At 37.9% G+C, this 72,089-nt stretch overlaps 2 protein-coding genes across 2 annotated transcripts; one reads left to right on the plus strand and one right to left on the minus strand.

The window, feature by feature from the left end:
- Positions 1-6,885: 6,885 nt before the first annotated feature.
- On the minus strand, positions 6,886-42,331 carry LOC149570774 (ATPase family AAA domain-containing protein At1g05910-like). Its single transcript, XM_089812338.1, has 11 exons — positions 41,796-42,331; positions 18,740-18,790; positions 18,541-18,645; positions 16,639-18,444; positions 16,318-16,506; positions 16,036-16,178; positions 8,409-8,654; positions 8,123-8,309; positions 7,950-8,015; positions 7,596-7,839; positions 6,886-7,500 (listed from the first exon to the last, which is right to left on the minus strand). The coding sequence occupies exons 1-11, from the start codon at positions 42,126-42,128 to the stop codon at positions 7,043-7,045; spliced, it is 3,828 nt and encodes a 1,275-aa protein (XP_089668464.1). The 5' UTR covers positions 42,129-42,331; the 3' UTR covers positions 6,886-7,042.
- On the plus strand, positions 36,086-38,646 carry LOC149570775 (uncharacterized). Its single transcript, XM_089808200.1, has 3 exons — positions 36,086-37,225; positions 37,366-38,060; positions 38,175-38,646. The coding sequence occupies exons 1-2, from the start codon at positions 36,086-36,088 to the stop codon at positions 38,038-38,040; spliced, it is 1,815 nt and encodes a 604-aa protein (XP_089664326.1). The 3' UTR covers positions 38,041-38,060; positions 38,175-38,646.
- Positions 42,332-72,089: the final 29,758 nt, after the last annotated feature.

Consider the following 72,089-nt stretch of genomic DNA (forward strand, 5'->3'; position numbering starts at 1 on the left):
CAATACCCTAGTCTAGTGGTCTACCTGGTGGAATGTCACTAAACACCTTAGAGTGTTTAACTCTAAGCTTCTAAATATCAAGAGGATATTCAGTCTTTTGTTGTTCCTCCTATGATGGCATTAACATGCACTCTATTGCCCACTCTATATGATCATGTCAAATCAATCTAGCCATCATCCGAAAAGAGACCATTATGAAATCATTGTCCCTGATTGCCTTAAGAATCTGTCTTCCCATTCACTTTAAACCTCATCCCCGTCTCCTTAAGATTAAGAGTGAATTTACCAATATCATGCAACCAACTCATTCCAATGACTATATCTCTGTCTCTCATAGGCACAACATAGAAATCTGCCTTAAAGGCATAATTATTAACTTCCAAAGAGAATCCAGTGATCTTACGATCACAATTGAGGACATAGCCATCAGTTACCCTCACTCTAATTCCCCCAAACTCCTATGTTTGTATGCCATGCTTCTCCACCAACCTAGCATCAATGAAATTATGAGTGGCACTGACATCAACCAAAGTTATAACTCATTGTCTAGCAAGTACTCCTCCATTTGAAATGATCCTTCCTACTTAATACTAGTGAGACAAGCTTCCCTAAGTTGCCCATCTCCTTCCCCATCCTTGGACTCCATTTTAGACAAGTTTTCAGCGTCGTCTTCATTTTTTTCATCATTTATTTCCTCTATATCAGACTGCTGGTCTGAATTATCTAATTCTGATTCCCCATAGTATGCCCACATAATTTTGTTAGCTTTTCCCTTTGGTCTAAGAGGATAGTCATGTTTTGCATCATAGGGTCCATTACAGTAACAACATAATTTTTTCTTCCTCAAATCAATTAATGTTTCCCTGTCAAAAGGTGTTGGAGTTTTATCTTTAGAATCATTTTTAAAATCAATCCTCTCTAGTTTTTTATAAAATGGTTTGTTATCCTTACTAGAAGATGCTCCTTTGAACTAAAATTTGTTTTTTGGGACTGCATGTTCCATACTTCTTGCCTTTTTCATAGCTTCCTATAAAGAAATGATATCAAATGCCTTTATCCAACCTCTCAGTGGTTTGGATAGGCCCTCAATGAAAAGAACTATCAATCTATGCTCTGAAATGTTTGGCACCATGATTGCCAACCACTAAAATTCACCAATGAAATACTCCAAGTTGCCTGTTTGTTTCAGCTGTGCTAATTCCTGGAAGTAAACCATTGGATCTATCTTTTCAAATCTTTCAACCAACCTATCCACTAAGTCTTGGTACTCTGTCACCTAATTATGTTGTAGTGTTGCCATACCATGGTACCACCAATCATGTGCTACTCCCTCCAAATGCAAAGTGGCGTATTTGATAGCTTCAAACTCTGTCATTGGCCTCAGTGCCAAGAATGTGTCAAGCTTATGAATCCAAGCTTGAGTTGTCATCTTACCACTCCCATCAAATGTAGGCACAGTAAGCTTGCCTGTAGCCCTCTTCAGCTCACTATTTTGACCCCTAGGCCTCTTATCCTGTCTGAGTGACCTATAATGTTTTCTCCTCTAATTTACAAAATGTTCAAAGGTCCTCCTCTCCTGAATCTGCGGTGCCAATAATTCTCATTCATCATTTGCAATCATAAGGATATTTGCAAATATCTCATCTCAACTTCCTCTGTTGGTTCATTACTGGTTCCTCTCTAACAAAAGTAGGACGTGTAGGCTTGTCTGCTATTCTGGAATGAGTTCTATGAGCTCTAGGTGATCCACTGCACTCCTGTTATCCCCTTGTTCCTGGTTCTATCTGTCTTGTGGGTTCATGCGCTCAATCATGGTCGTGAGTGTCTGCAAAGCCTAAGCCATCCGCTCTTGTCCTATAACCATTGCTCTGAAAAATTTTCTTGTTTCCTGATCCTCATTCATATTGTCTCTTGGTGGGTTACGCTCTAGCCTATCACCCATGGTGTCTGGCTGCCTATTAAAATCTTGTTCCCTGTCAAACAAAGCTTGCCTTCGAGTGGAAATTTTGTGAAAGCCAACCCCAGGTGGTTGCATGTGATTGCTAAACCCTCAGGATGGCACGATTTAGCTTTGATACCAATGTAATATCCCTTGCCCAAACTGATTGATTTTAGCTCAAGGAATATTGTCAAAAACTTGTATGTTGTCTTTCAATGCTAAGAAATTTAGAATGTTCTCAAATGATATTACAGTGCCTCTTACAATGAACTAATATGCAAGTGCAATTCTTTTGGTATTTTCAATGCATATAAATGGAAACTAGATATGGAATGCTACCTATAGCCAACTGTTATTTTGACAAACAATTGACATACAACTATTATGCTGATCATATATGCTATTAGATGGACATTTTGTCAAACAAATAGTATGCAACATGTACTCCTTTATTGAATTAATTTTCATGTACAATGTTTCTATGAGTTTGCCAAGACAAATGGCTTACAATAATGACTACAGTAATGCTAAAATCTAATTCTGAATTATCACAACAGAATCATATGCCTAAAAATTACAATGCTAACTACTAATAGCTACAAGAGGAACCTAATAATACTGATGCCCAAGAATGGAAATGAATCAAACATAAATACTATAGTGTGGTATCGTGCATGCGTACTGTAGCAGCCAAAATGTATTATCCAATTTAAGTACGAATAGAACTCTAGAATGAAGCTCTCCCAAATGCCAAATTCAGTGGATATTTCACCACCTTAAATGGTTGCAACACTGAAGAGTTGATGTTCTCCAATGGCTGACTGAAATCAAAAACCTTAGTTTCTTCTCCCAAGTTTATATCAAATGCAATTCACAATAATCGGATGATTAACAATGAAGCTCTCCCCTCTATTTATTATTTTCCTTCACCCTTCTAGAAGGAAATAAAATTATTTAATTGCATTCTCTAGAAGCTTCCCCCTTTCAAATACAATAATTAATTGTATTTCTTTAAAATGCTCTCTAGAAGCTTCTCCCTTGCAATACAATAATTAATTGTGTTTCTAGAAAATTAAATTAATTAAACATAGTCACCTTTTAATTTTAATTTTTTTAATGACTTTATAAGAAATTAATTTAATCAATTTATCCTTATTTCTTCACTTAGCCTTCGGAGAATGTAAAGGCTAGGAACTCCACTGAGTTGCTAAAAAGATGGGGACATTACATATTGTGTGCATACACTAGCATACCATTGGATCAATGAACAGTTGCAATAGCTTGTCTTCTAGGCGTCAGACTTAGACTCAGGATTCACATACACAACAAAGATATTGTAATTACATTGCTCGTTGTGAATTTTGAGCATTGTGCCCATGGTGGCATGTGTGGTGTCCTTATAATATTTAGCAAGAGGCCACAAATGATGATAGATATGTTTTGGAGCTTGTAGTTTCTACAAATGAGGAATTGGTGAAACTATAACGACAAGTCCAAAATAATACTTGGGTATCGTGGAATTGAGGATACAACATTTAAAATTTCTTATAGAAAAGAAGAGTGGACCTCTAAAGACTGATGAAATACAGAATGGGTACAATAGAAAATGCCTGAAAAGGATGTGATCTCATGTACTACTGTTATTGTGGCATACTTGAGAAGGTCCAAATTGGAACTTTGGAAGAAGATTAATATTCAAAAAGAAGAAATAAGAAGATTACATCAAGAGGAATGCCAATGAGCATTTGCTCTGGTAAAGTGAGTTAAGTATTCTTTCATGAGTACCATTTTTATTTTGTAGTTAGTTTATTAATTCTATCCTTGTATGGACTGTTAGAATCATTTGTGTTTTTATGCTCTTGTTCTTTCCTTGGTCTCGGGCATTAAGAATATTGTTGAGGCATTTGTGTGGGGAATAGTACCATCTAGAATTATGAACCACAATCAAGACAAGGGGGATCTTCTATTGAAAGGGGGGTGATTGTGAGGAGATTTGTTCAAACCTCAAGAGGGTCATGATAGTAGGTCCAAGGTGGTATTGAATCTAGCACTTCCAATTGTATGTAAGAATCTCTTGGAGCAAGATATCTTACATGATTAGGACTATGTGAGCAATGTATCCACTTGTGACATGAGGAGAACCTACAAGATTTACGTATGTTGATTGTCAAGGATCTTAATCATATTGATTTAGAGGGAGTAGACCATGTCATGTTGGTTTCTTGACTAATTGGGAAACTGTTGCAGTCAAAGACTACGATTCATCAGACAAAATTCCATGAATGTAGGTTGGAAGGCCTTAACATTATTAGATAAATGGATACTTGATGAACCAAAGAGCATGACACAACTTGCTACCAAAAGCTTGGAACATTGATATCAAATTTAGAGGAACTCTGACATTTCATCAAGGACAACCTTAGACAAGGAGGTCAACATATGGATATCTACTTAATGGGTTCTTCTCTATGAGGGAGAAGTTTGAGGTGAAATTCTTTGTAATGCATTCTTCTCTACGAGATATAAGCTTGAGGTGAAAGCCCCTGCTCCCCTCTCTGATATGGTTCATGGTGGATATCATGTGAGTTACTACATGATTTTGTAGAAACATCATGATAAGCGACAATCTTTCATTGATATTTGATTATGGTTATTATTATGAGGTGACAATATTAGCAATAGCTTAACTTGCTACCATGATGCACGTCATTTGTTTGATGTCCTAGAGATCACGATAGAGCATATCTCACATATAACTTTTAAGTTATTGTACTAAGATTATGGCATGGTGTGTATTATGAGACATAGTATTGGAAACAACATGTGCAAATATTTTCAATAAGATTGATTTGATCATGCGATACATTGTAATCATTCTTGTGTGTGTGTGTGTGTGTGCGTGTGTGTGTGTGTGCGTGTGTGTGTGTGTGTGTGTGTGTGTGTGTGTGTGTGTGTGGATAGATAGATAGAGGGGGGCATGTGCGCACACATATATGTAATGAACAATTGTCTAATAATTACTAATCATAAATAATGAAATGGTGTCATGAAATGATTGGTTAAGACATGTTAATGAATAGGCATGTTTTTATGTCTCTATCACATCCACAATATAAATACAAGAGAGATTGCTACCTTTGGGACACAAATTATAGGCACCGCTATTCATCTCCCAAAACAGATTCTTTTGTCATTTCTAGAAGGGGACATGACATTTTCTTGGAAATAAGTTTTTAGGATTCTCATGCTTGATTAATTAAAATCTTATCTGAGTCCTTCTACTAGAGTTTCATGCACTTTAGCATCGCATGCTTTACACCTCAAAAACTAAGCATTCAAAACATCTCACTTCAAACATAAAATTAAATCTCTTGGCAACCTCAATAACATGCACCACTTGAATCATTTGCAATGTGTCATTCATCTCATATATTTTCTTTTCTTGTTTTGCAAGATGTATCATTCACCTTATCAAGCATCATCCAAAAGAAATTAAAAATTAAAACTTTGGCAAGAAGTTAACTATTACATGTTAATTTACTTTGGTCTTATAATCTTTGTTTGTCATTTTGCCTTGCGTGAAGCCATCATATCTTTGTGTGCCTTAAATGGTGTAGATTATAGCATAGTTTTAATTTTTTTAATGTTATTGTTTATTTAGCCACCAAAATTGTGAAATGCCTTGTGGACAACTTTGGGTTTGTTGTGCTGGCTAATCAATCATTTAACGATTTGACACGTCACCTCCCCTCTCTTTATATCTTGGAACATACCTTCGAGTGCTACAAATTAAACATGAAGTTGCTCACTCAATTGAGTGTAAAAAAAATCAGTTGAAGTTAGGAAACATTCTAAAGAAATATACATCACTTAGAGATAAAATTGCAATTAATCAAACTATAATACTAAAAGTATGCATTGAATCAAACTCAAGCTAAAGTAGTACTGGGATGGGTGACCTCCCAAGAAGTCATGGTGCTTCAACTCTGTGAGCAGCACCTAGATCCAATGAGTGCTGAGTGTTCCATTTATTCTCATGAGAGATGGACTCATGTTGAATCACTACTCATGAAATATGGGTCAATGAGTTCGACTCAAAAACTACACAGTTAAATCCAGATAGCAATATCACAATATAATGCTAAAAGCCTTACAAAAAATATTAAAAGCATTTAGTTACGAATTCGAGCACGTAAGTCAGATCCATGGATTTGCAAAAAAAAATTCCCAATCAGAATTCATGAATATATATATATATATATATATATATATATATATATATATATATATATATATATATATATAAGAGAGAGAGAGAGAGAGAGTTTTTAAGAATTATGTATATTTCTCTCAGTTTTTAGTATATATAATGCATAAAAGGGTCATTCTGAAAAGCAAAACAAATTATTTTAAAGTCATATTAGATAGCTTAGACCCACTTAAAACCGTGGATCCTTGAGGAGGATTTGTAACTAGATTCGTGCAGATCCCAGTTTCACACAGTGGATCCGTTCGGATTCGTGGCCCGCGAATCCGGACGAATCCACTGTGTGAAATAAGGATCCTGCCCGGATCTGCACAAATCCTGATCCAGATCGGATCCGGCCTCTAGGGCACGAATCGGGTAACTAAGTGATGAAGTAACATCTGCTGAAACACAAATGACTGCATCGAGCCTAAAGATTATTTTTGTTTAAGACAAGAACATGAGACATTGAAACAAAGAGTAACTGCTTAGATCATGATAGTAATTGTGCTTAGGACGATAAATTTTTTCCAATTGGAATTGATAAGTAATTGTAGAATTAGAGGATACTATTCCAGATGGGAAATGTAATTAGTTGGATCACATGACAAGAAGCTAATAGAAAATGAATATAAACTTGACTAAGCCACCAAACCCCAGTAGAAACCAAAAAAAATTGTGGTGCAGGCTTGGGAGAATATTTTAAAACCACTTAAAACCTATACCTGTTTTTCTAATTTGATATATTCTGTGTATCAACCTGGCTGTGATTCAAAACTTGGGACAGTATCATATTTACATCCTGCTGCTCAAATTAGTTTCAAAAGTTGTGCGTCTTAAGTCCTTCAGATACAAACCTATCTTTGAAAATTGCTTTCATCAGATGAGAAGTCCTTCAAGAATTTAACAATCATAGGTTTATCAGCCTCTTTCAATGATATCACACCTCGACAAATTTGACCATAAAGTCTTTCAAGTTCAGAAATACCATAACCTTCAGTACGTTTCACAAATATTTGTTCTATTGAATCAATCTGTTCTGCCAAATGCTTGCTTATTGGCACTTTGGGTAAGGATTTGCTTCCACCATCCTCAACTGCAATGGTGCTTTCTGCAACATCTGTTGGGGCAAGCGGTTGATTCATTATTTCATCTTGATCATTTGCCTCACGTTGCTGCACACTTCTAAATGCCTCAGTTGTTTGGCTACCATGAGAGCATTTTGTTGGAAGAGTATTCTGCCCAGAAGTATCAATCTCCATTGGTTGTGAACTGTCCTCGGCAAATGGATCAGAGTTCCCAGCCACAACTTCACCTGTAGAACAAAAAATTCTGAAAATTTCAATACAATTGTGCTTCAAAATATCAAAAATAAATTAGGATTTGGCATAGTGCAAAGCATAATGCCACCTTGGTCAGGATCACTGTTTCGCTTTGAGCGTTTCAAGACCTCGTAGCTTTGAGATACATTCATTTCAGGCTGAACATTGCGTAGGCGTGCACTTGCTCTTGTAACATGAACTGGTTGAGCAACAGGATTTGGAAGGAAATTTGTGGCTGAATCCTCTGACAGACGAGTAGGCCCACCCTGAGCAGCAATTTTATCACAGAAGGCAACTAGTAAAGGATCCATTTGAGAAAGCATGCCAAGAACCTGAGTATGCATAAGACTGAGGATTAGCAAACTGAACAATAAATGCTTACTACATGACATGAAACATTTGAAACTTCAATTACTCTCTCTATTAGCACATTTAATCATACCGCATCCTTCAGTGCACATGCTCTACTGACAATTCGAGCTCCATTGTAGTCATCACCATTATATGCCTGTTATGCATGACTACTGACAGTCAGGACTGCCTCAAAATTTAAAAACAAATCTTTGTTTGACATAAGAAACTGCTAGGATCATAGGCATGTCAAGTCATGCTTACTTTTGCATTGGCTGGAATTAGTTCCACATCTTGCAGGAATGCTGAGCATGTTAAGTAACGCCCATTATCTACACGCTGCAGTAAAGTAGTGATATCCATTGGATTTTGAACTATTGAATAATAGTCAGGAGCGTCTTCATCCATTACAGGGTAATGAAAGACACTGAACCGTTTTTCATACAGAAGTCTGCACATTGAATGCCCATACATATAAGCACTACAATAATTCACTTGGTAAACATGTCCTCAACAGATGAATCAAATGATTGATGCATCACTACAAAACCTGGTGCAGACATCCCGAAGACACATTCGGAGCCGTCGAATAGCATGCTCCTCTGCTTCTGCCTTGGCACGTAGCTCAGTTTCACTTGGCCCTCTTGCTGCTTTTGGTACCTTTGGAAGTTCTGGAATCGAAACATTCTCTTTGGGAGTAATTACTACTTGTTCATCAGGGATACTAAGAACACCATCGACCAATTGCGAGAAGAATCTACACCTGTCATCAGAACTTGGTTTTTCTACTTGGTAACTGCATAAATTAAAAAGAACGTAAATGCATAAGAATCTACACCTGTCATCAGAACTTGGTTTTTCTACTTGGTATCTCCATGAAAAGCAAAAGAATGTAACTGCATAAGAATCTACACCTGCCATCAGAACATGGTTTTTCTTGGTAACTGCATAAAAAGCAGAAGACTGGTCCATTTAGTTATACATTGCTTATTAACTACATCAAATTACTGCCCAGAAAATCAACCTGTTCATTGTATACATTCTCCAAATGGAACAAATTTAAGCTGAAATTTTGGATCCTAAAACTCTTGGCCAACTTTAATCTCCCATTACAAAACTATTATAAAAAGACTAAGAACCCAAAGCTAGAACTACCCCAAAGAACCTACTCAATGTTTCTGCAGTCTCATTATTTCATCTTAATACAAAAGAGGCCAGAATTCATTGTGCCCAAAGTATTACAAAATAATTGGAGCCAGAGTTCTTGTCTATTCATCTGAAAACTGAGGATCCTAAAATCCCTCGCCAAATTCAGTCTCCCATTTAGGAAAACAATATGAAAAGATGAAAAGAAACCCAGCGCTACAACTCCATGTTTCTGTAATCCCAAAGAACCTGCTCATTATTTATGCAGTCACACTATCTCATCTTAATACCCAAGAGACCAGAGTTCATTTTCCCCAAAGTATTGCAAAACAATTAGAACTGAAATTCTTGTTTTTTTGGTTAATTAGAACTGAAAGTATTCCATAGCCTAACTTCCTATCATGCCATTGTCTTTCCCAGCCAAACATGTGATCACTTAATGGAAAAAGAATACAATGGCTTTTGATTTGACAAATCTATACATTTAGGATCTCAATTTCAAATATTACCATCCACCATCAAATGAAAGTTATTTCTGTTTTGTTTAATCGGAATGAGCATCAAATTGTGAACTTTACAACTAAAGCAGAAGCTCATTGTTTAAATTAGCTGTATAAGACAATGCATGCTGCACAATGATTCTAAAAATAACAGCAATGTTCCACCATGGAATGTAAAGATCACTCAGAACAGAACTTTCACATACTTTGAGGATAACATATTTTTTGATGAATAGTCCCTTCCTTATATTAAAATATATATAATAAAGTTAAATATTCACAAAAAAAGGGGCCCCGAGGGAAATAGGATCACCCCGCGAGTTCATATGGCCAAAGGTCGGACATCAACTATTCATCAAAAAAAAAAAAACTTCAGAAAACATAAAAATCCTCAAGCTGTCAAAGCGGCACCAGCCGAAGGAGGGGGATGATCCTTATCATCAGAGCCCCACCTGAGGGTGGGGTGAGAAGACGGCTCGAGGGGAGCCCATCTATCATCAACAGCAGCAGCATTAACTTCATCTTTCTCTCCCTCAGGCCTGATAGGAGAAATGGCTAAGTCCAGCCCGGAAAACACCCACTTGGGGTTTGAGTGCGCAAAGGGCCAACCGGTAGCAAGAGCAGCAGGAGGAGCCATTAGGGACCACCCCGAGCCAGGTCTCCGAGGAGGCGAGGCAGAGCGGTGCCGAGCACCAGATCCTCCAGAAGAATGGCGCCGACCAAAAGCACCACTGCTGGGAGAGCGGTGTGGCTGAGAGTGAAGTGTATGTGAGCGGTGAGCAGAACTACTACGTCCTCGACGGCGACGGCGACTGCGAAGAGTACAGTCGCCAGAGGCCAAATCCGACGGAACATGAGCTACCGTACAAGGGGCATTTCCCCAATGAGCCAAAAGCTCCTGTAAGTAAGCCACCTCCAAAGCCACTTTATCTGTTTGTACTTGAATCTACAACATGACAATGTTATAAATACATGCTTTAGCATACATAGCAACATTAATGTCAACTGTGTTGTTAGCATAAATAACTACATTGTGATCTTTCCATATGGTAAATAAGATCTCCAATCTAAAACCATGCCATATTTGGGAGTACTTGAAGGGCATCTAAGTGTTGTCACCCAGAACAACCATATGCCAAGAGAAAGGTTCTGGGCAGAAGGGGCGAAAGAGGTCATGGATACATCCCCAATAACACTAAGCCCGTCTACAGAACCAAAAAAGTGCAAAAAAGTCTTTGGTTGACCACAAAAAGGGCAACGGGGGTCAAGAACACCCAGGTGCCACAGCCAGGGGCACAAAGGCAAGCCCTAGAAAAGAACACACCAAGCGAAATGCGCAATTTTAGGTTCAGTAATGGCTTGCCACACAGCGGAGAACTTATGACTCCAAGTATCGTGAGAAGATTGCAAATGCCATCGTTGGTTGAGAACTTCAACCTTGGGCAAGTGAGGAACCAGCCATCAATAGCCCAGCCTAGGCTTATAGCTGGTTACCGGGGTCTCTGGATACCACTTCCAGTCTTTCCACCAAAGGCGAGAGGACTGAATGCCCACTTTATGTAACAAATGTGGAGGCGCCACAAAAACTAGAAGATCAAAAGTTTGTCGATCTGGACAAGTGAGCCGGAATTGTACTTTCATATCTTCCCATGACCGTAAGCTCATAGTTAACTCTGGAGAAAAGATCTTTAGGGTTCCTTATGCCACTTTTAAAAAAACGCAAAGCACTAGCCCCATGCACCTTAGCCAGGGGAACACCTTGGATAGCAAATAATGGTGACCACTAGAGATTGTGTTGGTTCATGGAGAGCCCATCTCTGAACCCATTGCCAACCCAACGAAACCAAGGCCTAACTGCTTCCCAGGCTTCCCAAATACTCTTGGTAAAAAAAGTACCCTGAATCTGGATAGGTTCAGTGGTAACAAGAAGGGTCTAAAATCCAATCCCCTTCCAGGCTGGCCAATGAACCGGAAAGCCTGAAGAAATGCAATGTCTTAACAAAATCTTCCAAGCTTCATTGCCGAAAAGAGCTCGAATCACACATTTGGCACATAAAGCAATACCTTGCTTCTGGGTGGACAACAAGCCTAGGCCACCAAATTCTTTGGGAAGACAGCAGAAATCCCAGGCGACTCTATGAAATCCCTAGTGAGAAGCATCTAACGCCCAGAGGAAATCACGTAATAGGTGCTCAAGTTTGAGATAAGAGACCTTTGAAGGAGCCCAACGGGAGGAATAGTACACATGGGTGGTGGCCAACACTTTGGAACAAATCTGGAATTTGCCCGCAAGGGAGAGAGGTTTGATAATCCAATACTCTAGCTTCTTCTCTATTCTGGCAAGAACTGCATTCCAGAGCTCGATGGATGAGGCTTGGAAGGCAAAAGGGATGCCAAGAAAACGGAAGACTTCCCCATGCTAAACCCATTTCCATTGATATTGCCCAAGCCAAGCAGGACAAGGAAGGGAAGACTGCCTATAGAAAAGGACTTTGTGTCATTGAATAGCAGACCCTGAAGCAAGACAAAATGTGTCAAGACATTGCAAAGCGGAGGAAACATTCTCTTCATCCTCAATGAGAGTGAGGAAGGAGTCGTCTACGAAATGGCCATTCACAAGCTGATCAGGGGAATCCAAGAGAGAAATACCACAGACCCTCCCTTGTGAGATGGTGTTTGTGAGCAAATACCCAAAACCTTCGGCTGCCAACACATATAAAGAGGGTGCCGATGGGCAGCCTTGTCGGATTGAACGATAAAGCCCAAAGGCTTGAGACTAGCGGCCATTAATGGAGATGCAAGCAAAGGCATCCCCAAAAAGCATCTGGACTGACTACAGGAAAGTAGGGCCAAACCCAAGTGCCTGAAGCATTGCAAGGATGAAAGGCCACTCAATCCGGTCATAAGCTTTGGCAAAATCAATCTTGAGAAAGATGGCTTGTTGCTTGGAATGTCGAGCCCATTCCATCCCTTCCCACACAATAATTATATTGTCCAGAATATAACGGGATTTGATAAAACCCATCTGTTCAGGGCGAATGGTTTGAAGAAGAAGATGATGGATTTTAAGAGAGAGAGTCTTGGCAATGATCTTGTAGGAAACATTCAACAAAGTGATGGGCCTCCAATTGCATATATCTTCATAGGTCACCCGCCTCAAGTATGAATTTGATATTCCCCTTGTTAATGATATTGCCTAGAGAGCGAGAATTGTAGGCTTCAATGTAAACCTTATGCAGGTCTGGTCCAATCTCATCCCAAAAGGTTTTGTAAAATTCATAAGGGAAACCATCACCTCCAAGGGCCTTATCGTCTGCCATAGAGAAGACAGCTTCCTTGAGGTCCACTAAAGTGAGCTTCTGCTCACAGAACGCATATTGTTCTAGAGCGAGTCTTTTACGAGTGACATCCAAACAAGCCTACAAGGCTTGATTTCGAACTTTCAAGGGACTCTGCACTGTGAAAACTTTTTCATAGTGGCGAACGAAAGCTTGGAGAATGTTAGGAAGCTCACAAAAGGAGTACTGACCCTCCTGAATGCGTTGATCCCTACCGTAGAATGGCAGGCCCTCAACGCATTGAAAAATTCCTTGGAAGCTTGATCGCCAACCTCTAGCCAATGAAGGCAGGCTTTGAATTGAGCTCCCCAGGCAATATAATTGTCTGCAACCTGCTTCTTGTGGCGAAGGTTGGCAAGCCGAACCTAGAGATCCATATCAAACAGATTCATGGCTAGAGCTTCAATGGTCGTACAAAGATCTTTCGTAGTGGCCTCATAGGATCTCTTGCAGTAAGTGGCCAGCTGCCTCCCATAAATGTGAAGATACCTCACAGTACAGGTGATGGCATCATTCCACCACTGAATCCACCCAGAGGAAGAGTGGGGCCTAGGTTCAAGGTTCCAAGTTTGTAAAATATGAGCGAAGGTGGGCAGATGTGACAGCGCTAAAGTATTAACGTAAAATTGAGTTTTACAATTACAAGGGGCAGAATGCCAGGTAATGGAGAAGTGGATGGGAAAATGGTCAGAAAGAGTCATGTCAGGGAGTGGAGTGACAGGTAGCAGACTCCTGTGAGAAAAAGAAAAAAAGGACTTTGCAGAAATCATAGCACGGTCCAACCTTTAAAGGACCCTGTCAACTCCCTCTCAAAAGTTGGACCATGTGTACCAGACGCCATCAGTCCGGTGGCGATGAACATTGGGATCAAAAAGACCTAGCTTGTTCTGCATGTAAAACCAAGCTTCTCACTCTCCAACTGACCATTGAAAAGGTAGAAGGCCCACTTTATCAATAGCCAGCTCAACCATATTGAAATCTCCGCAGAATATCTAGGTGGCAAGCGGCAAAGAATCAGCTAGCCACCTCCACAAGTGTAAGCGCTCAACCGCATCATTAGGGGCATATATATTTACAATGCCAAAAGAATGATTTTGAAAAGACAACAAAATCAAACAACTCTCTGCATGGGGTTAGAACCATGGGAAATAACAAAAGAAAAAAGCCAAGAGGAGAGGAGAGTGACTACACCACCTCAACCAGCTTCATGCTGAGAAGCAAAACTAACACCCTCCGGCCATATCACACGACAAGCTGAGTTGAGAAGAAACCCACAGACTTTGACTTCTTGCAGGCACAGAACATCAATATTGCCAAGCCTATGCTTGGTATCACGAACAGAATATTTTCTAGGGAGGTTTGTTAGCCCCCGCACATTCTAGGAGAGAAAGTTCATTATAAACCAGCTTGCATATTCTCCTCGTCCCCAAGCGAAGAAAAGTTGTTATGCAAGAAAACAGAGGATTCAAACAAGGAGTCACCCAAAGTGATGGCTCTTCGTTTATCCCTAGTGATAGAAACTACATTCCGGCCTCGGCCTTCAGGGCTGCAAGAGCGATGGAGAGACGAAGAGGAAATCATAAAACTGCTTGAGGCGCACGGACCCAAGCAGCTTGGACCTCCGACTATTATGTCCCCTATAATGTAAGGTTTGAGATAGGCGGCAGTACAACCATGGGAACCTCTGGTGCCGTGGGCACAAGAGGAGCCGCACTAGAGTTGGGACGACTTGGTTCTTGAGAAATGGCGCTTGGCTTAGCAACGCCCTTGCCTTTCTTTATGACCGTTGTCCACTCATCTTTTTTAATAGCCGAAGCTGGCTTGGGTTCCTACACCGAAGAGCAATTGCGCTCAAGAAGAGGACGATCCTTTATCTTATGGCTGGCAGATTGACAACGAAAGCAAGTATTCGGGAGATTCAGGTAAAGCATCTTTTGGGTAAAGGTGGTAGCACCAATCTAAATTTCCACGGATTCCTTAAGGTCCCTAGAGAGGTCGACCTCAATACAAACCCTCCGCTGAGGGCGGGCATTGAAAAATTTGTCCGGTTCCATAGAAATCACTTTGCCCACAATCTGGGCAATTTTTGGGAGGAAAGACCAGCAAGGGATTGGCAGCCCAGGGAACTCTACCCAAACTAGAACCCTAAGTTTGTAGTCATCCAAGACGCAAAAATCTCGAGACCATCTCTGAAAAACAAGCAGAGACGAGCGAAATATCCACAGCCCATGGCTGAAAATGCTCTCAACCTAGGAGGGGTTACCAAAATGAAACAAAAAGAAACCCTTAGTGAGGCTTTGAATCCCTTCAAGGCGAATCCCCTGGGGGGTCCAAGCCTTGGTTACCCATTCAGGCAACATGCTTTCAGATGGAGTGCGACCCACAAAATACCCAATAAGGGTTTGGGTTTCTAGCCATTGACAAGCAGATTCAAAAGCAGAAATATTCAAAACCAGGTCAAGCGAGGAATTACCTCGTGAAATACCTTGGGCACAAATTTGCGCAGGCATTTGCTCGACAGGGCCATTTTCGCATCCAGCAACTCCTCCAGCACCAGCAGCAACTGCTGGGCCGAAGAGGACCGAGGTCATTATATCCTAAAGTAAATTCCCGCAATAAATGCGGAATGACAGACAGTGAAGCAGAAAGGGCTTAGACACAAACCGTACAAACCCTAGCAGAGCACATTGAAAAAACCTCTCTATAGGTATAACATATATTTTGAATGATGGCAGTAATTAAAAAAGCATGTCAGAAAAGAGAAACATATTATTTTGAAAAGTTGGACATGATTTATAATTTTCATATTAAAAACCACTCACTATGAATTTCAAATTATTGAACAATCCTCAATATTGCAGTGTGAGAGGACCAAATGATGAAGACATACTTTGTAGAGGCGCACATAGAATCCTGAGGCAGGGAATCTACACCATATTGAATAATCAAAAGATGATTGGATGTTCTATTATACTCAGCCAAGATAAAAATTTGGAATACAATCAGGCTGTACCAGATTACCAGAGTTCATGCCCACTCAATTCAATGGCAAATTAAATTTATATTGAATTAGAAGTTAACGGGATACCTGGTATACCATACTACTCAAAATGGATCTGTGCCTAACCATAATATTGAACAAACCGAGCAGGCAAAATATAAGAACTAACACAATTATGTCATTGATACATACATATAGCGACGCCCAAACAAGGATGCAGCTTCCCCATCCAATTCGTCAGAGGGCACACAGGAGGTTGCAAGAAGTAATACAGGAAGGTCCGATGGCAGTTCGTCCAGTATAGTCAGTAGAACAGCTCTGAGCAATTCATGGGCCTAAGAAGCTCAGTGAACCAAACAAAATTAGAAATATATCATTTTAGGAAGCTCTAGCAATAAAGGGAAACTGGTTTCAAAACTGATAAACAGAAAATACCAAAGTCATTGAAGTACACTAATGTGATGATATACAAACCGTCTCCCACCAAAGCTGAAGTTGGGGCAGATACAAGATTGAAGGTGAAGTTCTCCTAGCCTCTCCGACAATATGCACAAGTGCTTCCTCAGGGGTCTTTGCACTTGGGTCAGACAAAAGTGATGGAAGTCCAAGAGAGTGCACAGGGAACCTCTCTAATTTATGTAAAACTGCAGGGCCAATATGGTCCTGGCAGGAAAAGTACAAATATAGCATATTTCAGAGATTTGCCTAGCTGACAAGCCAGACAATTCAAAAGTTTTGAACAACAGACTCATGTTATAAATGTGTAAACTTTAAAAAAGTAGTTTCTAACCATACCAAGCCAGCACCCTCCTTCCCACAAAGTAAAAGTCTTGGTCTGTAAACTAGAGGAATGGAAGAACCATAGGGAAATCCAAGTAACTTGGCAAGATTGCGAGAACTATCCAATGAATCTTTTCGATCACCCTTGTCCACTACATGGAAGATCTCAGAAATATAATTTCTGATTGTTTTTAGATGTCCTTGTAAGCATGGAGCTATTATTGGGGACAATGGCCTTGACTGTACTGTTACCCCTCTATGAGCAGCAGGAGTAATTGTACACATAGCTTCCAAGAAATCAAGCTTCCCTACTTTCACAGAATCCACGTCTATGACAAACTGATCATCACTAGTGTATACTTGAGGATATTTCTCACGGAAGGCCCTAATTGCAGCTTCTGTGCACAAAGCTTTTAAATCAGCACCACAATACCCCACACAAGCTGCTGCTAATTCCATTCTTAATTCCTCTGATAAAGGATTCTTCCACTTTCTAGTATGGATCTTTAATATCTCAGCTCGTGCTTTACAATCAGGTAAGGAAAATACAAATTCACGATCAAACCGACCAGGTCGGCGAAGAGCTCCATCAATAGCATCAATCCTGTTTGTAGCTCCGATAAGCACTACTTGACCTCTAGAGTCTAGACCATCCATTAAAGCAAGAAGTGTAGATACAATTGAATTGTGAATTTGTTCTTGTTTGCTAGACCTCACTGGAGCAAGACCATCTATTTCATCAAAAAATATTATGGACGGTTGGTTCCTTTGAGCTTCTTCAAAAAGCAATTTCAGTTGCCGCTCAGCTTCCCCAACCCACTTGCTAAGCACATCAGCTCCTTTTCGCATGTAAAAGTTTACTTTCTGTCCTGCCTTGGAAGCTGCACATGCTAAAGCCCTTGCAATCAACGTTTTTCCAGTTCCAGGAGGACCACACAATAAGACTCCCCTTGGAGGAGAGATGTGATAATTTGCAAAGAATTCAGGATAGAGAAGAGGGAAAAACACCATTTCTTTCAGTGCATCAATGTGGTCAGAAAGCCCTCCAATATCATCAAAACTCACATTTTCATCAACCTGCACAGGTTGTATGTCAGCTCCACCTTTTGAACTAGGCCCAGCAGTTTGTGCACCTACACCTCCATAACCATAAGTATCACCTTGATGTCCCCATCCAGATGCTGCAACATTCAAACCCCATGCAGTTGTGCTATGCATGTCAAGTCCGCCACAAACCCATTGCTGACCAAAGTTTCTGTTTCCCCCACGCATCCATGAACCAACAGGACCCTGATCCATCTCATCCACAAGAAGAGAGTCATCTGAATCATCAATTCTTGGTGCACGATGCCGTTTGTATGTCCTTGAGCCACCTCGTCTCGTATCACGTGCATTTTTGGTTCCCATTCCTTGCTGCAATACTTTACGTGGTGGAGATCTTGGTCTTTGCTTTTCTTCTTTTTCAGGAGAAAATCTCCTCACCTCAGTGCGATTTCGGAGAGCATACCGTCTCCTTCCTTCTTGTTCTTCACCCTCCTCACCCTCTTCCTCGACTTCATCTTCTTCATCTTCCTCTCCTTCATCCCCAGCGTCCCCCTCATCTCTATCATCTTCCTCCTCTGAGGATTCCTGGTCTTCAGAATCTTGAGAAGAATGATGGATGGTTGACCTTGTTGACCTTGTTGACCTTCGAGGCCGGAGTCCTTCTCGTCTTGGCAAAGATGCAGTATCTCTTGTTTTCTTCTCTCGCAGTGGACTCGACTGCTCATCCTGACTAGGGTTATTGTCGACTTTAGTAGTAGACGGCCGATATGTTCGTCTCTGTATATATTTATACACAAACTTACAATATACCTTCACAAATAAGCAGCATACAGAACAAATAACAGAAACAGTGGAGATTGGAAAAAATCCTACCATCAAGTCTGCATCCTCTGTGTCTGTGTTATCAGTTTCATAATCCTCTAAATTGACAGAAATTTTTCTTTTCCTTGTAGAACGACGTAGAGTGGACGTATGTAACTGCCAGTATAAGCAACTTCAGCATACATTATTTAATCATGAAACATGGCTACTTATTTGACAATGTAATATGGAAAGACCAAGTATCAGTTACCTGCACGTTCATGTTTTCTGTCTGGGACGAAGGACCAGCAGTTTTATGCACCTGAGAAAAGAATTCAAAATAATATAGAGACCTCTACTAGATAAATGAGAAATCCACAATAATCTACATAACAGAGCATACAAATGATGTATGCATATAAACAACAGTCAAGTATCTGTGACTCCAAACACAAATTAATGAGAAGGGAAGAAGTTTTCCCAGGTAATATGAATTATTTTTTAGAAAAGCATATAGATATATTACAACAAGGAGAATGGAGCCATTGCAAGCTGCTTTGGAGCTAGGGTATTGGGAGGGCATGGTCATTATGGTGCTGCTTCAAAGGACCAGAGCAATCATGCATCCATGGTAGGAAAAAAAATTCCTTATGAAATGATCTCCATTTTTCTCAGAAGGCTGGACTGAACTTGCCAAAACCGAACCAAGGTGGTCTACACAGTGAAGGGAATGTCTGCTTGGAGCAGAATCGGGTGGAGAACCTACTGCTGGGCAGCCTGCAACGGAATTTAAGCTGGCAAGGACTGGTGAAGGGGTGGGCTCTGGATGTAGCAAGAAGACTCCATTCAGAGATGTGGCAGAGGGCTGCTCACAGGGGATGTGTTCAGGGTGCTTTCCTGAAGGAGGTGTTCACGACACCCATACACAGGCCCCTTTCAAGCAACAGACTGCAGTTGGTTCTTTGGGTGCTGGGGTATTGAGGCCGCCATCTAAAGCCATTACTGTCCATCTAGAAGGGGAGGTGGAGAAAAAAGTTGCTCATAACGTTGCTGTTTCCCCAAAGCTTTGGTTTGATTGGACGCTTCAGGGGTTTGTAGAAAAGCTTGCATGATCTCCACAAGTGGATTGCTGCAAACTGGTAGCCCATTTTGAGCAGGTGTGTCCAAATCTATCCTGCTGCTAGGTTTTTCATTGTTGTTTTCAAAAAATTTCAGGATAGAAATAAGATTCTATGTGATTTTCAATGGCACTGAGAGGACAAAGTTACCCTGATGTTTAAGCCTTGGCATTCTGCCTTCTGCCCTGCCACTGAAGTTTTTGGTAGGGTTCTGGTATGGGTAAGAATTCCAAATCTTCCCCTACACTTTCGGCTCAATTTACTTTTTGAGGTTGCTGGAAACTCACTGGGCAAATTTTTGATGGCAGTTAATGGTCATTCCAATCTTCTTCATTCTACTTTTGCTCCAATTTTGGTGGTGATGATGTACAGGAGGTTTTCTGAAGCTTTAACACTCAAAACATTAAAAGGATGTTGGGCGCAACCATTGGATTATGAAAGGATTCTGTTCAGATCCAGGTGTTTTCAAACAGGGCATATGGCTGATAAATGTTTCAAATAAAGATAACATAAAACCAGAGTTTACTTTACTGGCAAATATTCGCCAAATGGCTAATCTCACTCATCGGGGACCCTGGATTTGGCGAATTTTTTGGCACTTTTGGGGTGGCGACATCACCTGCAATTTATGAAAACTGGGTCACCTGCTCAGACCAATCGCCAATACTGATACATAATCATTTTTAATTTGACGACTACTTCGCCAATGGAATCTAATCTTTCCACGTGGTAAATTAAATGTTTCGCCCACAATTTCTGAGGTATGGCTTAATAGATGGTCACATTCGCCAATCTATGGTAAAACTTTAAGTCAGACTATATGTAAATTACATATATTTGACAAGTGTCTCTATTCCGGAGACTTTCTAAGGAACTTTTTATCCTTCTAATCTTTGGCCTGAAATAGATTATACTGTGGACAAGTGTTGTTATTTCGGAAACTTTCTCTGAAACTTGTTGTACTTTAACTTTTTAGCCCGAAATGGGATTTAGACCGTTGATTTAGGATCATCTAATGGTCATTAAAAAGGGTTACTGTATCTTTGGATGATATAAATTTATGGTTTCTATATATTTTTACTTTTGGTCGCAATTTTTTTGAAATAATTAAAGATTTGCCACGGTTTTACAAAATTTTCATACAATGGAAAAAAATCGCCAATAAAATTAAAGTTTTTCCTATTTTGAAAAAAAAAAAATCGCCAATTCAAATTTTTTTTTTTTCGCTAAAAATAATGTTGGATTTGCCATGATTTTATATATTTTTCCGAAGGGGGGTTTCTTAAAGTTATCCCTGCATAAAACATCTTCATGATGGAGAGATGTGTCCACCAATCATTATACAGTGGAAAAGAAGATTGAGAAAAAACAACTTTTTCTCAGGTGGTTTCTGAAGATGCATTACAGCAGTCTACAGAACCTCGTATTCAGGGCGAGCAATCTGCATTAGACAGTGATAGTATGGTAAAAATCAAGAACACTGTGGATTTGAATCATAAAGGTATTGCTATGCCAGAGGGTAAAGAGAAAGGGATTTGTGGGATCTTCCAACATGGGGGATGAAACTGTGACTAGGGATAGACAGTACCAGCAAGAGGAATACTCCGCAGCTGAGACGGAGTTGATCCCCCAGAATAGCTCAATGAGATGGCAGGAGGAAGCCGCAAAAGCCCAAGATGATTGGCAAACTCTCAAAAGGAAAAAAGCTAAAAAAGAGGCTGAAATATTCATTTGATGTGATTCTCCTCTCTCACTTAAAGGGAGAACCCTGTCGTAATCCTTGAGGACTATGTGATCTCTGTGGTGTGATTATGGATCTTCTGGTTTAAATGTCTTTATGGTTTTCCTGTGTAGTTAGAAATTAGTAAAGGTGGTTTTTCCTACTTTTAATCACCCCTGGACTGGGCCAGGTGCTTTTCCGAGATTAATATTAGTAAAAAATTATATTTTACTGGTCTAAAAACAATAAAAAGATATAAAATAGATGTATTAAAACCGAACAAGTAAATCACAATATAGTCTTCTGTACGAGTGAAATGCTTAGGAACACTAGCAAAACTGAAACTAAGAAGGAAATAGACTCGGTCAATAACTTACATATGCAAATTATAAAGTTTTAGTGTTAAACTTACCTAAAAATGCTGACCATAGAATCTAAGACTGCTAGCAGAAAAATATATAGCACATATCACACATCTTTAATTCATTAGCTTCAACAAACTGCAACTTGTAGAGGAACTGCTAATAACCATCCTCAAGTTAGAGGGGATAGATAAAAGGGAAGTAGAAGCTGTGAACTGCAACCTAGAAAACACCAGTTCCATGGGGACACATCCCACCTAAATACAGCCGTTTCCAGGATACAGGGACCCCAGGGAAACACAATTGTAATTTTTTTTTCCAAAGTTGCATCCAACCCCACAATTCACATTGATAAAACAAGTGAGAAACTGTGTTACCGGGGATGCGGGGATGCCCCAGGAAGCCCCCTTTTTGCAATAAATCATGGGAAACATTCCCCAAACCATGAGACTGATACTTGGCGCCAAGGACATCCAGCCATGCCAGGGACGGCAGGCAAAAGTCAAGGCATTTAGTTTTGAAAAGATACATCTGTTTGCAATTGCTGCCATTTCCTTTCATTTGCTATTCTTCATTATGTCTCTTTAGTCTTTATGATTACTGCTTTTTTGGCAGAATGAATTATTTGATAATCACTAAAATCTCTGCTCTAGGTCAGTGCTACTTTATTCCTCTTCATTTGTCCAGGTTGGCCCTAACATTTTTGCCCTAGTTGGCACTTTACTTTGCAACTCACTAACATTTGGATGTTCGTAATTATCCTCCATCTGGTTAGCCCTTTAATCAGGACTTAATTAGTCTTAACCATTGTTCCTGGACTCGCCAGGACACAGAGTTCTGTGCCAGCTGACTTTGGCCAAGTCCAGGGGACCTAGAACTCAGGTTTGTCTGAGCCTTGGCTGAGGCTCACTAGAAACCAACTGTTGCCGAGTCCTGCTGGGTTCTTGCCATGTCTTGCCAATTTTTTGCCAAGTCCTAAGTAAGGTTAGCCTTGCCGAGGTCACATAGTGTGAGTCTCATTTCTATGGTCTTAACCAATTTTAATTATTTATACTCCGAGTTGTCTCTCCTTCCAATTATTAAATCACTCATGCTTTATTGTTTAATGCTGCATTTGTTTGCTGGTGCATTCTGTGTTTATAAAGCCCTAATCTCAGGCGGGTGTGGCAGTCTGCCCTCCGCAAGATTGCTCGTCCACAAGCAATTTAAATTGGTGTAACCAAGGAGGGTTTCCTCAAGATGGTCTTCAATTGGAAATCGTTTGATCTCGCAATCCCCTACCTTACTTTTTATTAAAATCCACAAAATTTATTTCCACTATGCTAATCTGATTTTATCATAACAATTTGACCCAGGATATGTTTTTGTTAATACTAACAACTTTGCCAGGGTATTAAATTTGCAAGATTTGTAATTTTTAAATATGTTTTCTCTAATCTCTCAGAGAGAAGAAACAAGGCCATCTTGTAATACCATCAATTGTATTTGCAAGAAACTGCTTTGGTTGGCCATACATTTGCACAATGGCATGGCTATCTCTTTAAGTCGAAGAAAGGACAAGCTTTTCAGATTAAGATGACGGTTAGAAGCATGACACACATCTATGGTCTTAAATGTTTTTTGCTAAAAAACTTTAAAGATTTGGAACTGTCTTTTTGTTTCACAACCTTGCCTTATTTGTAGTAGGGGCCATGTTGAGTTTTGATTTGTTTGCTTGTGCACTCATTTTATTGTGTTAGCATCTTGAAGGACAACTTGACTGTGTTTGCCCTGCAGGGTGTAGTTTAATGCATACAACAATATACAGAAATGTAACAGAACACAATGATGCCAGAGAACTTACATAGAGTCCAAGTGTCTATGAAGATCATGAGCCTACGGTGGCATAAAGTCAGGCCTATGGCAAAGAAGACATGGAACCAAAGTCAAGGAACATGGGGAGGCAACTAGAAGATGATGTTGCATGAAAAGGCTTGTTGTATTCAAGCGCATACGGAGGAATTACAAACTGCATGCCTACAGAGAAGCAGTAGGCCTACGGTGCTCACAGTGCATACATGCTTATGAAGAAAATTTGCAGCAGTGATTTTACTAATTGCAGTAGCATCAAGCATCCAAATCAAAACAAAGACATAAACACAAGAAATTGTATAAAATGACATGGTTGTGGGGTATGCACAAAACAGATTTGACGAAGGCAAAAAATGACAGCAATAAGGCCATGTGAGGAGACAATGTACAAGGCTAGGGAATGTCGAACCAGACATATGAACTTAGAAGATTGGAGCATTGTAATTCTTGATTGCCATAAAGAAGCCACACACGCAAAAGACGCACTGAGAAGACAGCACATTAAACGTGAAGGCCAACTAAAGGCAAATGGCAGAGAAAGAAAAGAAGCCGCAAACAACCAAAAGAACTCATACAAGAGATTGCCCTAACAGAATTAGCATTATAACTAGGGCAAAATTGTTATTAATTGATTCGAGAGGAAAGAAGCCAAACAAGAGAAAACAATTGCAGGTGTCGCCATCATTATCACCATCAAGCAGCTCTTCAGGAATGAATAAAGACAAAGAGTTGCCATCAAGGATGAAGATTGCATGAAAGCTAGATACAGACATAAGCACAAATAAGAAGGTAAAGCCCAAGGTGCAAAGGCAAACTCAAAAAGATGAAGTCACACCACAAAATGTTACATTTGAAGGTTTAAATGGCATCGAGTGTAAAACATGGTAGAAAGAGACTCCAAAGAATGCTCTAATTACGGAAAGCCCAAGACATGCACAAGTGTATTGGCGATATAGATGTTAGTGTCTGATATTTGAAATCTTGAAGGGGCATCATGGACGATGATAGAGACTTATGACAAACACAGCAGCATTTGCATTTTTAGTATCTTAGGTACAACATCACCATTACTCTCACACTGACCGAGTTTACTAGGGTTTTTAGCATCCTCGTGAGTATAGGGAAAAGATTGTCAAACAACAAAAAAATGACTAAGGAAGAGAAAGAAAGATTGCTAGAATTGATTTTGCATAAACTTGACACAAGTAGAAATGGACTCGATAGCTAATGCCTCCAAGAGCCACGGGATAAATAAGTCTCTTGTTATAATTGGTGAGTGGAGATGTTTGTTGGACATTGTCAAAATGTCGAACCTTGGACAATGCATTACCTCAAATTGTCCAGATGATTGGCATCGTGTACGACTGGGCATCCGCGCTTGTTGTTAGAATGGATGAATTCATGATGCTACAACACGAGACATTTTATATGATGCATTATGCCATTGAGTTATCTCCCAAGGTCTCCCACACACAGAAACTTGTGGAAAAAATGGAGGTGAAGCCTCAAGGTCATGTAGAGCCTATGCAATGGCCTATTCTATATTGGCGGCACTTGGACACAGGTGGTGCACAGTCAAGACAAAAGAGGATGTGCCAAATGGTGGCATCAAAGTCTAAGTTTGAGGATGGACACATCACAGGCCAATAGAGGTAGTTTTTGGATAGTGAGCATAAGACTGGAGCATGCAGCAAAGGGATAGGCCTTGGATTCGAAAATAAAAGTTGGAGCCACACCGATGGATACTCACACTTTCAAATGGTGGCACATCCCGAGTCCTATTTACCCGACCACTTCTATCTGAAGTCGCCCAATTGACTCCACCTACTTCATTTGGTGTGGTGTTGGTTGAAGTTCCTGCACTAGGCTTTGGGCAATTACGGGTCTCAATTACCATGACATCTCTAAGTGTGGAAGCAGTAGTCGTAGCCACACCACCAGTGCTAGAGCTAGGGCCTGTAGTGGCAGCATCTTCCATAAGTCGAACTGAGCAACTAGTAGCAGCCTGCAGTTGAAGTCACGGCAGAGTTGGTACAGTTGAAGTTGTTAAGTAAGGCGATTGAGGTAGTCAAGACAGTGATAGTAGGGACAAAGTTAGTGGAGAAGCTAATCGAGACAAAGGTACATACATTGGTGGGTGGTACTCCATCACGAGAAGACATGAACACTTGGCTCAGCCACTTCTAGCTTACACCTATAAATGAATTTAAACCGACAAAAGTGATAGCTATGCATAAGTTTAATACAAAGATTCCACCACTGAAAATGGCTATGTTTCCTATTTGTGAAGATCATGATTTATGTGAGGCCCATCCATTCTTCTCGTTGGTATAAATTGTGAAGTTTTGATATGCTTCAAGAAGTAACTTTATTGAGAAACTTGTGGGATATTGGGATTCTAAGAGCTATATGATATGATGAGTCTGAACAACATATTCCTCGCAAAAGGGTCAAACTATCACGGATAATTTATATTCAATTATGTTCATGTTTGGAAGAAAAATGAATCATATTGCTTACTAATTGTCATGTTTCTAGTTTATAATACCTTCAAATGAGTCCATAGCACAATGGTAGCTCTACAATTTGAATATGAGAGTAATCAAACTAAGTAATATCCATACATTCTGAAACCACTTAATAAATCTATACAACAAAGAGATTAAGTGTGACTTTAGAGTGGGTTTTCAATTAGAGAGATTGTCCAAAGCTTCAAGATTAGAACTTGGAGGCTATTCGACAACTTTGACAAGAAATTCCCAATTGCTACACAGTTCATGTTTGCAATGGTAATTCCTGAGGCATAGAGATGTTATTTCCTACCACGTCTAAACTTGGACATAATATTTGTTGTGTTTCCACACGAATTCATTCAAGGATCAATTTCTCAACATCACAAAAGGTTTGGGTTTGAGCAAAGAGTTCAAATATTCACTCTGATATTGTAGAGTTTGGAGCATTATGTATGACATTTGAACAGATTATATCCTCATTGTTCATTTTTGGTTAATCCTCCACGTATATTTGGAGCTTTGTCATTTCAAGTAGAAGAAGCCTTAAAATTGATTTATCAATTCAAGAAACTTGGAGGTTCATTACTTTGGAAGACACATTAAAATTTGGTAAGAGTAAGAAACAAAAGAACAGAAAGAAGTTTTCCATATTTGATGTGATGCCAAAAATTTCAAGGATATAAGATAAGGAATTTTACATTGTGGGGGGGAATAATAAACAAAGTTCTATTCCCATTTGAACTATCCTTAAAAGGGAGATATCAAAGAAGAGACACCATCAAGGATGTGCAAGGATGTTGATGCAGGAGCATCTTGCATGGGAAAATTATTGGGGGGAAAAAAAAAAAAATTGAAAAAAAAAAAAAAAAAATTGTGGAGAGAGAAAGTGACGAAAATTAGAAGAGAAATAATAAAAAAAATTTAAAAAGGGGAAAAAGAAGAAAAGAAAGGAAAAGAGGATTTTTATTTTCGAGGTGCATAGGTGGCATAATAGAAAAAAATAATAATAATAATAAATTAAAAAAATGGTTGTCATTCCATTTATCGAGGTGTGTGGGTAGAATTCTAGAAAGTTATGAATGTTGTAAAAGGTTGTGGAAGTTGTGGAAGTTGTAGAAGGTTGTGGAGGAATTCTAGAAGGTTGTGGATAAGTCATGCATGGGGTGGTAAGTGCCTATTTAAGCAAGGCATTCAGCATTTCTAAATCAAGCTCAAGGAGAAACTTGAGGAGTAGAAGCTCGAGAAGACGGTGAAACCTCAAGGAGTAGCTTGAGAAGTGGAAGCTTGAGGAGTAGCTTGAGAAAGAGAAGCTTGAGAAGTAGAAGCTTTGGAAAGAAAAGCTTGAATGTGTGAAAGCTGGAAGGTGTGAAAGAGAAGGAGGAAGTGAAGAGTGAGTTTTCCTGAGTTTGTGGACAGAGCGCCGAATGTGAGGCAGTTTACAACAGGATTGTGATGGACTTGTGAGTGTGTAGACAAAGCGCCGAATGTGAGGCAGTTTACACTTGGATCTTGGATTAGGTTGGAGAAGAGCTAGTGGCTGCAGTTTAGAAACAAGGAGGTTGCTTGGTGGCTTGCGAGCACAAGTTGAGATCTCGGAGGTTTCTACCAGAGTGTGGATCTAGACTAGCTTAGGCTTGGATTGGATCTTGAGAGATCTTGGAGAAATGTTATTATAATTGCTATTGGATTTTCAAGTTTAATAAAATTGCTTGGGAAGTATTTTGTTATCTCTTTGTCTTCATATTGTTGCATTTGTGAGTTGGTAAGGGTGGTGTGGCCCTTCATCAGTGGTATCAGAGCCGTCCTTCGTCAGTGGTATCAAAGCGTATCTACATTAGTGGTATCAGAGCGTATCTACATTAGTGGATCAGAGCAGGAGTTCCTGAGTGTACAAGCAGATCGCCGAAGTGTGAGGCAGTTTGTACCAAGACCTTGGTTGGGTGAAGTTTATCAGAGTGGGAGTTCTTGAGCATGCAGACAAATCGCCAAAGCTGAGGTAGTTTGCACTAGGACCTTGGGAGGACATGCAAATTGATTGATTGATGCGGAGATGGAACACTGAACTTGTTGAGGCATGATCATAAAGAGCTTGTGGATTGCAGATCCGTTGTCCTAGACTTGTGATGTGGTTTTTGATTGTTCGTGCGAGGTGGCAGGTTGCGATCTGACTTGCAAACAATTTGGTTGTCACAAGGAGCGTGGGAAGGATTTGTTGCAGAGGGTTTACGAAGATCTTGGAAGATGGCTCCAAGAGGATTGGACCCTAGGATGATTGCGAAAATCCATGATATAGTGGAGAGGAATTTTTCTAAGATGATTTCTTGGTTGGATGATAGATTGGCTGATCAAGTTAAGGAGGTTCGTGAGAGAAGATGGCATCGCAAGGTTGAGGTGGAAGAGGTTGGTTTTGCTGATCAGTTTGTGGAGTTATTGCTGAAGATATTTCTAATGTTGTTGATGTTGGGACAGATGTTGGTTTTCATGATCAATTGGTTGAGTCTGACATGGAGATTGTGGAGCATTCGGTCGTGGATGATCTAGTTGTTGGAGGTGAGTTATGTATTGCAGAGCATCTTGTTGTGAGCAATGAGGTTGCTGGTGTTGAGAGTTTGGCATGTGTTGATGGAGATCTGCATGTGGCTGTTGATGTGGGGTTTGTTGCTATGGGTATGAATTCACTAGTTGCTGATGTGGATGAGAATTTGAAGAATTATGTTCAGTTTGTTCCTGGGGGTGAGCATGCTGATTGGATGGTTGAGATTCTGGTGTTTGATAGAGTAATGCAGATGTGGAAGATTGCATGGTGGTTTTGTTGTCCCTGTTGAGGTGGAAGCCTTTGATGAAGATGAAGATGGTTGTAGACCTTTCTTTTTGGCATCAAAGTGTGGGACACACTTTTCTATCTACCGGGGGAGTCTGATGCAGGAGCAGCTTGCATGGAAAAATTATTGGGGGAAAAAAAAAAAAAAAAAAAAAATTGTGGAGGAGAGAGAAAGTGACGAAAATTAGAGGAGAAATAATTTTTTTTTTTAAAAAAGAGAAAAAGGAGAAAAGAAAGAAAAAGAGGATTTCTATTTTCGAGGTGCATAGGTGGCATAATAAAAAAATAATAATAATAAATAATTTTAAAAAAATGGTTGTCATTCCATTTATCGAGGTGTGTGGGTAGAATTCTAAAAAGTTATGAATGTTGTAGAAGGTTGTGGAAGTTGTGGAAGTTGTAGAAGGTTGTGGAGGAATTCTAGAAGGTTGTGGATAAGTCATGCATGGGGTGGTAAGTGCCTATTTAAGCAAGGCATATGAGCATTTCTAAATCAAGCTCAAGGAGAAACTTGAGGAGTAGAAGCTCGAGAAGAAGGTGAAAGCTCAAGGAGTAGCTTGAGAAGTGGAAGCTTGAGGAGGAGCAGCTTGAGAAGTAGAAGCTCGAGAAGTAGAAGCTTTGGAAGGAAAAGCTTGAATGTGTGAAAGCTGGAAGGTGTGAAAGAGAAGGAGGAAGTGAAGAGTGAGTTTTCCTGAGTCTATGGACAGAGCGCCGAATGTGAGGCAGTTTACACTTGGATCTTGGATTAGGTTGGAGAAGAGCTAGTGGTTGCGGTTTAGAAACAAGGAGGTTGCTTAGTGGCTTGCGAGCACAAGTTGAGATCTTGGAGGTTTCTACCAGAGTGTGGATCTGGACTAGCTTAGGCTTGGATTGGATCTTGAGAGATCTTGGAGAAATGTTATTGTAATTGCTATTGGATTTTCAAGTTTAATAAAATTGCCTGGGAAGTATTTTGTTATCTCTTTGTCTTCATATTGTTGCATTTGTGAGTTGGTAAGGGTGGTGTGGCCCTTCATCAGTGGTATCAGAGCTGTCCTTCGTCAGTGGTATCAGAGCGTATCTACATTAATGGTATCAAAGCGTATCTACATTAGATGTTCTTACACAAAAAGAAGATTGGTACTTTACAAGTGCTTCCAAATATTGTGCACAACTCAATCTTATGCCAATAGCTCCAAAGAAGTTTTGATCTAGAATTCATTAGTCATCTCATGATCATGCTGGATAAAGTGAGGCTCTTGAAACGAATAGCTTTGATGATTGAGATTATGAGTATCCTTCTATATCAAGAGGGAGAATGACAGTTCATTAGAGGCAACCTTCAACAAAGAGAGAGCAAATAGAGAATATGTTTCGGTTAACCTAAGGGAGTCTGACATCTGACACTTCATCGAAGGTAATTTTGAACAACGAACTCAAAAGTTGATATTAGATTCAGAGGGAGTTTTGACACTTTATAATAGACGTAACATTTACAAGAGGTCAAAAGGTTAGTGTTTCTTTGTGAAGAAGTTTCAAGTGCAATCCCTCATAACACATTCTTCTCTATGAGAGAAAAGTTTGAGTTAAAAACCTTATTCTCAAATATGGTTCATGGTGGATGTCATGACAACACCACATGACAAGTATATGTGGTAACTTCATTATACACACATTTGATGTCGCATGTGTATGGGCCTACCCCATGTGTACATCATGAGGAAGTGACGACTCCCAAATGATTAACACTTGTATTTGCAAAAGCTATTGGAAGGTGGTGATCTTACAATAACTTAAATCATAATATAAATTAAGTGTTAGATGTCATTCAATTGACGATCTATGAGTTGTTTGTATAGATATATCATAGGTACTTGTTGAATGTCATGTGGCATGATATTCAAGAGGCCATTACCTTATTTTTGAGCAATTGGTGAATTCATGTGTTGATGTTCAAGAGGCCAATACTCATGATATCAAATTGATATCAAAATGGTGGAGATCTTCTGATCAAAGATATTCTTAAATTTGCCATACCTAATATCACAGATGGTGTAATATTTATTCATGTGTTTATCCTTCTTCATTAAGAGGGAGTGTCAATGTTAAAATTTCAGTCGAATAAAATTCTCATTAAATTATATATATATGATGAATAATGAAAAATATTATAAACATGCAATAACTTAAATTATGTGTATATATATATATATATATATACACATAATTGAACGTTCATAAAGTTGCCTCTCATTTAAATTATTGCAAAATTATAATACACAATGATTGGAGAGATTGAACAGTTATTGGGTGACTAGATGAGCCCTGTGTACATCACAAGAATCAGATTGTGTGTGTGTGTGTGTGTGTAATTATATTATTATATACTATTACATATATGTGAGTTATTATCGCACTCTTAATCATGATAATAAGCAAATGTCACTAATAACTAATGAGTTAAAGAGACATGCATCTTAATATCATATGCATATGTATTGAGAAGGTATCTTGAAATACACAGAAAAAACATAAGTTCTATTATAAGTTATAGAAAAGATAAAACTATCCTATTTTAACATACTAAAACCTCCGTCATTCATTTTAGTGGTGTAAAGAGTGAATGTCTATTGATTAATAATACATACCCTTAGCAAAATGGCTGACTGCAACTAGGAAAATGTTATTAAATTATTGTAGAGTTCATAGGATTCTTTATGTTGGTATACTATCATAATGTAGTAATGTTTGATACTCATTGTTCAGTAAATGCAGAGTGTATCTAAACTCTCTTCGTTATGATGGTATCTTTTGATTTCATGTTGATTTTGGAACATGACCAAACAACCAACTTACCTAGAGACTGAAATGTCTTCTTATGCCCAATAACTACCCTATAGTAGATTCTTGTATGAATGATGCTTTTAATAACAACAAATTCTATAACCTTGCCAAGCTATGTATGTGAACCTTGGGCAGCAAGGGCTTAATGTAGATATTTCGCTAATGCTTGTGATGTTGATGCAGAAGCGTCTTCAGTTCATGGCAATCTTGCATCACCCAAAATGATTTCCTTTTTGTTTATTTGTTTCACTGTTCACTGCCATAGTTTCCTATTGTTAGAGTTTTTAACCAATCCAGCTGGTTCATTTTCTTATGCGATCCTTGCGGCGTGACCTAGGCATCATGGACTTTCTATGTCTAGGTTTGCATCATGATCAAATGTTTCCAGATGAAGATAAGTTGGTTCAGTTAAGTCCTATTTTGGCTATTCTATTCCAACGGCCAGGTTGGTTAGATTCGGCTTGCGATGGAGCTTTATGACTTGCAGTGCATCTTGGAGCATTGTTCTATGTTGTAACACATTTCACCAACCCTCTTGTATGTTCGCAAGGCACAATGTATTCCTAAGAAGAATATCCTTATGATTTGGGGTGCTAACCATATTTGATCATAATAGGTTTCCTTTGTCTTAGAGATTGTTCATTGGATAAACTGACTTGTGGCTGGTGATCTTGTATTTAGGTAGGATAATTGTTCTTGTTTAGTAGTATAGCAGTAAATAGAGGATGGCTTGAAGGCTAGTACCCGATTTTGTAAACAATCAGACCTGTATGCCTGGAATATAAGACTGCATATCAGTAAGCCAATTGGATGTAAACTTTTGTTTCTTTGTCAATGAGATAATCGGTTTAGCTGGTTCAATATGTTGTTTGGTATCAACTGTTACTTATTTCCATTGTGTTAGCTCTAGATGCAAGGCTGGACATCTCCTTAGGGGATTTCTCCTCCCTTGATTGCATCAGATGTTAGAATGGTTAAGAATAACAGTAAAGATGAAGCATTTAACTCCTCATTAGTCTTGAGGAGAAGCATTCCTTATATGTGGCATGTAATTTTGATAATGAAGCAAGAAGGGAGCTTGTAGCCATCTAAAAATGATAAGGATCTCATTCACATTTCAACGAGTTATCTGTAACAAGATTTTGCCACCACAGCTCCTATGCGTAGTTGGATTTAAGCAAGTTTTGTAATTCTTGTACTAGAGTATTTTGGACTGGTTTCAAACCCTTAATCACGAGGTCATCTCAAAGACTAAGTTTTAATCTTGTGTTTTGAGCCTGTCATAATGTTAATAAAAATGGGCAATACATGGTAATTGTAACAAACAATCTTGTAACAGTCAGCAGTCACTGTAGCCTTAGTGTGTAGTGATCTTCTAAGTAGTGATGGATTTCCTCAATGGTTGTATCCTGATGGCAGAACTTAGAATCATGGTTTTAATTCAGAAATCATCTTTTGGTAATGGTCAACAGTTATGGGGTCGGGTAGTTACAAATTTTTTACCTTCTTCTGTTTATAATTACTTCACCAAAAAGCCCAGCTGTGTGCATCCCCATCCCCCTGTATCCAGTTTAAATGCTGGAACTGCTTTGATTAATATCAGCATTGACACATTAGAGGTTTTATAACTTATGCATCTCCCTAAGACTGTATTTCATATCAATGTCAAATTTAAATAATCGTGAAACACCTCTATGGTCAACCTATATTGTACGTGGTGGAAGTTATATGAAAAGTGCATCTGTGAAATATGAATAATAACTCAAGTGGTGATTTATAATTGGGTTTCATATAAAGGCACCTTTAGTTAGAATAGTTAATTAGTATAGGAAAATGTTTTGTGATGATAGTATGCTACAAGCACAACAATTAGAACATCCACAACCACTGCAAGTAGGATCGAGAATGCAGAGTTGAATTTCTTGCTCTGAAGTATATATACCTTACCATGATAGTCATCTCAATATAAGGGTTCTAGCTATCCTTAGTTCTATCCAAATTGATATAATGATTTGAGTCTTTTAATTGTCATTATCATACTTTTTAGCCATCAGGGCCTCCAAGAAACTGGGGGCAATAAGCTACATGTTGAAGGGGATCCCCTCATCATAATGACTGCAGTTATAAAAGGCTCACTGGATGCCTGGCACCTTCAAAACTACAATCTTAACATCAGACAAGAACTAGCTGCTCTGGAGGATTTTAAAAAGACACACATCTGAAGACAAGGCAATCAGGAAGCAGATCGAATGTCTAACTGGGCTCTGAATTCGAGAATTAATGAAGTGGTGATTGAAGATTTCATAGAGGTTATTTTACTTGCAGAGGATGGACTTTCCACAAGTAACTAGTTGAGCAATGGGTAGTTTAATTTACCTTGTAAACCTAAGATACCGATGCACCTGGAAAAATGCTGGATGCGGGTGCAGATGCTTCCTGATGCGCAGATGCATTAGGAAGTTGCACAGATTCTGGCAAGAATTCTGATTCCTTCCTGCGGACGCGTGCAGGATGCTTGGGAGAGCATCCGGAGAGGAGAGCACCCAACAATTTTGAGCTGCCAGTCACTTAAGTGACTTAATAAAACATGTGTTTAATTGGTATTTTTTTATTATATTTTTTCACCTATTTGACTGAATTTCATTTTGTGAATCTTGAGCCTTGACTCTAGACTGATCAACATTGAACCATGAACTATGTTTTGATTTTGTAATTCAAATTGCATTGGAATCTAGAACTTAAGTAATTTACTAATTAGACATTACTGTTATTTCATGAACAATCAATGGTGAAGTATCATGCTATGTAACGGTTTATTTTTCTATATTTCTTGCATTTCTTTGCATACATAAATTATATACCACACCCGCACACACACATATTTTTGTTTTTTTAAATATATACCTATATATGGACGCACCCAAACACATCCAAAATTCCCCAAAAAAAATACACGCATCCACACATCAGCACCCCACACCTGCATCAACATCAGAACCAGCATGTGTAACTTTATTGTAAACTTAAGATTGATTGTCAAGGGTGTTTGAAGTTGGCCACCCCTCACAGGTGACAATCAAATTGATTTCATTAAACACAAACATATCTACACCAAGGGACGATGAGTACGTTTTAGCAAGGAATGCCGCATTCAATGATGAGTTGTTTTAACATTTCGCAATGAGGCTCTCGCAGCTATTTTTTCCATTTTCTTGCTTGCCAAGTTGTTCATTCCTCAAAATGGAGGTGGGTGGCGCTGGGTTTGTAAAAAAAAGAAAGAAATGGCATCTTCCTTCTCTGTAACAGAAGCCAACCAGCAACATCCCTTTTATGGTCAGGCTAAAAAATCTAAGTAGCCGAATCGCTCCCCCCAGCCCATCGTTTCCGGGTACGAGTCGATTCGAAATCAGAAACCGAGGGGAATCGACTGTGGGCACGAACAGGAATCGGATTTTCATTTCGTTTCGTTTCAAAGCGATTCTATGCTGACGTGGTGATTCCACGTCGACTCCTTGACTTTGACCGCGCGTAAAACCCTAAAATATCTTCGTAAACATAATGCGGCGCGGCTTTTTTTGGGTTATTTTCACTTCGTGCGGCTGCGTTTTATTTTCTCCTACGTGCGTTTGTGTTTGCCGAGTCTGGGGTTTGCAACTCTCCTGCATTTGCGCGGACGACCTCCATTAATGCGACCTCGACCTCGACCTGTGTCTGCAATCTTCAACCACGACCTGTGTTTGCAGACTGCGACCTTCAACAACGTGATGCGACCATTATCCAGGCAAGTCGGCGACCTTCATCTGGTTTTTCCGACTCCATTTTCGATCATGGATTTTTTAAAATTTTTACTGCCACAGTTTCATTCGTTTTCAAGGATAGTTTTAATTTTTACTACCATAGTTTCAAAATTATTATTTCATTTTCGGGTTCAAAAATACATGTTTATTAAATTATATATTTATCATTAGAAATATGATAAGGTTTATAATTTATAAACTTGAGTTTATAGTATATCATATAGTTTATTTAAAAAGGATATACTATATATAGTTTAGAGTATATCATTTAGTGAGTTTATAAATATGATAGAGTTTATAGTATATCATATACAAGTTTATAAACACTAAAATAATCATATTTTTATAAACATATATATATATATATATATATATATATATATATATATATATATATATATATATATATATATATATATATATATATATATATATATATATATATATAAGTATATTATTAGACTATTACTATTAGTAAATACTAAATGCTAAATAAGTATATTAAATATTATTTATTTCAAATTTTATTATTTTACTATTGAAATTAAATTATCTGTTTTAAAAGTTATTCTTGTATGAATTGCAAGGTGCTAGCAGTTATTCAAATTTAACATGGCAGACACTACTCCTGCATTTACTGTCGACCCAGCTTCACCATTATGGAGGCATGTGAACATATTAGAACATGTTCCTAGTGGAGGGACATGTATTTGGATATGTCCCGGATGTGATGTGCAGTATACAAGTTCATACAGCCGAGTGAAAGGGCATTTGTGTGCGATTCCTGGAAAGGGAATCAAAGCTTGTCCAGGAAAAAATAAGGTACCCATACCGGTTTCTAAAATAGCAGCATATATTAAGGAACAAGAGGAAGCGGATGCAAGAATTGAAAGTAGGTATGGGCATCCATTGTTGAAGACCAAAGGAAGGGGCTCACGGAAGTCACGTGCTTCATCATCTCAAAGCTATACACCTAGTGCTGCTCCTGATATTGTTGTAGAAAGCCATCCATTTATGACGAGAAATGAAGATGAGACTAGTAATCTGAAGAGAGCAAGAGGACCATTGGAGATGGCATTTAGTAATGATTATAAAGATATTGCTGATGAAGCGATTGCTAGGTGCCTCTATGCAAACGGTTTATCATTCAATGTTGTCAGATCACCCTATTGGCAAGACATGATAAGAAAAATAAATGAAGCTCCAAAGGGGTACACAAGCCCAGGTTATGAGAAGTTTCATACCACTTTATTGACAAAGGAGGTCAAGCATATAAAAACTTCATTGGCTCCTATTAAAGCCTCATGGAAAGAAACAGGGGTGTCCATTATTTCTGATGGGTGGAAGGATGCAAAAAACAGACCCTTAATTAATGTGATTGCAATGTCCCCTAAAGGGGCAATGTTTCTAAAAGCTGTTGATTGTGAGGGTGAAGTAAAGGATGCACAATTCATTGCGAACATTCTCATAGAATGCATTAATGAAGTAGGCTCTCAAAATGTTGTCCAAGTTGTAACAGACAATGCAAAGAACTGTAGAGCAGCTGGTATGTTAGTTGAGAAACAATTCCCACATATATTTTGGACACCTTGTGCCGTGCATTCACTCAACCTCATGCTACAGAAGTTGGGTACTAAAATAGCTTGGATCAAACAAGTTTATGATGAAGCTCAAGATATCCAAATGTTCATAACGAACCACCACTTCTCCCAAGCCATTTTTAGATCATTCTCGCGCCTGGAGCTATTGAAGGTAATCCAAAATTTAAATACTACAATTTTATGTTTTACGTTAGTTATAAGTTTATAACTTATTATCTTATTTATTTCAGCAAAACTATATATGTACATAATCTTTATTTTTAATTACTTGTTTTTTTAATTTTCAAATAGGTTGCTGAGACTAGATTTGCATCAAATACAATTGTCTTGAGACGACTTGTGAAGGTTCAAGAGGCACTTTCTAGTATGGTGATCAGCCACCAATGGAACACATGGAGGCAATCCAATAATGAGAGGGCAATTGATATTAGGAGAAGGATTTTGGATGAAACTTGGTGGAGTCGTGCAGAATACCTTCTTAGTTTCACAAAGCCCATCCTAGGTATGATACGCTTTACTGACATGGATAAGCCATGCTTGGGGGAGGTTTATGATGGAATAGACTCAATGATTGAGAATATGAGATCTGTCATAAATGCAAAAGAGCAAGACCCTGAAGAAACCTTCTTCAAGGAGGTGCAATTAATATGTGTTGAGCGATGGAACAAAATGACCACCCCACTCCATCTTCTTGCCTTCTCATTGAGTCCCAAATATTATAGTGAAGAGATTCTTGCTTTGCCAACAAGGGTGCCACCATATCGTGATGCAGAAGTAGGTGAAGGGGCTAGGAAAGCTATTTCTAAACTCTTCCCTGATATTGAAATGGAGGATGCAGTTACAAGTGAATTTGCTGATTTTGTATCATCCACTATACTCTTGCTGCTATTCGTGACAAGTATAGGAAGGATGCTCACTCTTGGTGGTACCTCAATGGCCACAAATCGCCAAACCTCCAAATTCTAGCAATCAAAGTTCTATCACAGGTAAGTTTGTATATACTATAAACTCTAAATCTGGTTGTCATTTTGAAATTAACAAACTCATTTGGTTTACTTAAATTTTAGAGACTCCAATGAGATCTTCCTTTGCTTCATTAGGTTGCTAGTTCATCTTCAGCTGAACGAAATTGGAGTACATACTCCTTCATCCATTCAGTGAAGCGGAATCGGTTGGCATCAAGCAAAGCTGAGGATTTAGTCTATGTGCATTCAAACTTGCGCCTTCTTACTCACAAATCTGATGAGTACAAGGAAGGGGCAGCAAAATTATGGGATGTAGAACCGGAGTCTACTGACTTTGATCTTCCTATTGGTGCACCAGCTTTACCAATGGAGGATTTAAGTAGCCAGCATATTTTTAGTGCAAATACCAGTGGGATTCAATCATCTAATGTCAATGTTGATGACAATCTTTCTATTGATGATGACCCATATGGTTCTGATTAGTGAGCTGATCAGTGATACTGATTTCTAGTATTATTTCTATTGCAAACAATAACTATATTTCATGACACTAGCTCGATCTTTTTTGATATCGAAAACTGAATTTCAGATTAATTACTTATGCTAATTAGTACTTATGTTTCAAAGTCTGAAATTTATAATGGTTTTGTTTAGCTGCTAGCATATGTGTTGGTATTTAAATTCTAAATTTAATTTGTTTTTGATATTGGTATGTTTTCTAGCAGCACACATACATATATTTTATCTATATATATATATATATAGATTTTTTGTATATATATGTGGACGTACCCGTACCCGTACCCAACACCTAAAAAAAATTCTGCCGTACCAACGTTTCGTACCCACGTACCCGTACCCGTTCCCGTACCCGATTCGGCTACTTAGTAAAAAATAGAGACTGATTGGTATGCTCGTGTTCAGGCATGAATTCCTTTTAGAAGTTGTGAAATGGGTGGTGGGTGATATGTTTTTTGAGATTAAAAACAGGCATCGCACAAACACAGATGTCTACTCCATGATTATGGCTTGGGGTCTCCAGCTTGGAGAGCAAACAAAAAGGGTATAAAGGGTTAGATTTGTCATGACAAAATTGGTTCTAGCCAGGTCTAGGATTGGGATGGAGGAAAATCTGCATTTTCCCACTCCAAAAGTGGGATTGTGGATTGGTAAGCAGAAATTGGGGATTGAACAAATTGAAGGTATAAATTTTGTTCCCTTTGTGTTGCAGTTTACTAAAGGCCAAAGGCATGCACGGTTTAAACAAGCGTGGGTGGGTGGTACATGCTCAAAATATGGTCATGATGCATGTACTTGATGAAGATGTGAGAGCCATGCAAAACACGGTTTATTGAAGTCGTGAAGACGAAGCAAACATGGCTGGAAGCTTGCAAGCTCAAGCTCAAGCCCAAGACCCTCATAGGTAGAGGGAAGATGAAAAATGGCCCGAATGGAAAATCAATGCATTGATGGATGAGAGAATCTAGGGTTTTGTTTCCCCTTGCACCCAAAGAGGAACAACCATGAGAATCTTCCAAGTGGCATGGGTAAGGCAACGTGTTCCTAGGTGTTGCTTGTGTTTTGTATACATAAGTGTTAAAGAGGAAGAACCAAAACAAAATGTTAACAGATTTTTTTATGGGTGCAAAGAGAATTGCAAGTTGAAACCTAAAGAGGTAGCCTCATGTGTTATTGTTGTTGTTTATGTTGAGCATGATGATCCTTCTGGCATCGTGATTTCTTATGGGTGGAGGCATAATTGCCCAAATTTTGAAATTTTGTTTTCCACTGATAGTAATTGTATGAAGGGAGACACAACAAGGGTTCTTTGCATAAATGACATTGTCAAATCAAGTGGAATTTTTGCATCTTAGAAGCCAGAGTTCAAGAATACTAGGAAAGGACAAATTTGGAACTCTTGTGGAGCCTTATTCCTAATGACCAAATCTTATAGTTATGACTTCGAGCTTTCGCAATTTAGGTGTTGGTTTGGTTGCTTGCTTGATTGTTCACAAAGCATTTGACAAGCAGTAACGTGTCTACCTATTAGGTGGGAGTGTTTTTGAGACTTTCTGTAATCATTCGAAAAGGAACCTTGATGTCTTTTCCGAGGAACTTATGCTTTGTACTTTTCTTTTTAAATTATTGATAAAAAATATCTTATTACCAGGGAAAATATATATATTTAAGTTATATAATTAAACAATTATAATTGATCTCCATTATTATTATTATTTGACTTGTGAAAGGAAGAATGTGATGTTACCAAGGAGGGGCTCGTATAAATCCAAGCAACTAGATCTTTGTCTCGAGATAAGGTAGGCGCCAACATTTCGTCAGCATTCCTAATATGGACTTGGACCTATAAACTTAGAGGGAATGCATTGCAAATTTGGTATCTAGGCAACTTGGATAACACCTACACCTTCTCTTTCCTCTAAACAAATAGTGATAAGCTTGGAGAAGCACTTTTGACCTCTATAGGCAAAAACGTGTTCTTCAATAGCAAATATATGGATCAAAACCTCAAAACGACTTCTATTTGAGCTAAAATGTGATCAAAATTGCCCCAAATCAGGGCGTTTTTAACAAAAACGTGCCTAAAAAATGCAAACAACTGAGTTATATGCAAAATCATGACCCCCAAATGCATGTATATGCATTAAAACTCAAAAACGCCCCCCTTGCAATGGATTTCAAGCAAAAAAATGCAAACATCTGAGTCATTTTTGTCTTGGATGTGCAAAATCATGACCCCCAAATGCATGTATATGCATCAAAACTCAAAAACGGCCCCCTTGTGATGGATTTCAAGCCATTATATGGGCAGATCCAAGCATTTTAGATGAAAAACATGTTCTTGGAGGAAGAAAATAAGAGTAATTAATTAAATATGTAATCATTATGTCCAACCTTACGAGGGGACATACATCCTCTTGCAAAAAAAAACATAAGGGATTTTTGCAGGGACTAATAACGTCTAAAACTACGTTCCAAATACAAAGGTGGCTATAGCAATAAACCCACACAAAACTGGAAGAAGCTTATCACACAATAAAATATCCTAAAATAACATCTACAACTAATTTCCAAATACAGGGCGACTATGGTGATAAACCCACACAAAACTGAAAAAAGCTTGTCACGCAATGAAACATTCTCTGGCAGAAGAAATTTTTTCGTTGTAATGGTGCCTTTCGCATATATTTTTTAAAAGTATCTACAGTTTCATTAAAAATACAAGAAGAAAGCCGGTGGCAAATCCAGGCAAACTGAAAATTTGTACAAATCGGAGCTCAACACCGTCTCACGAAAAAAACAATAAATTGTTTTACATGGGTTTGAAAAAAAATCTCAAATCAAAATCCTAATACAGAGACGATAATCATAAAAAAACCCCAAAAAAATTACTCGGAAAAGGTGAAAAAAGAAGCTACCAAAGTTGGGCCCGTAGAAGACCTTCATTGAAGCTTAGTCAAACCCTGGTGGAGTGACTATGTAGCAGCAAGTACAATCAACCAGGTTAAAAGCTAAACTTTAACCATTAGACATGAATATGGATCTTGTGAGACGTTACATGGAATCCTCGGAGGCCATTTGTAGTATTTAACTCACTCCACTGTCAAGTGTGTTTTATTCGAACCTAAACTCCAGACAATGTAGCATTCAAGACACCCGATATGGTTGTGTTTTTGCAAGACAACTTTTCGTTTGTATGCGATTAAAATAGAAACGCAATATAATGCATTGACTTACAGTTGAATTGGCTGAACTGCGTAGACTGTGTCTGGTATTCATCATTTTCGCGATGCGGGAGGCCGATGCACGGCGCCTTTTCTTACCTTTGCTGAGCTTGGGATTGTGATTGTTGCGATACATCTGTATTCGGGAAGTCAGATTGAGATTGAGATTGAGCCTCCTCCGATGCCTGGCTCTCAATCTGTCGCTTGCGCGCAGGGGGCTATTTTTTGAATTATGTTCAACGCCACCATCAGAATTTTTCTTCGTAGGAGGACGATGCTGTTCGATGGACCCTCGACTGCGTTTAGCGGAAGCGGGCGAAGGGGATGATGATGCTTTTCCATCCATAATACCTTGGCCTTAAGACAAAACCAAGCCAATGAAGAAAGCGGAATGGCTTAGCGACCCATTTTATTTTTATGTTTTGTTATGGAGACAAAAAAAAAAACAGATCTTACAACCGTACATCTGGGAAAGAAAAGGGAGGGAAACAATTTGACAAGTGGTTTCCGTACAGACAATTCAGGCTACAGGAATAGTCCAAATTAATTAAAGGTCCTAGTCAAAAACATATATATATATATATAACATTGCACTCTATTTTTCAAAAACATTGGTCATATATTTATCGGGATTATTAAGAGGTATTCTTAATTTACTAAAGTATAATATAATACAAAATATTGATATAATTTGTTTGTTTATAGGCTTAGAGCTATCAGATTTTTACAATCCATAAATAATGTTATATTTGATCTCTGGGCATGATTGTGTGAATCATGCCCATAAATCAAATATAACATTGTTTATAGGATTTCAAGGACTAATCTTAGTAATGATAAGAAGTTGGTGGTCAAGTGATGCAAACTAGACTCTATGAATTAAAATTATTTCGATGGTGCATCTAGAGGGAACCTAGGCCCCTTTGATGTTGGATGTTTGGCACAAGTCATAAAAGGTAATATCTTAACATTGGTTGCAAGCAAGCTTGAGGAAGGAACTAATAATGATGCACTAGTGAGAGCAACCTTGTTTGAGGTGGGCCTTATTCAATGAATTGAGGTCAAGTAGTTATAGTTGGAGGGAGATTCTTAAATCATTGTTATTGTTATTTCAAAGGGCAAAGTTTAAGCATGGAAGATTGGAAAGAGTATGAACATCATTCTCAAGAATTTGGATTGGTTCAAAATTTTCAAAATTTCTCATATCCTTCTAGTGAAATCACATTATTGATACATTTTCAAAATGGCTAGTGTCATTCCCAGAGGTTGGGAGATATTACAAATATCTAAGGGGGTTAATGATATATGGAAAACCCCAAAAGACACCAAATTTAAGCCAAAGAAACCTTAAGAGGTGATTATCATTGTTTTGCAAGTTCCTAGTTTGCACACCTATAAAACTTTTGTCATTTCACAACCTTTCCTTTTGCCCACTTGCAAAACAACAAAACTTTTGCCATTTTGCAACCTTCATTTATGCTTACCTGCAAAATGACGAAAGTTCTTCAAGGAGAATGATCTAAAGACATTAGCTAGTTAGAAACACTTATGGAATGCCAAGGAGTATAAAAGGTGTAAGTGAGAGTCTCAATTTTGGTTTGTGGATCTTTGAATCCAACATTTTGAAGTGCTTGTAAGTTAGTAAGGTCTTTATGTCCATATGGAAACTTGGTGACGACCTAGACCTAGGTTCTTTAGAATCTTAGATGTCATGTTCAGGTGTACTTAGGATGTTCAATTGAGTAGAAGTCAATTACATAAAAGATTCACAAAAAGGTGTAAGAGGAATCAACACAAAGACAAAAACATGCAATGTTGTCAAAAATGTACTTTGAAAAAATGTAAATAGTTAAGAATCTCACACCTAATGAATATAGAAAATGAAGTCTCTAACAAAAGGGGTATGAATTGCCTCAACTCATTCTAGTATAGATTTAATTCAATAATAAGAGCAAGAAATGAAGTATAGTAGTAATGAAGTAATAAGATATTTTTTAATTTTTTTCCTACAACTTTTTGTTGAAATATTTAGAATAACTAAGAAGAGGGGGGGTGAATCAATTATCCAAGGTCCAAATGTACAAATAAAATTTTTCAGTACTCACCAAACATATAAGTGCATGCATTAAGTAGATCATCCAATAACTCCATAACTTAGTAGGTTATTGTCCTAGGTCAAAATAACTTTGCAAAAATGTAAACATGAAACATAACAAAATCATTCACACAATTTGACGCAAGGATTTTTATGTGGAAACCCAATTTGGAAAAAACCACTAGCAACATGCTACCAATTTTCACTCTTTTGATGTGAGCTCTGTGAGGAGCCAATCCTGTTAAAGGTTACAATGCACACTATTAAATGTAACATGGTTAAAGGATTTCAATCACCCTCTTAGGAGTGAGCCTTGTTATAGGACTTTATAACATTTCATTAGAATGTCACCTGATTTAAAGGATTTTCAAATGACTGTTAGGCCAACCTTAATCCAAAGGATTTGTCTAGACTGATAGAATTGTTAGAAAGTAGCAGTAGGACTTGATCTAATAACTACAACAACTCACTTGCAGATTACAAATCTCTAGTTCAGTCCTCCATTTTGTTTGGCATTCATACCCTTCACCTCTGATTGCTTGTTCAACCTTCAATCCTTCTTGCTCAGTATGCCAAAAGCAGGTTCTTTCCTTCAGCCACCATATGAAGCAACACGTCCAAACTCTCAACACACTTGTTTGCTTCTGGCCTTGTATCTAGAGAATTTTGATCTTTTGTCGCTTAATCATAATCGTCCATCTTAGGGTTAGGTCAAATTCATTGAATCCTCCCTCTTTCCATTAGGTTCCCTCTAGAAACTTCTCTTGCAATCCTCTTTAGATTCACCTCAAAATGGTTTACCTTGAATTTTGTGCCACTAGCTCATCATACTTATCTTCAACATGCTTCACATAATTCAAGAAATCAACTTTGTTGGCTCAGATTCATCAAATATTTGATTAAACACTTTTTGTTGTCACTCTGCATCCACACGGCTCACTCAGCAATAATAGTCTTATGATGCTTGGCCAATACTAGGTTGCTCGATATGGACTAAGTATTCATTGCTCAATCATCATTATTATTCCATTAATGCTCGACACTTACTATATTTTTACTGATGCTCGACACCTACTAATCTTTCTTTGCTTGAATCACACTAACTTTCTACTCAACATTTATTGAATTCTACTTGGCCTGAACTAAGTTGCTCGACTTCCATTGTTTTCTTGATCAAGCCTAACAGACATTTTTTGATACATAGTTTCTTCTTATCTTAGCTTGAATAACCTTTCACTTCAACTTTAAGTAGATCAACAATACATCATATCATCAATGTCTTACTTGGTCTTAGTGCTCCTTTAATACACCATATAACTCAACGTTTCTCTAGGTACTCTTGTTATCCTTTCTTTTCAAATCCTCTTCATCAATCAATCAAATGATAGCATTCAGACCAAAAAGCAATTGTCTTACCAGCAACTAGCAGGTTTGACATCAATGACAAAATAATGATTGTTCCACACTTCAACAATCTTCTTTTCAACAATATCCCTCTCTAGCATTGATGGAAAACCAATACAAACAACAATACCAACAAGAAACTTAATACCTTGTATTGAAATCTCTCCCTCTATCAGTATGTGTCCTTCCTCTGCATAGAGTAATGTAAGCTCTTCCTCATCATAACTCTTTCAATCTCTTCATCAAGATATTCAATGTATTTCCCTTTTACTTATATCTCTCTCATAATTCTGATAAGCTCTTTCTTAAGATTTTCAATGTATCTCTCCCTCTGACTTCTATCTCCCTCTTTGACAACAATTCCAAAGACTTTTCATCTATTCATGTAGATATCTCTACAATTCAGGCTCTCCCTCTGTCACCTTTCTTGTGATTGTAAATTTTTTGTTTTAGTTCCTTCATTACTTTAGGCAGATCCTAAAGTAAGATCCACTGCATCGAGTTGTAAAGTATGCCATTCAACTTGTTGATGCAAGGCACTACTCTTACTTCTCAAGTAGCTTGAGATAGGGGTCTAGCTTACCTCTTCGATATTCATGTGCATCCTTAGGTAAAACCTTTGTGAATATATTTGTCATCTATTCCTTTGCATTCACATTTCCCATTCTTACTTCTTTGTCTTGAACCAATTCTCTCAAATAATGGTATTTGATTGCAATGTGCTTTGTCTTTGTATGCATCACATCATTTTTAGAAATGTTTATAACACTTTTATTGTCACTGTAGATTATCATAGGTTTAGTGATTTCCTCCTTCATACCTTTGAGTAATTGTTTAATCCACGCCACATTTGTACAGTTTACAGCAACAACCACATATTCAGCTTTAGCAGTAGATTGTGAGATACAATTTCGTTTCTTGCTAGTCCAAGTAACTAGGATTTTTCCTGCAAAAAATGCTCCACCACTTGCACTTTTCATGTCATCAATGTTTCCAGCCCAGCCAGCATTAGTATAGGCTCTCAATTCAAACTTGTCATTTTTCTTGTAGTATAGGCCATAGTCTTGTGACTCTTTAAGATATCTCATTATCCTTTTGACAACCATTAAGTGATTCTCCTTAGGATTTGCAAAAAGCACTGCGACAATCCCAATAGCTAAAACAATATCAAGTTTGTTGTGAATTACATACTGCAATTTCCTAATCACAAACCTATACAATGTTTGATTTACTTTAGCAGATTCATCAATTTAAGATAATTTGTGACCTGTCATTGTAGGAGTGCTAACTAGTTTTGAATCTTCCATACCAAAAGTCTTCAAGACTCCCTTTACATACTTGGACTAAGTGATGTAATAACCATATTTCATTTGATACACTTGCAAATCAGCAAAGAACTTAATCTCTCCAAACATAGACATCTCAAATTCTTTCATCATTTCAGTTGCAAATGTCTTACATAATGTATCTTGTCCTCCAAATATGATGTTATCAACAAATATTTCAGCCAGTAAAATTTATTTACCTCCTTCAGTCTTCAAGTATAGGTTGTTGTTGTCATTTGTCTTCTTCTCAAAACCAATCTTCGCGAGATAATTATGCAGTCTTTCATATCAAACTCTAAGAGCTTGATTTAAACCATATAAAGCTTTGTGAAATCTACATACCATGTTTTTATTGTTAGGATCAACAAATCCTTTACATTTTTTAGTGTAAACCTCCTCTTCCAATATACCATTCACAAATGTTGTCTTAACATCCATTTGATAAACTTTGAATCCTCTGTATGCAGAGTAAGCAAGCAGAGTTCTCACAACTTCTAATCTTGCAACAGGATCAAATGTCTCTCCATAGTCAATTCCCTCTTCTTGACCATATCCTTTGCAAACTAGCCTTGCCTTATTCCTTGTCACTTCACCATTCTCATCCAATTTTTTTTTGTGCACCCACTTGGTTTCAATAATATTCTTGTCCTCTGGTCTAGGTACTAATGTCCAAATTTTTTTCTTCTCAATCTGATCAATTTCTTCATTCATGGCTGGAATCTAGTCTTCATTCTCTAGAGTTTCCTTCACTAATTTAGGTTCATGTATGCTTAACAAGCATGCATCATTTTTCAGTATATTCCTTGTCATTGGTCCATCTTCTCTTCCTCCAATAATTTTCTTAGCAGGATAGTTTTTCTAACATACTTTGATAGTCTTGGCTCTGTTCTTCTATCTTCAACAATAGGTCTCTCATTGTAATCGCCTAAAAATGGTTATCTAGACTATTAGCCCCTTCTCAACATTTTGGCTAATTTAATTAATTATTTACCTAGACCAAATTGCTAATAATCAATTAATTTGATTATAACTTATAGTTTGACTATGCTATCCTAAGTTCATTATTTGATTAAAAGAACATGTCCCCTTTTAATTAAATAAAAGACCCCAATCTTATAACCCACTTAAAGTGCACACATAAAGTCCTTTTTCTAATTTTCAAATAAAAAGAAAAGATTTTGTGACTTTTGTCTCATATGGAAAGTCAACTTATATTCTATTGGTTGACTTGTGTGTGCACATGGATTGCTCCTCTTTTCAAACTCCACCGTTGATCATCCATCATCTTCACCTTGATCTCCACTGTTCATATGAATTTAAAAGGGAGAGAGCTTTCCCCCTCAAAGGATCCATACTCTTGAGTATTGTTATGCTACAGGTTTACCATTCAAAATCTTGAGAGCTCTTTGTGGAGAACTTCTATTTCTTGTCTACATTCTCTCATCCATGGCATTTTAGCATGTAGCATTTTAGCATAGTTGCATGATAATGCAGTTTCTTTACAATAGTTTAAATAACATAGCATAATAGTGGAATTTGTAACACTTGTGTATTGCTTAGAATAGTTGTATTTTGCATTCTCATTCTAGCTTAGCTTCCATCTTGCATTGCATCATTGAGGAACTCCTCGTGGACATTTGCACTCTTGCGTCTAATCTTTGGAACCTCTCATTGCATGGTTTACTAGTAAGAAGAGTATTCCTAAGGCTCAGCTGAGAGCCCTTGTACTTTAAATACATTCTCTTGCACTCTATGAATCGAGAGCTCTAAGCCAACATCTAAGCATTCCGAACTAATGGAATCCCTTGGATAGAAGGGTTTAGAGTGGGACACTTTCTTAGTGTACCATTTTGGTGCCCACCATGGGGTAGAACGTTTAGTTTTGTCCTTTGCTTTGGTTTTTTTCATTGCATTTTTTGCTTACTATCTGCACTTTTATTTATTTTTACAGTCGTAGTGTTTGGGCAACATTTTTCCAATTTTGTACAATAGTTCTCATAACTGTTGGGTGATACTTTTTGGAAATAGTGTTGCACAATTATACTGTACTCTGTCGCCCTAGTATAGAAAGTTCTATAGTCTGGCTTAGGAATAAATATCACACAGGAAGGTTTTGTTGCATACTAATACTGAGAAGTATCATATGATAGTCTTCCAACAAAAAATATCGCCAAACTTGAATTTGCTTGTTGTTTAGGGTGATTTTGTTAGTTTTTTAGTTGTTGCTTGCTGCTTACTAGTTTTTATAGGTCCTTAGTTGTTTTACAAAGGTTTCTATTTATAGACTGCATATTGTTTTTGAAGCTAACTTGTGGGGCTAACGATTGTGATTGTAGGGTGTTATCTCGAAACATTAACATTGCCTAAATTGCCTTTAAAAGAATGTATGTCAAAGCTTCAAATACACAAGGGTTACTAACACTTGATTGCAGGGCTGCCCAATGCATAAAAAACTCAACTTGCTTGCTTTTTTTATTTCATGTGCGGCATATACTAGTTGTTCATTTTTTAAGGCACATTAAACTTGCAATTGGGGTTCCTTGGTGATAGGAGAGTATGCTCTTCACCCTTGTGGTGAACTAGAAATCTTGACCCACCCTTGGATTTCAAAAGCAAGTGGATAATTGAAGCTTCTTGGTGTCTTCGAGGGAAGTAATTGAGATAAGAGAGTATGCTCTTCACCCTTGAGGTGAATCAAAAATCTTGACCCTTGAGAGAGTGGATCCATTTTGTGGTAGTTAGAATCCTTTAAAGGCCCTACTCTCGAACAACCTAAGAGGAACGATCCAAGTGGGGACAAGCAAATTACCTGACTCTTCCAACCCACTATAAACTCAAGGCTACCAAGGACACAAAATCTTGATAGACATAGTGTTTGTCTTTGCTCAGTGCAATTGCTTATAGGATTTCAACTATAAGGAGATCACTAAGCAAGAATGCTTAAGGTGCTCTTGTGACCACGAGGTCTATTACCCACTGCAAGGTGGGGTGTCCCTTAATTGGGTGCAAGAGGAACACTATGAACGAAAGCCCTCTCTAAACAACCTAGGTTAGTATTTACCCTATTTTGCCGCTCAACTTCTTGGTGCAAGGATCAATCCTAGTGGACTATCTGGATCACCCCAAGATTTACACTCACCATATGTGATCCTGTTGGTATAAATAAGTATTTACTTATTACACTTTACTTAAGTTTACTTAGGTTAATGCATTATTTTATTATTTCTTAGGTGAGACACTTAGGAGTTTGTGTACTCTTATGAGTTGTCATGTTGACAACATTGGAGTAAGCAACTCTAATTTAGCACACGGTGTCTACAACACTAGAGTTTGCATAGTTAACTAATTTGTCATGTAGACAACACAGTTATTCGCACTTCTAATTTAACACATGGTGTCTAAAACATAATTTTGCATGCTACATCTTTGTAGGCTAACACATTTGAATGAATATCATATCGTCATTCTGATCATACTCTTTTGGTCTACTTTTGTGTTTGTGCTTGAGTTCCTTGGTCTTGTGTGAATTTTGCCCTAAGGCAAATTCTTACATGGTCTCAGAGCTGAGGGAGATTCTCTTCACATAGTTTTTCGAGACCATTCTTGCTTCAACACCTCGACCTAGATCCGAAGAATCTGTAGAAATTGGGAGCGTCTAGAGCCTAAATGGACCTCGCCATTGCGTTTGGAATGTCGATTTGGTGAAAATCGGCTATAAATTCACCTATATTGGGCCAAAGTTGATTTTGAGGCTTTTTTTTTTTCCAAATCGGCACCTGAAGGCCCGATTTGCAAGTTTAGTATGATTGTTATTTAGATCTGCAATTTTATTTGTAGATCGAATTTATTTTTCTCTGCATTTTCCATTTGTTTTTTTATGGAAATTTTTGAAAAAAAAAAAAAATTCCCTTCGAGCTTGCAAAGATTTTTTTTTTTTGTATAGGCACCGGGCAGTGACACCCCAACCCTGCACAGATATTTCGTTATTAATTGTGGCATATTCATTAATCAGCAAGCTTTATCACACATTTTGGGCCACACCGTATATATTTTTGGCTTAAATCCAATAAGCATCAGCTTCACAATCGGTGATCATGGTCGAAACCCAACAACAGTCCTCATATAAACCGACAGACTGTTGTTATTTTGTTCCCTACGACATTGGGCCCTTAAGCCATATAGTCTTTGTTCTTCCCACCGATGTGGGACTAAAGATTGCTCCCCTGCCAGCCATATAAATTTTTTAGCCCCGCAAAGATCTATCCCAATGTTTTAGATTTTTTGGCGCCTGCAAAGATCCCACCCTTGTATAACCAACTCTAGCTACACGTCATGCAGACAACACATTAGTAGCATAGACACTGACGTCGACCGCCACATCATACTGTTGCACATGAAGCTATACACTGATGCAAGAAGGCCATGTTTGAAAATTATGTACAATGTCGTACATAGTGATGGCATAGTTCGTATAGGACACATCATCACTAACATCATTTAGGGGGTCGAGTTCGCTAACATCATCATTTTGTTGGTTTAAAATTGATAGTCGTATGATCATCATTCCCAGGCAATTTTAAACTACTACAATGGTTGTTTGACCATAAAATTTAACCTCATCTTTTGTTGATCAGACCCATCTCCAGATTTAGTTTTGATTTGATAGTCTAACTTTGGGAGGCCATAACTCAGTCATCCAGGCTCCAAATCAGGTGGAATTTTTCTATAGTTTGGATAAAATTTCTTGAACTTTTTAGTGGTGTAGTTCTTTTCTAGTTTTGGTGCATGAATTTGTTAGAAATTGCATCTTTTGGTGACTGTACCTGTCCAATCCTGCATTTTGCAACTTCAATTGCTCCGTATGGGCTCATATGGACTCGAAAACAGGTTTCTTTTTTTGAGAGTACGTTATTTTTTATCTATTTTCCAAATCTACAATTAGATTATAGGGTTGTGTGGATAAAAGTCTCACTTTTAGAATTAGGTCCTTTTCTACATTGTAATGCTTTGATATAACTTCATAATTGTTGTATATCTGAGATACATTGTAATGTTCCAGTTTTGAACTCCATAAGGAGGTTGTAAAAGGTAAAATCAGAAGTCCATTAAGGCCAAAATTGATAAGAAGCTATTGTAAACGCACTACATATAAAGTGTCAAAAGCATCTTTTTTTTTTGGGGGGGGGGGGTTCCTTGATTGAGTGAAAACGGGGGGTGTTTCTTGGTGTTCTATTCCTTTTTTTCTATTATTTTCTCTCATTTCTTGCATCATGAGAAATTTTAAGTTTCCAAAATTAACAACACATAACTATGCTACATGGTCTATTAAAATGTGGTGTCACTTAATGCATGACGAAGTTTCTCAATATGTAAATGGTACCCTTCCTAAACCAACAGGTGATCAAGTATCTAGAAGTGAAATTTCTGCTTGAGAATCTGCAAATAAGAAAGCCCTAGTTAATATTTGTTTGAAGGTTGAAGACAAGATCGTCTATCAGATCCAGAAGTCTCATACATCCAAGGAAGCTTGGGATACCCTCAAAATCCTATATGGTAAAGTGTCTAAGGAGGATATTTTCGAAATTGAAGATGAGTTTGTCTCCCTAGATCCTAAGACATTTGATTCTATATAGGATTTCATCGTAAAGGTGAATGAATTAAGAACGAAACTTGATGATTGTGGGAGTCCTATTAAAGATGACATGTTAATCTATCTCATTCATAATAAGCCGCCATTTGAGTATTCCACATTTGTTTCTTCTTACAACACCACAAAGACTATATTAGGGGTTGTCTATCAGAAACTCACTTTTGATCATTATGTTGAACTGTTGGATGAAGAAGAAAAGAAGTTACAATTAATGGGGATTCTCCAATCATCCAAGTCTAAGGCATTGGTGGTCAATAATGAGGGTTCTCAAACTTCAAATAAAGGAAAGGGCAACAAGAAGAAGTGGAAAAATAACACACACGATGATATAGAAAAGACAACACCACAATCAAATCAACAAGGCAAGTCTTCCTCAAATTCAAATAAGAAGGGGAACAATAATAAGGAGAAGACAAAGTATGCCTATTGCAAGAAGTTGGGTCATGACGAACATGAGTGTTATCATACAATGATTGATGAGTTAACGAACATCATAAAGAAACACAATGTTCCACTGCCTAATGCTTATAAGGAGAAATGATCTTCATCTTCAAATTCAAAGGGGAAAGAGCAAGCATTTATGGAAAACTCAAGTTCTTTAGTGGAATAAATTCTTGACTCGGGTGCCTCATTTCATATGGGTTCTTCAAAAGGACACTTTTCTTCGTTGAAGCAATCTAAGGTACCACACATCTTTGTAGCAGATAATACAAAAATGTAAGTTGAAGGGAAAGGACAAGTGGAGATGGAAAATGAGGAATTCAAAGACATTCTTTATGTTCTTAACCTTAGCTCTAATCTCCTTTCAATTTACCAAATCACTCACCTTAGAGATGACAATAAAGTTGAGTTCCTTCCAAATTCAGTAATGGTGCACACTCTCAAAGATGATTCATTAGTTGTAGTGGGGAAAGTTAATCATGACACTTTGTGCCTAAGTCTCCTTCACATGCCTTGTTGACTCAATCTCATCCACAAATCAAATTATGGCATCTAGAGGAGAAGTTGACTAAAGGAAAGTCTTTAAGAGCACCAATTGTTCTTCAATTGGTTCACATGGTACTATCAGGTCCTTTTGTAGTAACATCAATAAGCTAGTGTCACTACATACTCACTTTCATTGATAAATTTTCATGCTACACATTTGTCTACTTTCTTCATCATAAGAATGAAGTGTTGGAAAAGTTTCTAGCCTTCAAGAGTCATGTTGAACAACAATCAAGGAAAGCCATCAAAGTTCTTAGGATGGATAATGAAAGTAGATATGTGAACAAGACTTAAAGAATTTTGTAAACTTGAGGGTATTGATCTTTAGAATCCACCAGCATTTAGTTTGCATAAGACAAATGTTGCAGCACTGAGGTTACAAACTCTTAAGTCTATGGCAAGTTACATGATACAAGCCAAGTCTCTAGATCCTACACTTGAAGTTGAAGCTATAAGTAGTGTCAATCACATACTTAATAGGTCTCCTCATAATGTCTTAGATGGAAAGACTCCTTTTAAAGCATGGTGTGGCAGAAAACTAGTTGTGAAACACTTCAAAGTCTTCGATTGTCTAGCATGGGCACACATATCTTACAGGGGATGCAAGGCACCACCACCAAGGCCATGTGCTTTCATCGGATATGAAGACGGTGTTAAGGCATACAAACTTATGGATCCTAAGACACATGAGATTTTCATAGAGAGGAATGTTTACTTCGAGGAAATTTCACCTAGCTTATCCTCTAATCCTCTTTGCACTTCATACACAGTGGAAACTAATAGTGACACCAGCGATAGTGATTCAATAGACTCAGATATGTTGGATCCTATTGATAGATTTAGGGAGAGATCACAACATCAACACATTCCACATGCATATATTGCCACAATGATAGGTCCAACACAACAAGGTACACCTTGTCTTCCAGCTCCAGCATCAGAGGATGAGTACATAGCAGATATTTCAGGTTTGTTCATGGAGTCACACATAGCAGATTTGGGAGACATCATTAATGATATACATCTTCTCTTTGATGGAGAAGATCCTTTTTCAGTTGTTGTGAGGGCTCACTCTAACGCTCATGTCCATTCTCTATGTGATTGATCTTCATAGGTTGATATGATTGTGTATCCTTCTGTACAACAATTGCAGGAGGTCTCTTTATCATTTGAGGAGACAGTAGGTTCTTTGGGATAGGTTCTACATCCATGCTTGCTAGATCCAACATTGTTCTTTTCAGAATTATTGGAAGGGGCGATAGTCAGTATCAACACAGGGACAATTGAGCAGGTTTCAGAGGCATCATTGATCATCAAGATTCTTTCTACACATAGGGGAAGCATCTCATATGTACCTATGATATTGTTTCTCCCAAAGGGGAGGAACATTATTCAACAGTCCTAGATCAACTTCTACATTGGAGCATCTATCACTAATCAACAATCTACATTTGGGGGGGGGACCTTTTCCTCTATTGGGATTGTGTTCTTCTCATACTTCTCTATCGTCTATACTTGATGTATGTTGTAATGGGGGGTCTTGATTACTTCATCCATCCATGCATCTAGTTTTTTCATCTCTCTTTTTGGGGGAGGGTTTTTCCCATGAGGTTTTCCCTCTTTCTCCACTTTATGAGAGATTGCATTGCATTATGTACATGGGTACCTAACATGGCCTAGTAGCCAAGACCCATTATGCATTTCATTCTAGCTTTCATAAGCTTAAGTGCATTTCTCTAAGTTGCACTTAAGGGGGGGTATTGGTGTAAATAAGTATTTACTTATTACACTTTACTTAAGTTTACTTAGGTTAGTGCATTATTTTATTATTTCTTAGGTGAGACATTTAGGAGTTTGTGTACTCTTATGAGTTTTCATGTTGACAACACTGGAGTAAGCAACTCTAATTCAGCACATGGTATCTACAACACTGGAGTTTGCATAATTAACTGAGTTTTCATGTAGACAACACAGTTATTTGCACTCCTAATTTAGCACATGGTGTCTACAACATAATTTTGCATGCTACACCTTTGTAGGCTTATCCTCTCATCATCACACTTACTCACGTGCTTAATGGTGGATAACCCAAACTTGGTGGACATGCGCCTAGTTGTATGACTTATCATGTTAGTGATTCCTATGCATTCTAGAGGCCTTTTTATACAAGCGCTCCCAGTGTACTCACACATTTGAATGAATATCATATCGTCATTTTGATCATACTCTTTTGGTCTACTATTGTGCTTGTGCTTGAGTTCCTTGGTCTTGGGTGAATTTTGCCCTAAGGAAAATTCTTACAGATCCCTTGGTTGTGCTTATGGAACTTCCATGACAAAGCCAATATATTTTGTGGGTGACTACTTGGTGTGAGGCAAAGTAGCATAAGCATGGGCCAAGTTGTTGAGTAATGAACCATGACTCTAAGGTAGATTGCTTGGCTACAGTTTTCAAATGCGTTGACTAGTGTTAATGTTCTTACAAATCAAACATCTCGGTAACGTTGGTAGTAAGGTTATTATGATATCACAAATGCGTGTTGGCAAGGTTGTATTTACCCTTGTTCAATTGTTTGAGACATGCTAAAACCCTTACTATTTTCAAACCTTGTTGATAATCAACACAAACTGAAATCTTACACTAATTGATTTGAAAGCTACCTAATTGTTAAACCAAAACATAAACTTTCGTAGTCAGAACTGGTCCTTTTTGCACAAAAACTAGCACTTTATTGCACGTTCTCTAGAGAAATATCATGTGACAATCTTTTTCTAAAATTGTGTCACCCTTTTGTTGTAAAGTTTATCATCTTACTATACTAAGATCTATTGCATCGCCTTGCGAGAACTATCACTTAGAAGAGAAGTATTGCACAAATGTTCTAAACTGTGTCGTATGACATAATATGCTATCTTACTATTGCCTAGTTTCTGAGAAAGTATCACCTGAGATTATTTACTGCCAAAATAGGATCTGTGTTCTGATTTTTTTGATCTAGGGTTTTGTCACTTTAGTCTTTCCTAGTCTTGGTTGCACATTTGTATGTCAGGAGCTATCCAAAGTCAAAAAGATGGGTTTAGTTTGATAGATGTAAGTCTTGAAATGTACTGATGAATCACTTGTCAAAATCTAGATACCGTTCTGTTCTAGCTATTTGCTATTGAGCTTCTTGCTCGTGCGCTCGACTTGAGTCACTAGTGTTGTAAGTTCTTGAGCACTATTTGACAAGCCATCCGTTATACTTTGACAAGTGACTAATCTTGATTGTAAAAGCTTCAAATTTGGCACACTTTTCTTGTCTTATTAAGCAAAGACAAATCCTTACATGCTAGTTGCAACTAGATTTCAAGTTGGTAACGGTAGTCATACCCTTTTTGTCTTCAAGCAACTAGAAACACCACCTAGGCTTCCTCGCAGGCAACCTTGTGTGGAGGACCTTGAATCTACTCAAACACAAACAACCAACATTTGACATAATCTGCTTTACAACTTTGAAAATCCATTCAGTACACTCTATGAGACACCTAAGGGTGAAAATAGTTTGGTCACCATGGTGCACCCTGATGAAGTCCAACGTCGCTTAGAAGAACAGGTGCATAAAAATCAAAAGATCCTAGAAGCCATGAATGCTAGGGAAAAAAAACATCAATGAGCTGAAAATGACAACCATACTCGCCATGAAGGGAATAGGGGGACTTGCTCTTGAAATCCTTTTAATGGTAATGATAGCAAAAACACACCTCCAAGAACTCCTAGAGTCACTGTGGGTGCATATGCCCTTCCCGTGATGAAGAAGTAACTAGCGAAGATTTTGTAAAACTCCAACAAGATGGTTTTGCTCAAAAACTAATGCTTAGAGCTTTAGAGGACAACAAAGACCAATACTTTTGATACATGGCAGTAAGGGGATGAAAACTCCCTCAAGATTTTGATGTGGAATGCATAATTCAAAAATGAGAACCCACCGAAGTTGAAATCTTAAAGGAAGAAATACAAGAACTAAGGAAACAATTTACACAATTGCAAACTTCAAAAGAGCCACCTAAAACTTCATTTGTTGAATCGATATGTGCTCTTCCATTTGATAGGAGTCTATACATTCTACCATTTCCTAAGGATATAGAGGTTCCTAAGTATGATAAATACGATGGAAATGGTGACCCTCATGATCATGTGAGGCATTATTATGCTATTAGTATGGATTTTATGCATGAAGACACCTTTCTTATGCATCTGCTTCCTAGGAGTCTAAGAGGGCAAGTTATGGAATGGTTCACAAAATTGAGTCTCCATCTTAAAACATTTGGTAAACTTGCACAATGCTTTATCCAACAATGCTCCTACAACATTTAACATCCTGTAACTACGTTGGACTTATGCAACATCAAACAAAAACTGGGAGAACCTTTTGCAACATATCTTATCCTTATACTCTCGGTACCCTCAACAACTTCCTAAGGCTGAAAAATTTGACTTTTTGTCAATACACTTGTACCAGAGCTATACTTTGATCTAAGAAAACAATTATTCACATCCTTCAACGCCATGGTTGAGAGTGTGTATCACATTGAGGATGTTTCTATAAAAAAGGGTAACATTGTTATAAACAAAGACAAAAATAATGGAAATGGTAAAGACAAAGGCAAACCTTGGAATAAAAACAAGTATGTTGTCAATGACAGAGTAGTGGACACTCCTAAGACCAAGGAACCTACGTTTAACCTTTCTACTATCATCTATGCTATAAAACAACAAGAAAATGCAAAACCACAAACATTTGACAAGAGCTCTAAGTTTACCAAAAAATGACATGTTTATACACCAATGGTTGAGCCTTACGAAGTGGTCTTAAAAACTTTAATTGCAAACAAGCTAGTTACTTTACCAGATAATTCCCAACCCCATGATCCACCTGTTAAACCCCCGTGGTGGAGAGAGGATCATAGTTGCAATTATCACTGAAACAAGGGTCACAACACAAAAAACTATTTCAAGCTCAAAGACGCAATTCAAGATATCATTGAGGAAGGTAAAGTTGTCATAGATAGCCTTGTCAAAAATGTTGACCATAAAGCTTTTAAATAACCCTTGCCAAAATACGAGAAAGGTTAAACCTCCAAAGCTACTAAAAAGAGTCATGATGCCGAGATCAGCTATGCTTATGCTGACACAAACAATGTTATAGGCATGCTTGAGCCCGTTGAGTATTTATGCATGAAAAGTTTTAATGATGAAAATTGACCTAAAGATGAACAACCCAAATTTTTCCTAAAAACATGCAATGTTCCTCAACACCATATTGACTCTAGACCTAAGGTGGTTCTCCAAGTGGTTGAATCTTCCTCTTCACAAAGTGAACTGCTTAATACTGTCACTAGCGGGCAATATAAGGTTGTCCTAAAAGTTGCTCATGATCCTAAGAATGCTTAATCTTCTAAACAACCAACTACTTCCAAAATCTCCAACTATGACCTTGTTAGCCAACTACAATGTACCTTGACTCAAATTTCCATTTTTGAGTTGTTAGAATTATCCCCTTTACACAGGATATCCTTGAAAAAGCTTTACATTCTGCCAACGTTACCATGAAATAGAATTATCCCCTTTACACAGGATATCCTCGAAAAAGCTTTACATTTTGCCAACATTACCATGAATATTGATGTAGAATGATTCCAAGCTATGGTGAACCATATCTCTTCACCTCACTACCTCACCTTTTCCAAAAAAGATGATTGAGCTCTCAGTCATCTCCACAACCTTACTCTTCATGTCAAAGTCCAAATCTTCAGCATTTGTGTTCATCGAGTCTTGATAGACAATGGTGCAGGATTAAACATAATTTCATTCAACATGATTCAACAATTGGGCATGTTTGAATTTGCCATCGACCCTAGACGCAAGATCACTATAAAAGCCTATGATGAGGTTGAACAACCTTCCAAAGGTCTAATTGTGCTTCCAATCAGAGTTGGTCTAATTGAGAACAATGTCATTTTCCAAGTCTTAGACATACCACTTGCATACAATTTGTTGTTGGGATGACCATGGATTCATGACATGAAAGCAATACCCTTTACATATCATCAGTGTATCAAGTTCCCTTTTAATGGTACTAAAATCATTGTCCCTAGCAACAACTCCATGTCTATTAACACATTATCTATTGCTAAAACATTGGTTCCACATAATCGCTCTTCTCATGAGTTGACACCGTCCTTTACAAAGTGTGAAAAAAAATTGAAAATGATGAGCCTTGGTATGGGTGCATACACTCTAGACTCCATTGCTACTGTACCTATTTCCCCTTAGTCTTATGGGAAACTGTCTACTAAAAAGAAGCCTTCTACTTCCACCATGACATTTTTGGCATTTTTGCGTAGTCCTCAGTTCCCCTAGATGCATAAAAAGAAGAACAAGCAATTGAAGATTGGATATATAGGGAAGAGGAAGATGAGGAGGACGTCATTGTCACTACTCCCATTTCTCCTAAATGTTACAGAAAGGGATATAAAATGCTTGCAAACATGGGCTATCAAGGCCGCAGGTCCTTAACTAGTAATAAGAAAGCTCTAATTGAACCTTTAAGTCATACTCAAGGTTGTGATACTTGAGATACTGCTGGCCTAGGATTTGAGTTCGAGGATGATATACCAACATTTGATCAAAACACACCCATATCTAATGAATCAGAAGATGACAATCCTCTCTTTGTTGCTGCCACTTTGTAAGATGATGACTTTATGCTTACAACTTCTCTTCTCTAGGGAGAACAAACACTAATTACCAATGATGATGTTGAAGCTTCCACCTCTTGAAAGCTAGAACAAGATGAATCTGACCATGAAGACTTGAATAGAGGATGAATTATACAAAATATTGCTCATCTAATTGCTAGAGATTAGAGTACAGACTCTTAGGAGTGTGAATGGGAAAACTTGTCAGACACCTCTTGTGAACTAGGAGTGGATGTTATTCGCGCCTACCTAACTCAATCGAATGTAGTTGAAGAGTCTAGTATTGGGTTAGATGAGTTTGGCTCACAAAATGCTTTAGTGGATCACTCTGGTCCCTTTAGGTCTATTCCTGATCTGGACTCCTTTGTGACATTCACTATAGGCTCCACTTCGCATGTGACTAAAGATGACTCTTTTCGCATCACCAACCTTGAAGCTTTCACCTCACTCTCGTTGATCCATCCTGATCTCATAGATTGGTCCATTCAACATCAAAGACCTGAAATATAGTCTTTCCAAAATGACTATGAGATCACTTGTTACTTAAATGTCATTGAACCTGTCACTTCTTCCACTAGTGAACCCACGGTTCATATGATGGAATAATATATCAAGTACCTTAGTCATAAAATTAAAAGAAGAAAAAATGATCAGATGGTGAAAACCACATTGTGGCACTATCTAAACCTAGAAATAGTAAAATTAAAGGTGTATCTAATGGTGAAAACCTCCCTGAGGCACCTATGGATAAGGTACTTGGTAGTCTGCTGAGCTATTTTGAAGACAGATCTTCATTTCTTATCGAACCTACACAACCTATCAACTTGGGGACAAAGGAATCTCCTAAAATTATTCATGTGGCTCAATCATTATCAACCGAGGAAAAATAAAAATTTACCAAATTGTTTCAAGACAAAAAAACTCAATTTCACATGTACGTACTCAGATATGCCTGGGCTTGACACAGATCTTATCATGCATCATTTGTTTATCTCTCCTGATATCAAACCTGTTAAACAAAAACTGAGAAAGATGCATCCATATTTAGCCTTATTGGTGAAAGTAGAATTAGAAAACCTCTTGAGTGCAAACTTTATTAGAGCTATTGACTATGCATAATGGATTTCCAACATCGTACCTATATCTAAACATGATAGAACTATTTAAGTTTGTACTGATTTTAGAGACCTTAACAAAGCATGCCCCAAGGATGACTTTCCACTACCAAACATTGATATGATAATGGACATGACTGGGGGTTATGAAATGTACTCCCCCATGGATGGATTTTTTGGGTATAACCAAATTAAGCTAGCTCCATCTAATCAAGAGAAGACAACCTTTACATGTGCATGGGGTGCTTTCTATTAGAATGTCATGCCTTTTGGACTCAAGAATGCCGATGTTAACTATCAAAGAGCAATGACCACCATATTTCATGATATGATGCATAAAAATATGGAAGACTATGTTGATGACACACTGGCAAAATCTAGAAAATGAGACACACATCTTGAAGACCTTAGCTTGATATTGGATCGTATGGAACAATTTCAACTTAGGCTAAACCCAAAAAGCGTGCCTTTGGTGTCATTTCTAGAAAATTGCTAGGCTACATTATCTCAACAAAAGGTATTGAGGTTGATCCTGAAAAGGTCAAGGCTATCATGGAAATGCCTCCAAGAAATATTAGCCAACTTAGAAGTCTACAAGGACATCTACAATCCATAAGAAGATTTATTTCTCATTTGGTTGATAAAGCTCAACCTTTTAACAAGAATTTGCATAAAGGCTCTACTCATATCTAGAATGACAAGTGTCAACAAAGTATAGACCAAATAAAAGGGTACTTGGCAAAACCTCTATTTTTGATGCCACCTATTCCAAGAAAACCTTTGATCTTGTATATCTTAGCTACAACTTCTTCTCTAGGAGCACTATTAGCCCAAAGTGATGAGATTGGTAAAGAACGAGCTATATATTACATTAGTTGAACTTTGGTTTCTTATGAAATGAACTACACCAGCATCGAGAAAGCATGTCTTGCAGTGGTCTTTGCTTCTCAAAAACTCCGACATTACATGTTGGCACATATAGTTCACCTAATTGCTAAAATTGATCCTTTGAAATATTTGTTGAGAAAAGTTGCACTTACTGGTCATCTAGCTAAATGGATGATGATTCTTTCAGAATTTGACACTCACTATGTCAAACGTAAAGCCATCATAGAACAAGCTAGAGCTGACCAATTGGCCAATTTTCCACTAGAGGATACAACACCCGTGCAAGTTGAATTTCTAGATGTCTCAATTATGTACATCACTGGGAGAACTTGGAAAATGTTATTTGATGGTTCTCATACATAGAATGGAGCTAAAGCAAGTGTCTTGTTTGTTTCCTCTCATGGATATACAATCCCCAAATCTTACAAACTCTTATTCCCTTGTACAAATAACATTGCAGAATATGAGGCACTAAAAAATGGGATTAAAATGGCCCTTGAATGGGGAATAACTGAATTACACATCTATGGAGATTCTCAACTTATTATCAACCAAGTGAGCAATGAATATCAAATAAAGGATGACAAGTTGATACCTTACAAAAAGTTGATAGATGCTCTAAGGAACTATTTCACTTTTGTGACATTCCAAAAAATTCCTAGAGTAGAAAACAAGTTTGTTGATGCTATGGCCACTCTAGCATCTATCCTCCAACTACAAGAACATGAATCATGATTTGAGTTCCTGGTGGAAGAACTGCATCATCCCACCTATGATTCCTCAGATAACCAAGTGATCTACACTGTTGTAGGTCACGATTCCTCCTGCTATGCGGATATCTTCTCTTACCTATGTGATCAAGTTATTCATGAAAACCTCATGCACAACCAAAAATGCCAATTCTTTTGCAATGCTTCATATTACACTTTGGTCTCTAGTGACTTGTATAGGAAGAGTCTAGATGAAACATTGCTTAGGCATTTAGAACTAGAAGAGTTCGAAAAGGCACTAGCCAAAGTCCACGATGACATTTGTGGGGCACATTCTAATGGCCATGCACTTGCTCAAAAACTACTTAGGGTGGGTTATGCCAAGTCCTATCATAAATGTCAACTTCATGTTAACTTAATTCGTGCTCCTCGATATGAGTTGATTCCCTCTATGACATATTGGCCATTTCAACAATGGCCTTCAACTTGGTGTTAGGATAAACCACGGACAGAAATAAAAACTATATGCAAATATAATCAATAATAGAAAATAATAGATCACACAGAAATGAACACAAGGCACCAAGATTTAACGTGGTTCACCCAATCCCTGGGCTACGTCCACCAAACAGCAAGTCTGATCTTATTACAATCCAGTGATTACAACTTGATTACAATCCGTAATTCCTTACAGCTCAATATCGCCGCAAGAACCAATTTTGCATCACGACATAATGAAAAATACCTAACCCTAAACCCTTTTATACAAGTATTTTATTTGTTTTAGGGTTACAACATGTCGGCCATATGTTGGCTACCATGTCGGCCACGGCCAAATTTTTTTTATGAAGTATGTACAATACTTTCCTGATCAGTCACCATAATCTAACACTTGGTAGGAAAAATTCACCCAAGTTCATCTAGTGGTCACAAGTTCGCCATTACAACAACTGAGTATTTCACCAAATGGGTTGATGTTGTGCTGCTGCAGACAAACATGTTGCCTTGTTTATACTAAATCACATCATTTGTTGGTATGGTATTCCTTCCTCCATTAGTTCAAGAATAAGGACCTCAAATAGCTATGCAAGAAATTTTGAATCAAACAATATTATTCCTCTATTTACTACTCTCAAGGGAACGACCAAGTTAAGGCCTCCAACAAAACATTGTTGAAAATCTTACACCACATGGTTCACAAGTCTAGGAAAAATTGGCACCTATAGATAAATCTAACACTTTGGGCCTATAGAACTACCATTCGCACTCCTACAGGGGCTACACCCTTTTCTCTAGTTTATGGCTTTGAGGGCATCTTCCCATTAGAAGTAGAGATCCCCTCCTTACGAGTCTCCTTACATGGGTTGATAACTGATGAAGACCATAGAGCTATGTGACTACAGGAATTAGAAACTCTTGATGAATGTTGTAAGGCTACTTTCGATCACATGAGGGCTTATCAGCAGTGCATGTCTACTCAATTTAACAAGAAAGTTCACCCACGCGAGTTTCAAGTAGGTGAACTTGTGCTTGAAGAGAATCCAAAAAATCAGCAGCATAGAGAATAGAAGGGCAAGTTTGAACCTAACTGGTTGGGCCCATACAGTATCATATCAGTATTTGGGTCTGGTGCTTATCAGCTGTCTACTCCTAAAGGCGAAGAACTTGCTGAGCCTATTAATGTCCTACATTTGAAGAAGTTTTATGCTTAGAGGCTCACCACTTAGTTATCTTGTACATACTTATTGATCCTAAAAAAATCCTAAAAATCAGAAAATGTCCTAAAAAAGTGATCATCTTCGTGAAAACCTAGCAATAGGCACTTTGATGTATCACCAAAAAAAATAAAAAATAAAAAAAATCCAAAAAAAAAAGAAAAAAGTCATGAAAAAATATGCCAAGTGGTGAAAACCTAGAAACAGGCACTACTTGAGACCCTTGCACCTATGTCTATTAGTCGCAATCACCCACTTTGCAACACATTTCCTAGCTTGGGATTATTTCTTGTCCTCATGTTGGGGGCATAGCTACTTAGCCTATTAAAGTGTCCTTGTGCATTAGGGTTTCTTTGGCAACTCACAAAACAATGTTTCTCAACACTACCCCCCCCCCCCCCCCCCTCAACTTGACATCAAGTGTTTCTCAACACTTTTTAGATAGTTTACCTACAGTCTCTAATGTCATGATATTTCTCACTATCAAAATCAAGTCTTGAAGAAATGGCCAAGTGACTTACACACATGCACCTAAACACTTAAACAATTGAGCTATGCTAATCTTTATCTACTTTGTGTGTTGTCTATGATGATGTCTTTGCTATATGTTCCCTCCCTAATAGTCTTTCAAGGATGTGATGGACTAGAAGATTGGGGGCATGGGGCATGTTTTCTTGATTTTTGCTTGTGGGTATACTTTATTTGTCTATAGTGTTTTAAGAATTCATGCTTGTCCTATTTGACACTTTGACTTATAAATGTATCATCCTTGACTATTTTGCAAGACTGCATTCGGGGGTTATCTTGGTGCTTATGTCTTGATACAGGTGTAAGCTTGCTATGCTAAACTTAGGGAATCTAATCATGTAGTCATCTTGACTTATATGTCTTTGATGCTTAGATTGGATTTCTACATACCTATCTAATATTGATCATATTCATATTCTCATAGTTATACTAGTGATGGTTTTATGATTTCATGATGTCCCTAATAAATGCTTAATGATGAAATAAGAGTCTAAATGTTATATGTTTCTTGTTGGTAAACCACTTTGCATATTAGCTTGCATTATAGGTTCATTCTCTAGTCTAGTTTTGCATTCATGCATATGTGGAGAGCTCTCTCTTCATCCTTTTTGCAAACATATTAGCTAACTGCTTTCACATCTTTTTTTGCTTTCTTCTTTATCGTGTCTTTTCACCTTCTTGAGCTTTTGCTTCATCTCTATCGTGCTCTCCTATCATCACAAGGGGTTAATCTAAACATCACATTCAATCTATCCAAGTGTCACATGTTTTCAAAACTATAAGTCTATATCATACACATGAGAGCTAAAACATCATACATGAGAGAGATACATGAGCATATAAACATATAAACATCAAAGCAACACATACATGAGAAAGAAACATAAATTGAAACATCACATGAAAACTTAAAATGCTTAAACATCCATCAAAATGAGACAAGTGCACAAATTTATTGATCAAAATCTGATATCTCATATATATATATATATATATATATATATATATATATCTCAATGTGCCATAGTACATATATACAAATGTGAGATTCAAAATATGGATATTTGTCTCAAAAATACATGGAGTACAACCAAAATTATCAAAACTATCACAATCAAGCTATGACTAACTCGCACCCGCTCCAGCCGATGGTGGCCCTAGGGGCAGAGCCTATCTCCTATTTGGCGGTTGTATTGCACCTTCTGACTTTCTTTCCCACTCTAAATAGTCAGAAAGTCCCTACCCTAGTGGCACCACACCCCTGTAGGTAGCATAACAACATGCAACACATGCACCATGATGTGACGCCTCTCACCTTGCAGTATCTCACTCCCTGCAGAGCTCATCTCCTCATGCCTGCCCATCCATGAGCTGCTAATCTCGCACTACAATAGTAACTTAGGCCACTTGTAGCTTTGTGTCTAGGGTGTGGATCCTCACCTAATGGTCATCATCTCCCCTAGCTGGCTACTCTGCTTACACCTCCACCTGCACCACTCGTCGTCGCCTCAACGACACCTCCTCCTCCTCCCTAGTGGCTTGTGCCCATGTCCTCCTTCTCCTAGATCAAGAACCCTCCCTAACCTCCATCTGTCTCCCTTCACTGTCTCCGCCTCTACCTCCTCCATGTCTCCCTATTGTGGGTAGTGCATTTGGCTTAGTAGAATGTGGAAATGGATGTCTCTACATCTCATATAAATAAGTTGGGTCTGCTCCTGCATCTACCACATTTGGGGGATAATCCCAAGGAGTCTGCACTAGGGCTGCTATATCTTGCACCACTATTTGATAATCCAGCATAGGCAACCATCCCCATGCCTCATTAGAGTGAAAGTGAGTATAGGTGGTGGTCTCCACTAATATCACCTGTCGCTCTGCAAACTACCACCATACCCAGCTGATCACAAACCTCTCCATGATCTCCAAGTGTCTACCAAGTAATGTTATGCTATAATGCATATACTTCGACTCCTAGGCATCTGACCATCCGTGGCACTCTCGATATGGCCACCATGTAAACATTGTTAGCTCATCAAAAATGCATCGATAGTATGTCACATCCCCACTATGAGTCTGTGGGACAAAACCTGTATACCCAAAAATGTATGGCTGGCTCTGCTCCCATGGCTGCACCTGTGGTTAGATCACAACAATGTGCTCCCAAGCCTAGATCTATGCCAGTTTTTCCCCACATGCCTAGGAGTGACCACTATCATACACTATCTCATGCAACTCATGATACATATCTGCCAGTATCACTAGCTCCCATGCCATCCTACATGACTTTGCAATCAAATCTACCACCAGTCTGCCCCATCCTAGTGGGAAACCCTTCTGGCTCCTATTAGTCACGAAGGCCTTAGCTACCAAAGAACATAATAAACTCAGTAGAGGGTAGTCTGTACCATACTCATTGATGATTCACTCCTAATTTAGATGGCAATCTAGGATGGTAACATCTTGGAACATCTACTGCATTGCTGCTTGCCCCTCTGTCGGGGTCTAATCATAGTACACCTATGACATAAAACCAAATCTGACATTAGTACACCTTACATCAATATCAAAACTTGCAAAAACATGACAAAGCAATCAAATGTACAACTTACTAGATAACTATAATAAAGCACTCAAAGAATTTGATACACATCCTCTAGTGTGATTGAGGTCTTTCCAGTTGGTAGATGGAAAGTGTTATTCTCACTATGCCATTGCTTAGCAAGTGCAGTTAGCAACCCATGGTTCACCCATCTATGGGGCATTCGTATAACCCATCTCAACCCCGTATTCGATATAGCAACAAGCTCATCATTAGTCAAATGTTGAACAACCTGCAACCCCACCACTTTGGGGGCTCTGATGAGAAGCACTGGAAACACATCCTACAAACACATGATACACAAACATCAATAACGCATCACAAACATGATCACAATGCAAAAATCAATAAAAAATGCTCAAAAATAGGCTGTGTGACACTTCTTTCTACATGCAGGTGACATAAAATGCTAGAATGATATCGTGCGATACTTTTTCTGAACTGGTGTGATACAATTTTGTCATGTGATATTTTACATCGGTCCAGGCAACAAATGGGTGTGTCCCATACAACGTACCTAAAACTACTCGTGTGATAAATTTTTTGGTGTGAAATATCGCACGATACTTTATAAAGTACCCATGCGATAATTTTAAAATATCACCCAATATTCCATATTCTACCTCTAAAAACATGCAAAAAATTACACAAAAGCTCAAAAAATGACAAAAAAGTATTTACTTATAGGCACCCCATAGTGGTTTGGTTGGTTGTGCAACCGACTATGCTTGAAATGGTGTCGGTGATTTGGAATGTTCGCCAAAGCCATGATGCTCTCTCTTGACCATTCACAAGCTCTCAAAAAATCACAAAAGACAAAATGATTTGAAAATGACACTTGGGACCCTTTTATAACCTCTGACCTCATTTTGACCTAATTTTCAAACTCCTCAAAATTCTAGAAAAATTGCATCCTTGGCTAATTTCAATGTCTTGGATCTATTTTCAGGATTGAAATCGAAATCTGAGTTCATCTTGATGATCAAAAGTCCATTTTAAATTTTTACCTTCTTCTAAGTAGTTAGCTGACCTTCTAAGGTATAATCTCTGAATCCTCACTAGGGCATCTTCATTTCTTCATGTCCTCATCATTTCCATGCTTCATATTTACTCAAATTCATCTTTTCATGTCTAAAATCATCTTTCTACTTGATTTGACCTACTTTTAATGTTGTATCATTCGTGGTCAACTCTAGTCAAACTGGGGCACTCTATCATTCCTTAATAGTCACTCTTTAGTTCTAATCATCTATCTGTCATCTTGGACATTGCTATATGTTGATTTGCTCATATCTTTCTCATTTCTGCATCCCCTTATCTCATTTCAATTTTGATCCCGAGGGGGCATAAATACTCTATCATCACCTACTATAGCTATCTATTTCTTAGGAGCATTTGTTTGATCTTTTCATTTTCTCTTGATCTATCTACTTTGCTAGGTGTTAGCATTCTTCTTGAATTCTAACATTTTATTTTTCCTAATGTTCAGTACTACTACTTTCAGGCTATACATTTAGGATGTGTTATCTCTCTCTGTATTTTGTTCTTTGGAATTAGATATCTATATCTATCGCTACCTACTTGGCTTCTATTTTCTTTGACGAAAAGTGTTCCTAGATTGATTACACATTAATCAAAGAGGGGCAAATGTAATCACCTAAAAGTGGTCATCTAGACTATTAGCCCCTTCTCAACATTTTGGCTAATTTAATTAATTATTTACCTAAACCAAATTGCTAATAATCAATTAATTTGATTATAACCTATAATTTGACTATGCTATCCTAAGTTAATTGTTTGATTAAAAGAACATGTCCCCTTTTAATTAAGTAAAAGACCCCATTCTTCTAACCTACTTAAAGTGCACACATAAAGACCTTTTTCTAATTTTCAAATTAAAAGAAAAGGCTTTGTGACTTTTGTCTCATATGGAAAGTCAACTTATATTCTATTGGTTGACTTGTGTGTGTAGATGGATTTCTCCTCCTTTCAAACTCCACCATTGATCATCCATCATTTTCACCTTGATCTCTACCATTCGTATGACTTTAAAAGGGAGAGAGCTTTCCCCCTCAAAGGATCCACACTTTTGAGTATTGTTATGCTGCAGGTTTACCATTCAAATTCTTGATAGCTCTTTGTGGAGAACTTCTATTTCTTGTCTACATTCTCTCATCCATGACATTTTAGCATATAGCATTTTAGCACAGTTACATGTTAATGTAGCTTCTTTACAATAGTTTAAATAACATAGCATAATAGTGGGATTTGTAAAAACTTGCATATTTCTTAGAATAGCTACATTTTGCATTCTCATTCTAGCTTAGCTTCCATTTTGCATTGCATCATTGAGGAACTCCCTGTGGACATTTGCACTCTTGCATCTCATCTTTGGAACCTCCCATTGCATGGTTTACTAGCAAGAAGAGTATTCCAAAGGCTCAGTTGAGAGCCCTTGTACTTGAAATAAACTCTCTTGCACTCCATGGATAGGGAGCTCCAAGTCGACATCCAAGCATTCTGAACTAATGGAATCCCTTGGATAGAAGGGTTTAGAGTGGGATACTTTCTTAGTGTACACTCATGAAGTTTAATTCCAATCTCACCATGTACATCTTTGTCAAGTAACTCAACATTCCTCTCTTGTAATATGTTCTCGACATTAGATTGCAATTTGACTTCTGAATGCAACTCAACATCCATTGTATGTGACTTGACAATCACTAATTCTTGTTGATTAATAAATTAGTTTTCAAAATCATTAGCAGTTGTGCCTTCATAGTGTAGACACCTAAATATGATTACATCACTTAAGTAATCCTATTTAGTCATCTCCTAAGGAATCATTAATTAAGTATTTAATATTTAATTAATCTATTGTCATCCCCTAGTTAATTAGTTAATTTAATTAACTATAGTCCAATTGATAAAATTAAAAGATCACCCAAAATCAATTTATCAATTAAATCCCTATTCCTCTATTAAATTGAATAAATCCTCAAATCTATTCAATTTAGTTCTATATCCCCATTTTATTAAATAAATTATTTAATAAAATATCTAAAATCTTAAAAGCCTCTAATCCAACCCATTCACACATACCTCACTTAGCCACCTAACTAACCCATCCCGTCAAATCTAAGTCACTTGCCCCCTAATCCCCCTCTAATCCAAGCCTAATCCTCACTCTAACCATGTGCACAACCTTAATCCTAGATTAAGAATTCCTAACCCAAGCCAAAGTCAAGACTTCCACCCACCTCCCATTTTAATATTCAAAACAAAGACTTCATCCTCCATTTTAAAGTCACAACTTCCACCCACCAACCATTTTAATATTCAAACAAAGACTTAACATCCTCTTTTAATATATTCAAATAAAGACTTGACCTACCCAAACCACTTGCCTCTTAATCTCGTCCTAAGCTAAGCCTAATCCCTTCCTTAAGCATGTGCACAACTTTAACCAAGGGTTAAGAAAGTCTTAAACCGAACCAAAGTCAAAGTTCCACCCTTAAAGTCTTGCATTCCTATTCAAGAGCTTTAAAGGCTCTTTAAAGACTTTTTACACCTATTTTCCATACTCATCCCCCCCTTTTTCTTCCCTCATAATTTCCTCTAACCACCTATCTTGACCATCTTCCCTATCCAATCCCTTTGTGACACTTGTCAGAAGGCTAGAGCTTTAAAGAAGCACAATCCATGTGCTCTCTTCTCCTTGCATCCTAGCCCTCTTTAATGAATTTCCCCTTCCTTGCATCCTAACTCTCCATCTCACTATCCCTTGGCCTATAAATGAAACCCTCTCCCTTCACAATATCATCCACTTCTATGCTAATGTTATAATGCTATTTTGAGAGACTAAGAACTATCAAAATACCATCATAATGGAAAAATCCATCCACAAATCCATTTTGAATCATATCCTCCATTAAAGATTGAGCGACGTCATTGGACACACATCACATCTTACATACACATCTACACATCAAAGGGAAGATTGCTTTGTTTAAGAGGTTTGCATATTTTTAGGCTTTTTTGGTATTTTAATTCTCTTTTGTCTAATCATATATGTGAGTTAAATCTATTGTTTTGAATGTTTTGATTATTCATTATATTCCTTTAAGCACTAGTTTTACAGCTCTACACATAGTAGTGCACAAATGTTTTGTAATCTTCGAGATCCTTCTTTTGTTCTTCTTCATGTATTTTTGTATATTCATCAACTTTTACATTTCCACTTTCCACAACTTTATTAGTGTTAATATTTAAACAATCATAAGCTTTACTTCTTATGGAATAACCAAGGAATATACCTTATTCTCTTTTAGCATCAAGTTTACCTTTCCTATTGTCGTTTGGAATATAACACTTTCTTCCAAATACCTTAAAATGTTTGACGTTGGGTGAGTGCCCATACCATAATTTAAAAGGTGTTATATTTGTACCTTTCTTCAATTACACTTGGTTCAAGGTATAGACAACTATACTAACAACTTCAAATTCAAATTCATTTGATGTATACTCTCCATCTCTGTCAAATCTCAAACACTT

Source organism: Cupressus sempervirens, chromosome 2 (assembly GCF_028749045.1).
Source record: "Cupressus sempervirens isolate cs-2001-9-10 chromosome 2, ASM2874904v1, whole genome shotgun sequence".
Lineage (NCBI taxonomy): Eukaryota > Viridiplantae > Streptophyta > Pinopsida > Cupressales > Cupressaceae > Cupressus > Cupressus sempervirens.

Coding starts and splice junctions, on each gene's coding strand:
- LOC149570774 (XM_089812338.1), bottom strand. CDS start 42,128: ATGGATGGAAAAGCATCATCATCCCCTTCGCCCGCTTCCGCTAAACGC. Junction 18,646..18,739: donor CAGAAAACATGAACGTGCAG/GTAACTGATACT, acceptor TTATACTGGCAG/TTACATACGTCCACTCTACG. Junction 7,840..7,949: donor CATGTGCACTGAAGGATGCG/GTATGATTAAAT, acceptor ATGCATACTCAG/GTTCTTGGCATGCTTTCTCA.
- LOC149570775 (XM_089808200.1), top strand. CDS start 36,086: ATGGCAGACACTACTCCTGCATTTACTGTCGACCCAGCTTCACCATTA. Junction 37,226..37,365: donor CGCGCCTGGAGCTATTGAAG/GTAATCCAAAAT, acceptor ATTTTCAAATAG/GTTGCTGAGACTAGATTTGC.